The sequence below is a fragment of the Megascapheus bottae genome, chromosome 16 (assembly GCF_031878675.1).
Source record: "Megascapheus bottae isolate mThoBot1 chromosome 16, mThoBot2.hap1, whole genome shotgun sequence".
Lineage (NCBI taxonomy): Eukaryota > Metazoa > Chordata > Mammalia > Rodentia > Geomyidae > Megascapheus > Megascapheus bottae.
Window position 1 is genome coordinate 45,095,700 of NC_143524.1, and position 57,603 is coordinate 45,153,302.

Genomic DNA, 57,603 nt, shown 5'->3' on the forward strand with positions numbered 1-57,603 from the left:
CCTGTAATCTATATCGGAGATGATTCTTTGAGACAAATGATCACCCAGACACAATTTGACTTTGTAACTCTTTCCCGGCCTTTCTCTCTACCTGAGACTGCAGCTTCCTTTCTGTGAGCTTGCCCTCTACGTGACTCATGAATAATGCTGTTTTTGAAACAACTAGGCCTAGTGAAAATGGCTTGTTGTCATACCAAACTTGGCTGAAGAGCATTGATTTTATCCAGATGCATCTAGCCTCCAGTTCACTGAGTTTTTGAGCTGCACTGATGCTCCAGTTGGCATTTCTCATGACTGCTACTACAGTGCCACAAACTAATCACGATTTCGACTTTGACAGAAAATATAGCCATTTGTCCATCTCTCCTGGCAATGTTGGCACTCAGCATCAACTTTTCTTTGAGTCACTGTTTATAGGATATGTCACCCCACTTAAGTTTTGATAGTTATCCAGTGTGTATGTGTGTTTGGCTAGAGATGTGATCCCTGTTATGATCTTAAATTTGGACCATATTCAGAGTCATATTGTTGCTTCTTGAGACCTTTTTCTGTATACTGTCATTTCTTGATCTTGATCTGTGGTTCAGATTTTTTTTTTTGCCAGTCCTGGGCTTGAGCTCAGGGCCTGAGCACTGTTCTTGGACTTTCTCAAGGCTAGAGCTCTACCACTTGAGCCTCAGCACCACTTCCGGCTTTTTGGTATGTATGTGGTACCAAGGAATCGAACCCGGGTCTTCGCGCATGCTAGGCAAGCACTTTAACCACTAGGCCAAACTCCCGGCCCTGTGGTTCAGATTTTTGATGATGGACATGGAGTAAAGGTTCGATTGAGCCGTTGTCTGTGTTAAGAAAGAAGTCAGTGGCATCATTATCAATCATCAGGGACAAGGTCATTAACGTCACGAGGCATCATCTCCTCGCATCATCACAGTGGGTTAACACTTTCTCAACTTGCTTGTCCCTGACTGTCCTCTGATCTACCGCCACACAGCTGGTGGACCATCGGGAAGGTGGTGAGAAACATAACGTGTCTGTCCCATCATACACTCATAATGTTTCCTATGTATCCTGCAATGGGCATTCCTTGATTATTCCCTCAAATTACATTATTATTATGATTTGCTTAATAGAAATGTACATTGGGATGGAAAAGCCTCCTAGGTTTTTCTGAATTTCGAGTCCTGCCCACAGTTGCCTTGGCAGAGCCAGACCAAATGATTTGAAGACTTTATATGTTTTGCAGGCCAGATATTTCCCACCCCTGATCTATGGACTGTGTATTTCCTTATGTAGTAGGTTTTTAATGAGGAGCTCTTAGGCGTTAGATTGTCTGAGGTTATTTGCCTTTAGGCATCATCCCATCATATTGTGACATTGAACGATGCTGAGAAGTCTTTTTCTTCTTAAGTGCTTGAAATACTTCTTTCTATATTCCTGAAGCTTGATGACTTAATTGAAGTGTATATAGGTATTGATCTTCTTGCACCAATTTGTCTTGAAATAGGCTGTAGCTTTTAATGCTGTACAATTAGTTCTTTATTTCATGAAACTTCCCTGCTATTTATCTTGGAATAAATATCATTTGTTTATTCAAATAAAATAGAGATCCTTGGGATCGTTATTTCCAGGATATCAAATAGCTTTATGATAAACATTTTTCTTTGATTATTACTTATCTTCCTTCAATTTAGGAATTAAGGACAGACTCTGTCTTGCTCTCAGAACTCATTAATAAATTAATCCAAGAAATATGTTTCTTAAATGGACAGAATTAAAACTAATCAATTAACATCCACTAACAACCTAGAATCTACCATGCCATTTCTTCCATCACAAGCTTCAGGCCTTGGCTGAGCACAATAGTGCATGCTATAACTCTTAGCTGAGACAAGAAGATGGTGAGTTTTGAGTCCAGCTGTGCTTTGTATCTAGACCTATCTAAAAGAGGAGTTCCAAGGATTGAGATGACTCATATTTGGTCTCCATTTCCAGGCCTTGCAACAGGACACAGGCCTGGGCAGTGAGAAGAGGAAGCAGAATTGAGAGAAACCAGTAGTCTATTAGGAAAATTGGACATGCTCAAATAGAGAAGTTGGTGCAGATATGTGGTGTCAGGTTTATAGGGAAATATAAGAGGATCTGTGGAAAATAAGATGTCAGCATTTTTAGAATAGTAGGATCCGACTGGAGATGTGTAAGACAGAGAAAAGGGATTGAGGTGATGACTGTGCATAAAACAATGGTGCTGTGTGGCAGAACCAGCTGTGGCAGACAGGCCACTTGGCACTACTTAGACTAAAATGAAAGTCTGGGTCTCCCAAATACCATCCCTTGTCCTCTCTCCGTGTCCCTCTTCGGCTACATTTCCTATTCTAAGGATTTTCTGCCCTACCAGCTGCTTGTTCTGGCAGACTTTCCTTGCATCTGGTTCTGATTGTCCCCAGATCCATCAATTAGTACAACCCAGAGGTGCCAGTCTCTTACTTGGCTATGGGTCAATATCTATAATGCCTTTTCTACCTTGTTTCCTATGATCTTGTCTTGCACAGGACTCAGAATTCTGTCTCTAGGGAGAAGCAATCAGAGCCATTGGGACTATATATGTCCATTGATTGGCCCTGCACACATGTGGTTGCAAGTGACAGAAGCTTAAACTCCAGCTAGCTGCACCTGGCAGTGACTTACTCGCAAAAAGCAGAAAACAACTCTAGCTGCTTTAATCAGCAAAGAATTGTGCCAAAGGAAATCAGAAGCTCACAAAATCTTGGCAGGGCCTGAGAATCTAGGCCAAAAATACCCAGGCTCTTTTTTTGCAAGGGAAGTAAAGACTTTAGGAAAAGGACAAGGTAGGAAGCATCTCAAATCCAGGAAGGTTCTGGGAAACCAACATAGCAATGTCCAATGAGACTGGGGAGTCCAGGGGATGGTTTAGCCTCTGAAATGGCTGATGAAGGGATTCTTGTAATCACTCTTCTTTTCTTGTGTCATCTTTCAAAGGTTTTCTCTATACTTATTTCTCTCTGAGACAAGCTCTTTACAGCATTACATTTCAGCTTTCATGATCCCTCGGTATTTTGCTTTGTCTGTACCTAACTATTAAAATTATAGTTCAGAATTCAATTGGAATAAAGATTAACCCAATCCAAACCAAATCATATCACATCCATTCTTCTGAGTTCAAGAGAGATTAACACATTTTCACGGGCTCTTCTAAGTATGTTGGACTCCAAACACTGTCCTTCAATGCCTGATGGTAAGTGAGTCTGGAAACTTCCTGCTCGAAGGAAAAATTAATAGCAAATTTGAGCCACAGTGCTTATCTGCTCTTATAGCTATGGTCCCAGATGATAGAGTTCTTTTTTCCCAGCCTATCTATTATTGCTTGACAAGGCCCTTGGAATGGTTGAAGAAGATTTGCTGTGTTTGGATGTGGGAGGGGGCACATCTCTATCCCGAGACAGGAAAGGGGATGTGTGTGACAAGGGGACACACACACTAATCCCACTGGACTCTCAGGGGACAGGAGCAAGGGATATCTTAAGAAAAGATCCTAGGCATACAGAAAGGTAGTAGGGCTCCTTGTGGGTAGGCGAGCTCCACCTCTAAATGACCTGGCCTTCCCAGGAACTGGCTGAGTCACAAATTAGCTATGGCCTTCCATGAGCTTTGCTCAGGGCATCACCTGGGAAGTAGAAAACACTTCCTAGTAGATGGTAGGACTGGACCATTGGTTTGTCTAGTCAAGGGTCACCAGTAATGAGGTATAAAGTCAGAGGACTAAAGGTCTCAGATTTTTAGACTCTTGGATTTAAATGTGTGAGATGTTGGAGTCCCTAGAATTTAGACTCTAGTGATCTTAGTAGTTTAGACTCTACAAATCAAAAAATCTCTGAAAAAAACCAGACTTCTAGATTCTTTTCCCTTGGAATGTTTTCTTTTCAATTATGGACATTTATACTCTCAAATCAGAGAGCTGACCTGCTTTTGCCCAGTGGCCACACAGAACATACATCTGCCACATCCCCAGCCGGTGACGTCTCTTCTCCATGGGGCTGTTTCTTCTCTTCTAGGGGCCAGGCTGCTAGAACCTTTCCTGTTGTAAACCGGGAAGATGAACCAGTGGAAGAGATCAGTAGTCTTTTGTCCGGGTCTTTTCTAGGTCCTTTTGAGCCTTTTGCATATAACAGATCCTTCTCTGAATACTGGCTCAATGGCATTTAAAATGAAAGGCATCCAAACCCAGGAAGGGGGCTCCAGTATGACAGAAAATAACCGTAGAATCAGCTGTTAGCTTTGCTAGACTCTAACGTCATTACTGCCCTAAGATCGTCTTCATCTTACTCAGTTCTGATAGCCACCTTGCCACAGAGAGCATCATTAAATAATTCAGGGATAGAAAAACTTCCCCAAACTAGGCATTACCCAAGACAATTTGCTAAAAATGTAACGAAAGTAGCCCTACCTACTCAGGAGGCTGAGATCTGAGGATCATAGTTGAGGGCCATTCTGGGCACTAAAGTCCATGAGACTCTTATCGCCAATTAACCACCAAAAAACTGGAAGTGGTGCTGTGGCTCAAGTTGTAGATGGCTAGCCTTGAGCTGAAGAGCTCAGGGACAGCACACAGGCCCAGAGTTTAAGCCCCATGACTGACCAAAATAAAATAAAACAACAACAACAAGATATTACCTAGTCCTTAAGTTTTTCTGGCGACCATTGTTTTGTTTTAGGCAGACAGCTTCATAACTATGTCTGTGCATTTATATATTAATACATACATGTTTATTTATATTCCACATATAAGAAGGAGTTGAAACAGCTGGAGAAACTGAAGACAATGTGAAATAGAGCAAAACATAACAAAAATAATTTAGAGGATGGGGGAAGAGTAATAGGTATTTTTAGGCACTCAAAAGAGAGGTGAAAGAGATGAGAAACAGGCTCTGAGTTCCTGTCAGCCAAGGCAAAAAAGACTCTGGCTGTTAACAAAGAATATCATTACCTAGCAGAAGAAAGGACAAGAGTTTACTTCTGGATGCATTCCTTTCTTCGTCTGCATTTGCACAGAAAATTACCAGGTAAAGTTGAATAATGGATACTGTACCAAACTTGTGGTTCTTGAAACATTATTAAAAGCCAGTGCTCCCTGAGTATTTAGTATGGGCTTATGTGTGTTAGAAATTCAAAGCCTTGCCCCACCCCCAACCTAAGATCTGGACCAAAAATTCAGCAACCTGTTTTTTTTGTGTTGGGGAGGAGTTGGGTGGATGGGGGGAATTGTGCCACTTTTGAACTCAGAGCTTAGGTACTGTCCCTGAGCTTTTATTGTTTAAAGATAGCCCTCTGCTACTTTAGCCACAGCTCCACTTTTAGCTTTTTGTTGCTTGATTGGAGATAAGAGTCTCATGGACTTTCTTTTTTTCATATATTTTTTATTGTAATTAATAGAAGGGTTACATTATATTCGCAAGATAGAAGGTGCATTACTTCACATACATTGATACCCTTTCTCATGTCTTGGTCCCCATTTCCCTCCCCCCCACCTCCACCCCTCATCTTGTTTTCCCTCCTTCCCTATCCAATTTCAAATAACCAAATACAAATATATCCAATATATCAGATAACAAAGTGAGATACTGTAACAATATGAGATAACCAAGGGACAGCAAAAGAGATGAGAGATAACATAGTACATTAAGGACAACAATAACTCATTATATGGCTTTTGTTTCTATATCCTAGAGGTCCTTTCATTTAGCATCATACTGTATGGCCTTATGTATCTAGGTTTTGCTCTATTGCAAATCTCTGCTAGGAGAGCCAAAGGTTTCTACTGATTATGACAAATGAGGGAAACCATTGAGCCTCTGTTCCTTTGAGGCTAGCTTACTTCACTTAATATGATTTTTTCTAAGTGTTTCCATTTCCTAACAAATGGGGCGATGTCATTCTTTCTGACAGCAGCATAGAATTCCATTGTACAAATACCACATCTTGTTGATCCACTCATCAACTGAGGGACATCTGGGTTGGTTCCATATCTTTGCTAAGATGTGGCCAGGAGGGATCACTACTACACTGTTGGTGGGAGTGCAAACTCGTTCAACCACTATGGAAAGCAGTATGGCAGTTCCTCAAAAGGCTAAACATAGAGCTCCCCTATGACCCAGCAATTCCACTACTTGGCATTTACCCAACCATCCAGAAACAAGGACATACTAAATCCACCAGCACAACGATGTTCATTGCAGCACTATTTATCATGGACTTTCTTATCTGAGCTGGCTTTGAGCAGAGATCTTCAGATCTCAAGTCTTCTGAGTAGCTAGGATTACAGGCTGCAACCTGTGCTTTTAAACGCCTTCAGTAGTATGATGGGGAGAAGGAAGAAAAGAGTGATATTGAACGAGATGCATTCTACTCACAGACTGACGTGTTGATGATCATTTAAAAAACAGAAACAAATAAAAGCCCTCAGCAGGGTGTCCATGTTGAGCCGCTACTGCAGAAGACTGGACCACACAGGGAGGGAAAGGCAGTGTACTTGGTATTCCATATTACCATGAACCATCTTCAGATCCTTGAACCTTCTGAGGAAAATTAATCCTTGACTTTGTTTTGCTTCATTGAGCACAAATCTACCATCCATCGTTCCCGTAAAGGTGGAGAGTCTTCCTGGAAATGAAATGGACTTCAGCCAGGAGACCTAGAGTTTTTCTTTAAATTACTCGAGTCCTTAGAAAATGTAGGTTCCCTCTCCTTGGACCTGAGCCTATGTTCTCAATCCAGTGTAGGATCTGATGAGATGAGTCCTCAAAATACCAAGGAAGTCTGCCTCTCAAAAGCTTGCCCTGGGAGCCAGGCCCCATAAACACTGTGGGACGCAGACATGTAAAAGACAGACCCAGATCCTCACCTCACTAGTGAAAAATGCAGACAGCCATGGGCTAGGAATGTAGCCTAGTGGTAGAGTGCTCGCCTCATGTACACAAAGCCCTGGGTTCAATTCCTTGAGACCCCCATACACAGAAAAATCTGGAAGTGGCTCTGTGGCTCAAGTGGCAGAGTGCTAGCCTTGAGCAAAAAGTGCTCAAGGACAGTGCCCAGGCCCTATGTTCAAGTCCCACGATTGGCAAAAAAGCAAAAAGAATACAGAGAGGCAATAGAAAGCTCATTGGGAACCTCTATACAAGCTAAAAATAGGTTTTTCTTTCTTGCGTAACAATCAGAAAAATAACTTTGAAGTGCTTTTTCATAATAATAGCATAACTAATGAGATTTATGTTACTATTATATAGGAATTTGGTATTGATAAAGATAGCATTCTGCAACAATGAGAAGGATCAGTTTTTTAAAAAGATGCATTTGAGAATAATAGCTTCTGAAAGAGGGCAACGAAAGAATTCCTTCCTTATGCCTTGAACAGAGAGAATCTCTATCTGGAGACAAGATATAAATACAGAGGATAAAACTAATAAGTTTATGAAAGAAAGTCTTGTGACTAGCTTTGTGATATATAGGAGAGGAAGGCTAATCACTACAGTTGGTCTGGGATGGATCACCCCATATCATCTTAGGACTTCTGGTCACTGAAGTATAGAATATAAAGTGGGACCGTATAATCACAGTATTTAAACGTCACCAGGAATGAAGATCCCGCAGAGCGATCACCTAAGACAGGAAATCCAAAAAAACCAAAATGAACTTCTCAAGCTACCAGATGCACATGGACTAGTGACCAGAGAGATACGGATGAAACAGAAAGAGGTAGCTTCCTGGCTGGATAAAGGCAACCCAAATAAAAGTTAGAGACCAGCAAAGCTGGGTGGGGATGGGAAAAGACGGGAGCCATGTCGTCAGTTACTGCTGGGACTCTAATTGGCACAGCCATTCTGGGAAACAACCTCAGAGTACAGTCAGTTTGTGTTATTTAAGGTAATTAGGTTCTATAAAGTTACTGTAAGCATGAAAGTCACTGCTATAGAGGCAATTCAGGGTCAAGTTCCTACAAGCCTAGTGTTAACATTTATTTTTCATGCATATATATATATATAGCTTTGTTTTACACGTGTTTGTTTAAAGGTAACTTATTTAATATCTATTACTGATTCTTTGATATTAAATTCATAGCCAACAATATTCCAACTCAAGCCCCAACACTTATCAGGTTCCTTTGATGGTTGCTATGACCAAAATACCTGACAGACAGGACTTAAAGGAAAGATTAATTTTGACCTCCAGGTGCAGAGGATTCGGGCTATGGCTGCTTGACTTCTTGCACTTGGGTGGACCATCATTAGGACAGGAGCTTGTGACTGAGGAGAGTTGCTCACTGAATGGTGGACAGGAAACAGAATGAAAAGGGGACTTGAGGACCTGGCGTGCCCTTCAAAACGACTCCTCCAGTGATCTTCCTTCAGTGAAGCCTCACCTCTAAACGGTTTCTACCACCTCCCCAAATAGCTCCGCCACCTGGAGACCAGGTACACATGAGTCTGTGGGAGACATTTCAGATCCAATCCATAACACTTACCTAACACATATTTTCCCGGTAAGGCACATCACAGCCTTCTTGCACTTAGACATACTAGACAGCACTTCAGCACTGTGTTTTGGGGGACAGTTAAAACAGTAAAATTACCAAAATAGAGGGAGGGAGACAGAGGGAGGGAGGATAGGAGGGAGAAAGGAAGGGAAGGAGGGAGGCAGAGAGAGAGTGTTTAAAAATGTGGTGTAAATAGACAACTAAAAGGACACTTATTTATAGCATGAGAGTTGAACATGAAGACAGAGTGTTGACTTTGTTGACCTCAACTGGGAACCTGCCTTGCAGAAGACAAATCTAGGGTTTGACTGTCCTGGTTGGCTCTGCCCTAGTATATTACTGAATCCTGAAGTGCCCTTGACCTATCTATCTTTGGATAAGAATGGGTATTTAAGGCAGGGAATGTGGCTCAGCGGTAGAGTGCTTGTCTAGCATGCATGAAGCCCTGGGGTCAATCCTCAGTACCACATGCATAGAAAAAACCAGAAGTGATGCTATGACTCAAGTGGTAGAATTCTAGCCTTTAGCAAAAGAAGCTTAGTATCAGTGCCCAGGTCCTGAGTTCAAGTCCTAGGACTGGCCAAAAAAAGGAAAAAAATAATGGGGATTTAAATCATTAATTATTATTGTGTTGGGGTCTACATAGGTTTTATTCCGTTAGTGATGCACTATCATTTAGTGAGCATATGTCTAGAACTGATGGATTTTCCCCTTTATCCATAAAAAGTGGACATTGTCTCTTTTAACTCATTTTGGTTGGAAGTCTGCCTTGTCAGATGTGGGTATAACTACTACAGCTTGCTTTCAGGCTGTTTGCTTAGAATATCTTAATATTCTTTCCCTGTAAGTCTTTATTTGTCTCTTTCAATGAGATGCATTACAGGTAGCAAATGAATGGTCAGATCTTATTTTTTAATCTGACAGTTGTATCTTTTTTTGTGTGTGAATACTGGTTGTAGGGCTTGAACTCGGAGCCTGGACACTATCCCTAAACCATTGTGTTCAAGGCTAGGGCTCTACCACTTGAACCACAACTCCACATTGGCTTTTTGGGTGCATAATTGGAGATAATCAGATTTTTCTGCCTGGACTGGCTCTTGAGTAGCTGGGATTATATGGCCTGGTTTAGCTTGTGTCTTTTAATTGGATAATTGAGACAACATTCAGTTACTATTGAAAGATATGTATGTTGTATTGTGTTTGATTCTTTCCCCACTCTCATTTTTTTCTCTACTCATGTCATGGGCTTTATTCTTTCCCATATTTTCATGATTGTATTTATCTTCTTCTATTTACAGGACTCCTTAAATATCTTCTTCAACCCTACTATGGTGATCGTGAATTCCTTTGTATTTTGCTTATTGTGGAAAGTTTTAAATTTATCTTTCAGTTATGAAGGAGAGCTTTGCTAGGTACAAATAATTCCACTCTATGTCTAATGTTTTAACAATAATATGCCTTGGTGAAGTCCTTTTGTGATCCTGTCTGTTTGATGTGCTAAAAGCCTCCTGCATCTGGGAGACTAAGTCTCAAGGTTTTCCTCTGTCTTTTATTAAATATTTTCTATATTTTTATCTTGCACACCCTTTTCTTCTCTTAACCTATGATTCATCTTTGGTTTTTCAAATGTCCCAGAAGTTGTGAATGGTTCATTTGTCCTTTTTAATATTTCTTCTTTATCCAGCTATACTATTACACCCTCTACCTTGTCCTCAAACCCTAATATTCTAACTTCAACTTGATCCAGTCCACTGGAAGGCTTTTATTGAATTTTTAAATTTGATTATTTTGCCAATCCTGGGGCATGAACTCAGGGCCTAAGTGCTGTTACCTCTTGACTCACAGCCTCATTTCCAGCTTTTTCTATGTATATGGTACCAAGGAATCAAACCTGGGTCTTTGTGAATGCTAGGCAAGCATGCTACCACTAGGCCAAACTTCCGGCCCTAAATTTGATTTTTTTTTTTAAGTTTCATTTCCAGAATTTCAAGTTAATTTTTTCTTTTTTGAATTCTCCTCTTTATCTTGCTCATTCTCTTTCTCCTCCTTTTCTTCTTGTTTATTGTATCAATTCTAGAGCTTGAACTTAGTGCCTGAGTGCTGTCCCTGAGCATTTCTCATTGTGCTACTTGAGTCACAGTTCCACTTCTGGCTTTTGCTGTGATTAATTGGAGATAAGAGTTTCTTGGACTTTTCTGCCTGGGCTGGCTTTGAACTGTGATCCCAAGATCTCAGCCTCCTGAGTAGCTAGGATTACTGGTGTGGTCCACTGATACCTGGCTAAATTCTTTTTTTATATATCATGCATTGTCTTATTTATTTGAATTTGTATTTTCTTTTAGTTCACTGGGGTATTTCTACATATTCTCTTTACTTTTGATGGCCATTCTTGCAATCCTTGTCCGAAGTTCTTTTTGAGATTTTTATCTGCTCTGCTATCCTTACTGTCCATTACTGTGGTGTTCTTGACCTTTTGGAGGAATCATGTCTCCTTATTTTTTCATATTTCTTGTGCTTCTGTATTGTGATTCGTGCATCTGAGTCAAAGTCTTTGGTTGTACTAGAAGGGTTGAGGTACTGTTTCTCACCACTGGACTGGGAGTGTGGCTCAGAAGCCAAATTTTTACCCAGATGGTCAGGACACTCAGCCTGATTGCTAGCAACTGCTCAGGTGAAGAAAAACCACCTAAAGTTTCTTGTAGCTCTTAGGCTATTGGATGTTGCTAAAAGTAGGCTAGAGCGGGGCCAATCAAGTGTTGATTGTTTACTTTTGAGCTGCTGTCACTATGGAGACTTTTCTTTATGTACTGGGAGCTGCTGTTGTCCAGAGGAAACCTTGCAGACTCTTCAGTTTGTGCTCCAAGGATCAGCAAGTGACAAGCCTTGGAGTGTGCCTCAAATACTTCAGAGAATTAGGGGAGAGGGAAGCAAACAAAGCCCTGAGATCTGCACTAGAAAGATCTGAGGGACTAAGGCCCTTTAGCTGCCTGTCTCTGTGCTCTCAGATGTCCCCCAGCAGTCCCCTTTCCTGTGTGGCAGAGGAATTGGCTATGGAAATAATGTGATTCAGAGGACTTGGCATTCTCAATTTTGCCTGGTCACAAACACCTGAAGCCCAGCCACTATATATTTCCTAGCGACTGGTCTTGGTGCTTTCAGAGTATTTGGGCTACAAGCATCTTAATGGACAACAAACATCTCTAACCTCAAGGCAGCTCCTGGAGACTCAAAACTTTATCAGCTATGAGCTCAGGAATCTGTTTTGATTGAGACTGTCAGGTGATGAGACTGCTCACCACCAGGTAAAGGGGATTCTGACAACCTCGCTTATCACTGTCTGACCTCTCTGATGTGTAAACTTCTCAGCAGTTCTACATTAGACCTCCATCTTCTACTCAGACACCCAGACAGGGTGTCCCGAGACTCCCTAAGCTATGACTGTCATCTCTTCAGTGCATTTAGTTAGTAGACACCTCAAGATGGCACCTTGCTCTAGCTCTCCAAGATTTAAGAGAGAGAGAGAGAGAGAGAGAGAGAGAGAGAGAGAGAGAGAGAGAGAGAGAGAGCAACAAAAGGTCTCTCTTTACTGGAGCTAGCCCTCCACAGTATCAGTCACTATATCATCCAATCCTCACACTGGGTTTAAAGCTTGTGGGAGCTGTCAACTTACCTGGAAGCCAGAATTTCCAATCTGTTTCCAGGGATGTCTGGCTTACCTTGTGGATGTATCTTCTATTATAACACCCCACCCCCAGGGAGACAGGAATAGTGCCTGGGACCCCCTTCTGCTTTTCTCTGCCATCTTTCAGTTTCTCCATGATTTTCAGCCATCTAGCCACTCCACCCCTAAACCTTGGGATTCCTGATGTTCTTTCTCTCTTTCTCTTCAGAATAGTCTTTCCTTTGTCACTTTGACTCTTCTCATTCATCCACTCAAATGGAGGATGCTTCTAATCCACCATCTTGCCCTTTCCTCATTAAATATTTTTGATATGAATTCCTTATCAGATATATGGCAAATATTTTTCTCCCATTCTGTGGTTGTCATTTCACCCTTTTTCGACAGTGCTGAGATTTTTTTGTACCTGTTAGGCAGATGATCAGGCTTAGATAACAACTTAAGCCATGCCTTCACACTATTTTGCCTCACATTGTCTTTTCTGAGATGGGGTTTTGCTTTTAGACTAGGTTGACAGTGGATTTTGATCCCTTTATTTAATGTTTCCCTCTATTTAATAGGGTAACAGGAACATGCCACCATGCCTAACCTTTCCTGTAGAGATGGAGTCTCATAAACTTTTTTTTTCTTTTGGCCTTGGATGATCTAGAATCATAATCCTCTTGATCTCAGTCTCCTGAGTAAGTGGGGTGACGGGAGTGTAGCACTGTTCCCAGCTATTGGTTAAGGTGATGTCTTATAAACCTTTTGCCTATGCTGTTCTGAAACCTTACTCCTCCTGATCTCAGCCTTCCTGAGTAGCTAAGATTAGAGCTGTGGACTACTCACTCCTGTTTCTCCTTCTCAGTAGTGTTCTCTAATATACAAAGTGAAAACTATATTTAGGTGGAAACTATAGAGAAATTATACAAATTAAGAGACGACTACAGCTGAAAGGTGCTATTGTTTTGTGGCTATTATTTTGTCTTCTCATGATACATGTTTGGCATGAGTCATGAGAAAGTAGTGATTGGCATTAGAAAATAGTGATCAGGGGAAGCCTGGGCTTCTAACTCATTGTCTATGTAAAGTTTTTTCCTTTTTTATTTCCTTTTACCAGTCTTGGCGCTTGAATTCAGGGCCTAGGCACTGTCCCCAAGCTTTTGTGCTCAAGGCTACCACTCTACCACTTGCGCCACACCTCCAGTTCTGACTTTTTTTTTTTTGGTGTTTAATTGGCTTGTTATTATCATGACCCAGGATCACCCAAAGGTAAAGGCTTTGGCTTTTATGAGGTTAATCCCAGAAGAGAAGATCTACACACAGAATCTCCAAACAAAACTCCATTTGTAACATGGAAGTTAGTTTGGAGTTGATTATTGGTAGTAGAATTATGAGAAATAAAATATTCCTGTCCAGGCCTTATGTTAAATTCTAATAGCTCATGAAACTCAAGGCTGCAAAGTTTAGCAATCTGTCTCTTATAGAATTTGAGGAGTGTGGTCCCATTAAAGTCTAGACATCAATTTCAAGCAGTGAAGAACAGGATGCTAGAAAATGTGAAGAATCAGATAGAAGACCATGAGCTTGCATTCCAGCATCAGAAACAAGAACACTCAAAGCTTTTTGTTTTCAAAAAATCATTTTTGACTATTGCTGGATGAGACTACTGAATGTGGAATCCAGGAAGTACGTATGTTACTAAACTGCATCAATACTTCTCATTTGCTTCCTTTAATCTGTGTGTGTGTGTGTGTGTGTGTGTGTGTGTGTGTGTGTGTGTGTGTGTGTGTGTGTGTGTGTGTGTGTGAGCTGGTGCTTTATCACATGAACCATACTCCCAGCCTTGCTTTTTACTGGTTGTTTTTGAGATAGTCTCACAAACTTTTCTGCCCAGGATGGCTTCAAACTGTGACCCTCTGGATCTCAGCCTTCTGAAAAGCTAGAACTACAGGTGTGAGCCGCCAGTGCTTGGCTTGCATTGGGATTTAGGCAGGAGGAAAATGGTGAGCATTAATGCTTTAATCCTAGGAACTAGAATAGGACTATCTGTGAAAAGCAAGAGATGGGGAAAATCTGTCACCTGAGTCCCCTCATTCTCACCACTCAAATACTTTTTTTTTTGGTCAGGCATAGCGCTTGAACTCTGGGCCTGGATGCTGCCCCTGAGCTCTTCAGCTCAAGGCTAGCGCTCTACCATGTGAAGCCACCACATTACTTCCAATACTAAAAACAAAATACCCTTCTGTTTATGTCCCTGACTGGACAGATCTGACAGAAAACTTAACACAGGCTGAGGAATAAGGATCCTGGGCTGGTTTCTGAGGCCAAAAAGAGAAATATATGTTTATCTTTTGAGGAAAAACACTTGCTGAGGGGCCAGCATCCTATTGACTAGGAGAAACTTCCTGCTGAGTCACCCAATGTCCTGGATAGGAAAGCTGTAGTGCATTGGGGATTTACAAAAGGATTCACCCAACAGGATTGCTGAAGAACGATCCCATGCCCTAAGGAACAGAAGTAACTCTCCTCTAGAACTGGCATTGATCTATCGGGGCGGGGGGGGGGTGATAATGAATCTTCAGGCAGCTAGAATTGATACAGCAATTCCCTTTTCTTTTCTTTTTAAAATTTGTGAGATATTCTTGAAAAGTCACTTCTGGCTGGGCACTGGTGACTAGTGCTACTCAGAAGCCTAAGTATGGAGGTTCAAAGCCAACCCTGGCAGATTGATTGATGAGTCTCTTATCTCCAAGTATCTAGCAAAATACCAGAGGTGGAAGTGTAGCTCAAGTGGTAAAGCTCTAGCCTTGAGCAAAGAAAGCTACAAGAAGGCATGAACACCTGAGTTCAAGTCCTAGTACCAGCAAAAACAGAAAGAGACAAAGAGAGGAAAGAAAGAAAATTGTATATATAGGATAGGAATGAGTCATTTAATGCACTTTAAATGCTAGAGGTTTTCAAAAAGTTTGGAAAAAGATATTCAAGATTGTAAACTGAATTTCTCTCCAAATACTGAGACTTTGTGAGAATAAATAGTAACATGATCGCCATTGTATTTACAGTCTTGTAAAATTTGGGATTCACAGAATTAAAATGGAATAGAAAGATCCTATCCATATTTTGTCTAGGAATTAGAAAAATACTCATATTTGATGACCATGGAGAAATACTTAGGGCTGTATTTTGAGAATTATTGTCTTAGATGCTTGGGTGGCTGAATTTTCCACTTTGCCTCTACTGTTGTTGCTGTGTATGGGAAAAGACCAAGTTACCAGCTTTGAATCAGGACTTCCCAGCATTCTTTGGCTCCTGGGGACACGCCATTTTGGTGATGGCTGTCTTGACATCCTTGTTCCTGAGCGTGTAGATGAGGGGGTTGAGAACAGGTGTGAGAATCGCATAAGCCACATTGCCCATGACATGGAAATCGAGGGGCAGGTCAGCCTTGTAGGCGACATAGGCCACAGCAATGGATGAGTAGTAGGTGCCCACCACCAGAAGGTGGGAGCTACAGGTGGAGAAGGCTTTTGAACGACCTTCCCTGGAGTTGATGCGAAGCACAGAGGCCAGGATGCGGGCATAGGAGAGCAGCACCAGGAGGAGGGGGAGGAAAGACACCACCATGGCGATGCAGAAGCCCATGAGGGTCTGCGGGGTGGTGTCCGAGCAGGAGGCCTGAACCACAGCCAGGTGGTCACAGAAGCAGTGGTAGATGTAGGCAATGTTGTTGTAGGCCATCTGGGAGGTCTGCACCACTGCTGGGATGGGCAGCAGAAGCGCAGTGAGCCAGGCACTGGCGGCCAGTGCAGCGTTGGTCTGTGGGGTCATATGGACCGGGTAGTGCAGTGGGCGGCAGATAGCCACATAGCGGTCATAGGCCATGACCACCAGGATGAAGGCTTCGGAGCAGGAGAAGCTATGGAAGAGGTACATCTGCAGGAAGCAGGCGGGGAAGCTGAGGAATCGATCTCCAAGCAGGAACAGGGACAGCATCTTGGGGACGGTGGTGGTGGTGAATAGGATGTCCAGGGCTGAGAGGTTGCTGAGGAAGAAGTACATGGGCTTGTGGAGGCTGGGCTCTGCCACCACGGCCACCAGGATCAGGGCATTGCCCACCAAGATGAGCAGGTAGAGGAAGAGGAAGAGGAAGAAGACAGGAAGGAAGAGAGATCTGGGCAGAGAGGGGATGCCGGTGAGGTAGAAGATGGGCGGGGAGTTGCCTGATCCATTACAGGTCGTGGTCTCCATGGTGGGGTAAAGATGGATGTTTGTGAGCTGTGCAGGGGGCAACATCAGGGAAAGAGGCCTGCCCGGAAACAGAACACCCAGGGGTTCTGGAACAAGAGTTGTAGAATGACCACTTTAATTAATTAATCCTTCATCCTATTCCTTTTGCCTTTTAAATCAAGTATGGAAAAACAGATGTACAATATACAAACCATGTGTCGCTGATTGGATATGCAATAGACGAAGTGAGCAGGGTAGAGAAGTGGTAAAGGAAGGCATTAAGCAATGAATCATGTAATTATTTGATTGTAATTACATGAAGTGCTATGGAAAAACTTCTTGGAGATCTCATTTCCAGGTCCCATACAGTTGCTGAAAATCAGATCTCTTACGCAAAGACTGTAACTTCCTTTTGCTTTGGGCATTGCTTTGTGTTTTTTTTAAATATAATCTATTGTTATTAGCATTATTATTTTGTTTATGTGGTACTGAAGAATCGAATGTAGGCTTCATGTATGCTAGGCAAGCAGCCTTCCCGACTCCATGTGTTTGTTTTGTTTTGTTTTTAATGGTATCTCTGTCACCATTTACCCAGAGAGGATTGATTTTCTAAAGGTTTGCTAAGAATATGTGGGATTCCTGCCATAATTATTATTTTTTTTTGCCAGTCCTGGGCTTGGGCTCAGGGCCTGAGCACTGTCCCTGGTTTTTCTCAAGGCTAGGGCTCTACCACTTGAGCCACAGCACCACTTTTGGCCTTTTGCTACACATGTGGTACCAAGGAATCGAACCCCGGTCTTCGTGCATGCTAGGCAAGCACTTTAACCACTAGGCCAAACTCCCGGCCCCTCCTGCCATAATTATTAACTGAGACTGGCTCCTTTCTCATTTGTTTCCTTGATGCTGTGATATTTTCCCCCTGCTGACATATAAATTGAAGCCTCTGTAAGAGGATAAAGAGTTTAAGGACAGCCTGAGTTACATGGCCAGGCACTGAGGCAAAATAACGAATGAGAAAACAAACATGGCACAACAGTGGTGTAACCCATAGCCTCAACCTCAAGGCAGAGGCAAGAGGATCAATGGAGTTGGAAAACACTCTGGGAAACATGTAAGGTCTTACAAGAGGAAGATAGAGTGAGAGAGACAGACACACACACACAGAGAGAGAGAGAGACAGAGACAGAGACAGAGACAGAGAGAGAGACAGAGACAGAGAGTCAGAGGGAGAGACAGAGAGAGACAGAGAGAGAGAGATGGGGGGAGGGAGGGAGTGGGAGAGGGATGAAAGGGAGAGGGATGAGAGGGAGAGGGGAAGCGGGAAAAAGAGCCAGAAAGAGACACAGAGAGAGGAGTGCTAGTAGCTCATACCTATAAATCTAGCTACTCAAGAGGCTGAGATCTAAGGATTGCAGTTCAAAGCCAGCCCAGGCAGGAAGGTCTGTGAGATTTGCTCTCAAATTAAGATTTGAGTTTGGCCTAGTGGTAGAGTGCTTGCCTAGCATGCACAAAGACTCGGGTTCGATTCCTCGGTACCACATACATAGAAAAAAGCCAGAAGTGGTGCTGAGGCTCAAGTGGTACAGCTCTAGCCTTGAGAAAGTCCAAGGACAGTGCTCAGACTAATCTGAGAGACAAAGGGAAGGCAAGTGCTTTCCAGGTAGCACAGCTGGCCAGATGCATAACCACATCAGCAATGTGTCAAGTCTTAGATTTCCACAACAGGGATGTTTTACCTGCTTATCTTTTCTGGAGAATCCAAATTCAAGCTTTCAAGGGGGAAGGGGCAGGGAAGAAACATCAAGGCAAAACTCTGTTTTTATGTTTCTTTTTGTTTTTCCAATTGGCCCTATCAGACAAAGCTAAATTTCATGCCACCCCCTCCCCACTGTCCCTGCCCTCTGGGTACAATATAGTAGAACTAACTCGGTGTCTAGCAAGGCAAATGCTTCTCTGACATAACATCCTAGCCCTGGGCAGAACAATAAGCCTGCTGTGGCCCAAGTGGAGAGGGTTTGACCCCATTCCAACAGTCTTAGTAGCCAGGGATCCTTCAACTCCGGAGACACAGAAAAACTAACCTGGATCGTGCTGTACTCAGAAGGGCTGACAGACCTGCCATTGCCAGGTTAGGCTGAGCTGGGGAACTGGCAGGATGGGAACTAATGTGGTCAACACTGAGGCCCTCAAGTCCAACTGCCCATCCTCTTCTCTCCTATGTGCATTCTTTACAGATACTTAGACCCTGGTGGTGAGGGGGGTTTTCACTGCCAGGTGGGACTGTACTATATTACAGCTGGCTCAGGTGAGCCCCTAATAAAGAAGAGCCATAAAAAAATCCCTTCTGAAAGAATTTGACATTTCAAAGAACTGTCAACTAATCCATCACTGAGAGTTCCAGACTTTATTTAGACTTCCTTGTTATTTTATGGGCAAGATTGCTGTGTTCTGATGATATGATGCCTCTAAGTAGTGCCTTTGTGTGGTTAGAGCTAAAAGGACTGTTTCCCAGCACCCAGATTGCCTCAGTGACTCTTCCCTAGAGAGAATGTCTGCGAACCATTTCTAATGTCCATAGGGGAGAAAGACAGAAAACCAGTCACCAGAATGTACAAACTGTGCTTAATATATATCAGCCTTTCATCACACAACCCTGCCCCTTAACCAAGCAAAGAAACAGAGACACAGAGAAGGCTAGCCCTTGCGCAAGGCCACGGCTGGTGAGGATAGTGCAGTGCTCAATGGTTGGTTCTGCAGCCACCACTGCAATAGTCTCAGTCTAGGAGAGGAACTAAAAGGCACAATATGCCCATGTGCTTCTGGTCATACAAAATAATATTTATTGAAATGAGCTTCAAGAAATGGAAACAGAGGTTTTCTTTTTTTGCTGTTTGTGTTTTCTTCTCTTTTGGTTCTAGTTGTTCATTTCTATGCCTTTGGGAGTTTAACGTGCAGCTCAGAAATGGAGAGACAAAGGGTGACCAATGCAGCAATGATAGTCACTGGGCATTGTGTTGAAAATGAACTCTACAACTTGTGGTGGGGATGGGAGGGGAAAACTCAGAGAGTGCGGGAAGGGGTAACACTGTCCAAAAAGAAATGCACTTTTTACCTGACTTATGTAACTGTAACCCCACTGTACATCACCAAGCAATAAAGCAAGTTAAAAATAATAACAGCAATAAAGAAATTAGTCTCAGTCTTGCAACCAAGAGTCCTGGCTCCTAGTCAAGTCCTGCTTCTCACTTGCAGACACCTTGAATCTGAAAACTTTTTTTTTTTTCATCAGCATGATAAGTTTGAAGAAATGCTCTCTGAAGAGTTCCACTGTTTCCAGAAGGTCCCCTCTAAGTTTGGCAGGGTGAGGTTTCAGAGACAGATGTCACATGGTTCATGCCCCGAAGGGAGAGAGAGGGCTCTCTCCACTCAAAGAGCCCTACGGCAAATCCAGGTTCTCTCTGGTTATGTTGTCACTTGCACCATCCGAGTGGATGCCGTTTCTCATCTTCTAGCTGGCTGACCCATAGCAAGTCTTGCCCCTCTCTGAGCCCTGTTCCACTCTTCTGCAAACTTTGCAGGGTTTTTCTTTGTGGAGAGAACACTGTAAACAGGGCCAATAAAGAGGCTAGAACATGTATGAAGGCAACGTGTTTCCAGTTATTGTCTTGCCTTTCTGTGGGAAGAACTTGTTCAAGATGGTTGGGGTGTCACCTGAGAGATCACACACCCTTCGCCTGACCTATCAGGGCCCAAGGTTCACAGCTCTTGTTCTCTCCATGGCCTTAGACTGAGAGCCTCAGTGTTTTATTTTTCCATCTACGGTCTCCTTCCTCCCCATTTCTGTCTCTCTAGCTCAGATTTCATCTGTCTCCGACAATGCTCACCTGTTGAGTCTGGTCCACACTGGTCTCCTGGGGTTCTCCACTCACAGCTGTGGTGGAAGGAGCAGGCTAGGGCTGAGCCATGGTGCCTTAAACCCTCAAGCCCCTCCTTTCAGGCAGTTCTCTTGAGGTGCTCCCTTAAGATGGTGCTCCCCTGATACCACACCCACCATCCTCAGGGATCACTCCCTGGGATCTCCTAGAACAGATATGGGAGGGAGGGAGAGTTTGTCCCTGAACTTGGTTGTTAATGAGAACAGCATCCTTAACAACCCTCGAGGGTACAGAATTTCACATTGATGGTGTAGCCTTCCTTCTCATTATCCCACCCGATCCTCACAACGCGGAGAAGACAGGACCGATGGGCTGCAGCAGGAAGTCCATAAGGAGGAACGCAAAGTCCAGGAAGTGAAATGCCTTGCCTATTTTAACACTGGTGGCTCTAGGAGGCTGAGATCTGAGAATCCAAGTTCAAAACCAGCCCAGCCAGTAAAAGTCCATGAAAATTTTATCTCCAACTAACTACAAAATACTGAAAGTGGATCTGTGGCTCAAAATAGAGCACTAGAATTAAGCAAAAGATCTCAGGGACAGTATCCAGGTCCTGAGTTCAAGCCCCAGTATTAGCAGAAAAAAATAAATAAAAGCAAAGTTGAGGGACTGGGAGTTTGGCCTAGTGGTACAGTGCTTGCCTCACATGCATGAAGACCGCTGTTTGATTCCTTGATACCACCTATATAGAAAAACAAAAACAAAAACAAAAACGTAAGTGGTGCTGTTGCTCAAGTGGAAGAGCTTTAGCCTTGAGAAAGCCCAAGGATAGTACACTCAGACCCTGAGTTCAAGCCCCAGGACTGTCAAAAAAAAAAAAAAGCGAAGTTGAGGGGAAGGAAGTTGTGGGGCTTTTAATTTTGTTTTGTTTGTTTGTTGTTGTTCTCTCTGTGTTCAAGGCTCTCATTCTACCACTTGAGGCTTTTTCTGAGTCGTTTACTACAGATACGAGTCTCATGAACTTTCCTGCCTGGATAGTCTTGAACCACCATCGTCAGACCTCAGCCTCCTGAGTGGCTAGGAGTACAGGCATGAGCCACCAGTGCCCAGCCAAGTGTTTTGAAGATGGGTTCTTGGGGTGAGTGAGGGGAGGCCATGCTGCTTCTCCCTTGTTCTGCAGACCTGTGTGTTCCGGGCGCTTTATGCATTGGCTGCTGGTTAGAACTATGTATTTCAGGCTGGTTGGGCAGCACCTACACCTTGATAGGTGTTGCCATTTATCCAGCACCCTGAACTGAGTCTTCAGTTATTTTTCCATTTGTGTGGGCTGCCTGCTTCTAAATGATGATGGATCGGTGACTCCTAAATGTACAAGACTGATGGCTCCATTTCTTTTGCTATGAATTCAGTTTCTTTGTCAACAGTAAGATCAAATGGGCTCTCATGATGAATAGCTGTTTGGTTCTGAATCTGATTTATCCCTCAAGGTTCTGATTGGAAGATCTTGTGTTTTGGGGAAGTGGTTGAATCATAAAGGCTGTAGCCTCATCAGTGGCTATGGATAGTTCAATGACATTGTTGGGATATGGTGGAAACCAGGACATAGGGCTACACTGAAGTAAGTAAGTCACTAGAGAGATCCTGAAAGAGTGCCTTGTCCCTTCTCTCCCCACTTCTGCTTCCTACTCCCTGAAGTACACAGCTGAGCTCCGCAACGTGCTTGTCACCATGACGTACGTCCTCAACACAAGCCCATAGAAATGGGGCCCAGCAAACTTGGGTTGAAATCAACTCAGATATTTTGCTCCAGCAATAAGATGTGACTCTCACATAAGGCATTTATTAGTTACATAGAAGGTGATGCTAGTAGAAACACTGTAGGCAATAAGGACAAATATATAACCAGAATAAGTTTCTATTCCAATAAACACAAACCGGTTCCAACTTGATGATGACAAAGACTATCCACCTGCCTCCCATCGGTAGCTAATTTGTTTCCTTGAGCAACAGGTCTTCACATGAGCTCAAGACTGGTCTTGGTTGCTGGAATTGTTAGGTAAGTTGCAGAAGCCTTGATGAACTATGTATAACCCCCATTCCTACCTTACCAATCCTCTAGCCTTCCTCCCGGATATTGTTGCAAATCCATTAACCATAGCACCTAAGCTTGCATACTTCTTTCCATTTCAGTTTCCAGGTAAGATGAACTTAGGTGAAAAGCCAGAGATACTGCCATGGGTTCTGCCCACTGAGAGGGTTTCTTTACCTTATGGAGGATTCTCCTTCCCAGTGAAGCTGCCATGCTGCAGCAGTCCACTCTTGAGTGCTTCCAGCACATTTAAAAAAATATTTATAATTCAAGGCCGGAATGTTATTTTCCTGAGAGAATTGATTAGAAGGCATTTTCCTGATGGCTGTATGTTAGAGTTAATGGCAAACATTAAAGCAGCAAAACTGAGTCACTGGTGTCTGAAGCTCTTGCTTACACTACTTACTTGTCACTCAAAGGTGTCCTTGAGCCTAATATGCCATTTATCACTTCCACTTGATGAGGGGATGTCTCTTTTCAAGTCCATTTTATATTTTGTGTGTTCAAATTCATAACCAATTCATAAGAGAGACCCTTCATTCATACATTAAAACTACAGCGGGGCCAAGAACCATTTCTTAGGTGGAGAATACATTTCTACAGAAGAGAACATAGTTTTGTTCTAAAATCTAAGCCTACAATGTGTGCTGCCTCAGAAATTCAATTAGATTTTTAAGTTTGGCCTATGATAGTATAGCTTACCTAGGATTAAACTTCCTACCAAAAACAACTATAAAAATTGAAGAAAAAAATGTACCAGTACTAGTCAAGTAATTTGAAGAATAACAAGTCATGGACCTTGAACCACTGTCAACTGAATGTTGAACTAAGGGAGGCACGGAGGCTGAGTTCTAGGACCTCAACTTTCTTATCAATGGCACTTCTTAGCTTGTAGGATGGAGACTAAAACTCAAATACAAAATGAAGATCCTACTGGGCTAAAGAGACCTAAATTGGAAGTTGAGTGGCAAAGTGAAAGTTAACAGCAAACTTATAGAGAGGAGAATACAGTAGAAAAAGGCACTAAACTAGAAGTATAATTTCCCTTCGAGTCACAGACTGATTTTAGGCATGCAAAGACAAAGTTCATTTGAGGAACCCCAAAGAATGCTGCAGCTTGGAAGTTTAAGAGCTTCCAAAATATTTGAACAGCCACATGATATTGTAAGGGTTGGTATGTACCCTCATCCGAATAGAAGGAATTTCACTTGAGACCCCGCAAATACTCGAGTCCAGTAATAAGGGCTAAATCTCATAAGTAAAAGCAAAATGGAAACACACGAGTCAGAATTCAACTTAAAACCAATGTACAACAAAGATGATCACTGGTACTATTATCTGGCAAAATGTAACACTTTGTGGAGGAAGACAGAAATTATCCAGAGCTTTAATTTAAAAAAAATTCAGCTCCCAGTACCTAATCAAAAAAAGATGAGGCAAGACTACAATTAATCAAATGAATGAACCAATGAAAAAATGGAGGATTCAGCTAGAGGTTGATTACTTCTTATAGAATCTGGTTTGAAGACCTCCAATACTAGGTTGGTGGACTGGAAGTAGGTTCCCAGCTAGATTGGCCATGCCATACTGTAGGAGGAAGACTGACCAGTCCAGTGGCTGATATACACTATAAAAATGCACTGAGTTCATTTTCCAAGTGCTCTTCCACAAGCAACGCTGATTCCTTCACTGAGAATCTGACAGCTGTAATGTGGATATCCAGGAAGGGTTGGAAGAGTTGAGAACAGGACACAGTGAGTGTACCTGAAATACATTTTGCTCTACTCCTCAATTCTCTCATTGGACAGACTCATTTGTACTCTTTTTTTTGCTTAGGAGGCTATATCTTCAGTTGGATTGCAATGAAAAAGAGAGGGCTAACCAAACAAAAGGGAATCTTAGGGGGAAAAGATACCTTTTCACTCATCCCAGCAGTTTTTCGATCCTTTCTTTGAATATTTCTGTGTGTCTCAGTTTTCTGAACTTACTTTGTTCCATTAACGTATATTTCTATTGTTATGCCAACTCTATACTCTCTTGATTACTGTAGAACAATCCCATTTTTTAAATAAGTGTCTAAAAATATAACAAGCCGGTGTGGTGGCTAATGGCTGTAATCCTAGCTACTCAGGCTGAGATCTGAGGATCATGGTTGAAAGCCAGTCTGGGCACTAAAGTCCATGAAACTTTTATCTCCAATTAACCACCAGAAAACTGGAAGTGGTGCTGTGGCTCAAGGGGTAAAGCAGCAGCCTTGAGCTGAAGAGCTCAGGGATAATGCCAGGCCCAGAATTCAAGTCCCATGACTGACCAAAAAGAATATATATATATATATATATATATAAATTAATATGTTTAATGAAACCCCTGTGTATGACTATTTAAATATCATTTTAAAATAAAGTAACAAAAGATTATTCCATTATTATTAATTATCCCGATTGTTCCGTTGGGACAGGAGGAAAGTCCTGGACCAAATATGGCAATCACTGTTTGCGCTTCATACTCAATTGAATTTTTTTTATTTTTACTAATTTATGTCTATTAAATTAGTCATCCAGCACTATGAGCTAAATTTCCACTCTGAGAATGTACCACTTAGAACATCTTCCTCTAAGCTGAGCATTATTACTTGGCATCCTAGGAACAGAAATGGCTACACAGCAGCTCTCACATTGGGGTTGAAGTCATGACTCAAGGGTAACAGCAGTCAACAAGCAACGCATTAGGTATCAAGTTCAAGTTCGGATCTCACAACAAAAGAAAAGAATAGCCAACACTCACGTCACAGCCTCGGTTTTGAGATATACAATTTTGGTGATGGCTGTCTTGACATCCTTGTTCCTGAGCGTGTAGATGAGGGGGTTAAGGATTGGTGTGAGAATCGCATAAGCCACATTGCCCATGACATGGAAATCGAGGGGCAGGTCAGCCTTGTAGGTGACATAGGCCACAGCAATGGATGAGTAGTAGGTGCCCACCACCAGAAGGTGGGAGCTACAGGTGGAGAAGGCTTTTGAACGACCTTCCCTGGAGTTGATGCGAAGCACAGAGGCCAGGATGCGGGCATAGGAGAGCAGCACCAGGAGGAGGGGGAGGAAAGACACCACCATGGCGATGCAGAAGCCCATGAGGGTCTGTGCTCTGGTGTCTGAGCAGGAAGACTGGACTAGGGCAAAGTGGTCACAGAAGCAGTGGTAGATGTAGGCAATGTTGTTGTAGGCCATCTGGGAGGTCTGCACCACTGCTGGGATGGGCAGCAGAAGCGCAGTGAGCCAGGCACTGGCGGCCAGTGCAGCGTTGGTCTGTGGGGTCATATGGACCGGGTAGTGCAGTGGGCGGCAGATAGCCACATAGCGGTCATAGGCCATGACCACCAGGATGAAGGCTTCTGCGCATGTAAAGCTTTGGAACAGGTACATCTGCAATAAACAGGCAGGGAAACGCAGGAAGTGGTCTCTCAGGAGAAATAGGGACAGCATCTTGGGGACGGTGGTGGAGGTGAATAGGATGTCCAGGGCTGAGAGGTTGATGAGGAAGAAGTACATGGGCTTGTGGAGGCTGGGCTCTGCCACCACGGCCACCAGGATCAGGGCATTGCCCATGAGGATGAGAACGTAGAAGAGGAGAAAAACAACAAACACGGGCAGGAAGAAGGACTCTGGCAGAGAAGGGATGCCCACCAGGTAGAAAACAGGTGCGCTGTCCCCTGATCCGTTACAGGTGGGAAGCTCCATAGTGAGGCAGAGTGGGATTCTGTGAAATGGGTGGCTGGAACATGGACATGCTAAGAACCTCTGGAAACCAGAGCAGGAAAGGATTCCATAACGATAACTCCATAGTGTTTACTGGACAGTCTCCATGAGCGTAATTATTAGCAACCAGTTCTAGAGGACTGGTGAGGGCCTCTGGTAATGACTTCCATTATCAAGTGAATTAGGAATTTATAATTGGTCAAATACCAATTAATTAGTGACCCAATTAATTGAAGTCTTTATGCTGTGTTTAGTGATCATGGTGACAGTGGGGAAGACAGGCAAGGTTCCCAACTTCTTAGACTCTTCTGGGAAAATCACATTTAAACAGTGGATTATTGAATTATGGAAATAATGCTTTTATTTCCTATCATTTCTTCCACACTGTGGGACTTGGGTTATGAGTTCTCTTAAATCACCTTCTTAAGCTTGTGTCTATACTTTTGCACTCACTCCAAGTCCCATTGTATGGCTTTGATGTATTTTCTTTCTCCAAGGTTCTCTGTAATACGTTGTTGATCACACAATTAAGCTTCTTCCTCTCTTGTATTCCTTGACTTGAGGCTCTTCCTGGCTCTATTTGAGCTGGGTGTCTGGACTTCCACTCTTGAATAGGCTATTACCATGTAATACCCCTGATAGCCCAACACATCCATCGTTGTAACCAAGAGAGCCTGGATCAATTACACAAATCACATTTTATAACCAACTAGAGAAACGTAAGTGCAATACAAACAAGAAGAAATTGAACCCCAATGATAGAGTGAACCCTCCAAAGTAAGCTAACAATCACCAGCTCTTTTCCTCTCTCAGGGGGTTACCCTGTGGCTTGGAGTTACTTATATGAAGACAGATGAGAAAGAAATAAGCAAGCCTTTTGTCAGTCAAAAAGGACTCACAAAATAGCTTCAAATGTTCAAGTATCTAATCATATGACAAATCTTCCCCCATGGGATAGCTGGACTCTGGGGTTCAGCAATGGAGGTGAAAAAGCTAAGTTGAGAGCTCCTGTTTTATTATTTTTGTTGAGCCAAGACCAGGACTTGAATTTGGTACCTGATGCATTTTTACTCATTGGCTAGCACTCTACCAACTGAGCCACATCTCTAACTCCCATTGAAGGCTACTAAAAGACAGGCTGAAATTTCCCAAGTGCCATACATGCTTACAGGACTAGAGGGGAGGGCTTGCCTCAGACATCTATTGATCTTTTCCTCTAATACTTCCCAAACATTTAAAGCTGTATGTGTAGGCAGGAATGGACAGGAGTGGAGAGGGTGGTTTAGAGACCTAGTGAAACCCTTGGAGAGGAAGAAACATATTTCCCACAGTCTTCCTTAGTCTTCCTTATCAAGGAGTCAGAGATCAGTTAGGTTATTGATTCAGAACCTGGAAAGCTACATGTTGGGAACAGGAACACAAACCAGTGTTAGGCTCAATCCTATTATAACAGAAATGGAGCCATCACACAATTTAAGTATTCAACTGGCTCCAGGTAATCAGCCCCTTACTCTATTCTGCCTAGAAAGGAAAAAAGGAGAAGTTTATCCAGTAAGATAGTCCTTGAGGGCCTCTGTGAATCTATTACAAATAATGTTCCATCTATAATCAAAATTATTATATATGAAAAAGGACAAAATAATCAATAAGAAAATACAGTAATAGTAGATATACAGTGATCTAGGATATCTGAGCTATCAAATGATGACTTCAGTGTAACTCTTTTATATGTTATAGAGGAGAATACTGACAAAATAGAATTTAAAAATAAGGAATTTGAGCTGGGTGTCCATGGCTCATGCTTGTAAGCCTAACAAAGTCAGGAGACTGAGATCTGAACATGGTTCAATGCCAGCCAGGCAGAAAGTCTGAGAATCTTATCCTCAATTAACTAGCAAAAAGTCAGAAGTGGAATGGTGACTTAATTGGTAGAGCACTAGCCTTGAGCAAAAATAACTCAGGGCAGCACCTAGAGCCTGAGTTCAAGCTCCAGGGCCAACATAACAATGAGAGAGAGAGAGAGAGGGAGGGAGAGAGAAAGAGGGGGGGGGAATCTATCAAGAAAAGAAAGTGTCAGTGGCTCATGTATATAATCCTAGCTTCTCAGGAGACTGAGATTTGGAGACAAATAATTACAAATCAGAAAAATTCCCAGGATTCTTTCTACAAAATACCCATCAAAACGCTTGGTGCTGGTCACTGGTGACTCAGGCTTATAATCCTAGCTATCCAGCGTGGGCAGGAAAATAGAACACAAGGAATCAGGTATTAGCAAGGGCTGGGATAGACAAATGAAGAGGAGGGGAAATACAGACAAGAATCCAGTGTATATATAATTAAGAAGAGTGAATGAAGGGGTAGGGAGGTGAGAATGTTCAAAGAGGTGACATTGTTCAAGATATTCATAAACTTATTTGCTAAATAGCACTTCTTTGTACAACTACTTAAAGATAATAATTTTAAAATTTGGGGACAACATGAGAAGTGTTATGCGAGAAGTAACGCACCTACTACCCGACGAATGTAACTATAACCCCTCTATACATTATCCTGACAATAAAAAGAATTTTTTTAGTCAGGTGCTGGTGGTTCATGGCTATATAATCTTAACTACTCAGGAAGCTGAGATCTGAAGATTACAGTTTCAAGCCTGCCCAGGCAGGAAACTCTTAGAAGATTCATCTCCAGTTAATCACCAGAAGGTGTGCTGTGGCTCAGTGTGGTAGAATACTATCCTTGAGCAGAAATGCTCAAAGACAGCACCTCAGGCTCTGAGTTCAAGTCTCTCAACTAACAGCAACAACAAAAGCAGAGAAAAAAAACTCCAAACAACGAAAACAAGAACAATACAGAAAGAAGACAGGACTCAAATTGGAAGAAAGTATTTTCGTGTGTTTAATACATCTGCCTTCTTGCAACAAGTGCCCAGAGGCCAAAATCCCTGCTCTTGAGGCTTTTCACCTGTCACAGGAGGGGAAATTTGTACTTCTATCTACTCATAGAACTGGGGTCTTTCACGGAGGGAACTCCTCGCATATATGGGGATATTGTTCTGAATTAATGATCTAGGAGAAAGTCCATGTTCACATACAGATCCTTGATCTTCAATTCTAGTGATTCTTAAGATCTTGCAATCCCTGGATAGCATGGGTGGCTCACGCCTATAACCCTAGCTACCTACAAGGCTGAGATCTGAGGATCGAAGTGTGAAACTAGCCTAGGGAGGAAAGTCCATGAGATTCTTAACTCCAGTTAACTACCAAAAAGCCAGACGTAGAGCTGTAGCTCATGTGGTAGAGCACTAGTATCGAGCATGTTGAAAACAAACAAAAAAAAAAGCTCAGGGTTAGCTCCAGAGCCCTGAGAACAAGCCCTGGGAGCAGCAGTAAATAAATAGATACATGATTCTAACGCCTGGCACTCAAAACCTGTCCTCCTGCATCTTTGTTGTCCTGTTCTTGCTGATGACAGATACTCACTCTCGTCTATGCTTCCCTGCAATGCTCAGCTCAAAGGTCGCCTCCTGAGATGCCTTTGCTCCTCCTTGCTGGCTCAGGGTCCTCTTTTCTGAGCTCTGGAGGTTTCCCCTTTGTCATCATTCCAGTCACTCTAGATTGTCCTGGTTTATTTATATGTCTGTGACTCTACCAGACTGGGAGCACCTGCAGGGCAGTAATGGAGTCTGATTGTTTCTATTTAATAATGCACCATCATCCTTCCCAATAGCAAGATGCAGTCCCTCAATTTGCCTCATTTTACTGATGAATTATAAAATAGGAATAAAGGAGCCATTAGGGATGAAATAGTTATGTCGGAGCCCTTTTATTGTATAGATAGAGACATGGAAGACATTGAAATGGATTGTGAATGCCCCCCAAGATCTCTTAGTAAGGAGCAGGAACACAGAACTAGTCAGCAAAACTGGATCATCAAGTCACCCTTAGTCCAGGAAAGTCAGTGATGGGCCCAGCTGCTCCACACCAGTGCGGAACAAGTGAGGCTTCTGTGCCCCCACCTCCAGGGGTATTAAAACACAATGGTTCCCTAAGTTACTGTTCTGATTTTTTTTTCTCTCCTTGTTTTCATAGTACTCTTGAGCCATGTCTTCAGTCCTATTTTGCTTTATAATTAATTTTTAGGTAGACTCTCATGCTTTTGCAGCCTCAAAGATCCTGTTTATGTTTTGTAGTTCAGAGAGATGATTTTGTTAGAAATGCATGTCATAAGAGTGTGTGGGTATTTGGGGGCTACTAATAGTATTGTTAAGAGATTATAGCCAGGAGCTGGACACAGATGGCTCGCGCCTGTAATTCTAGCTACTCAGGAGAACTAGACCTGCGGATCACAGTTTATCACTGGCAAGAAAGTCTTTAAGACTCTTAGCTTCACCAGAAAACAGGAAGTGATGCTGTGGCTAAAAGGGGTAGAGCACTAGCCTTAAGCAAAACTGCTCAGAGACAGCACACAGGCCAAGAGGAAAAAGAGAGAGAGAGAGAGAGAGAGAGAGAGAGAGAGAGAGAGAGAGAGAGAGAGAGAGAGAGAGAGAGAGAGAGAGAGAGAGAGAGAAGAGATGGACAGACAGACAGATCTATTCCTGGGTAAGATTTTTTTTCCTGCTAACTGTATGTAAAAGCCAGTTTCCATGCAAGGAGCTGTAGAAAGCAAAGCCAGTCGCCCAGATGCACAATCTGCTCTGCACTTCCTGTGTATCCTCTCCTCTCAGCACACACCAGGTGGGAGTGGCTACCCCCTCAACATGTGAGGAAACTGAGATGAGAAAGGACACACTCTAGTCCAGCACCCAGCTGGTAACGTGAGTACAGAGCTAGCTTCTGGAGCCAGCCCACTGCCCACAAAAGTCCATGCTCTACCTGGCAGCCAAGCCTGACCCTGATGCTTATTTGTTATAGATTTTACTTTTATGAAATGAAGGCCGTAGAAAAGATGATCTCCTTGAAGCCAATAGATTTTGAGATAGAGTCTCACTACATAGTCTAGTCTGGCCCCAAATTTACAATCTTCCTGCCTCAGCCACCCAAAACCTGGGATTACAGGTATGAATTCCCATGCTCCATTGCACAAATGTCTTTTGACATTTGTGAGTGACTTCTGTGCATCTGGCCAAGGAGGATATTCAGAAATACATAGTCCAAATCTCCTAAGGAAAGAGAGGGAGCCCTCCCTCTCCCCCATCGCAGGTTGGATTCCCATTTTTGTGTGTGCCAGTATTGGGGCTTGACACCAAGGCTTGAGCGCTGTCCCTTAGCCTTTTCACTGAAGGCTGATTCTCTACCCAATGAGTCACAGCTCTATTTCTGGATTTGGGGGGGGGGGTAGTTAATTGGAGATGAGACCTTTTCACAGACTTTACTGCCTGGGTTGGCTTCAAACTGCAATCCTCAGTTCTCAGCCTCCTGAGTAGCTAGGTTTTCGGGTGTGAGCCACCCCTGCCCATATCAGGTGTTAGGCTCTTGCTCCCTCCCTTGCTCCCTGTTTCACCCCCAACCCGAGAGAACCCCACTTCTCTCACAATGCTCCTCTACACTGTGCCCAAGGAAAAACAAAGATTAACTTTGGTATCAGAAAGACCTGGTTTCCCTTCTGAGTCTACCACCTTCTTTCCCTTTCTGAACTGCAATTTCCCCCTCTGAGACTCTTGAATGGCAGTGCCTTGATCTCTAGCTGCCATGAGCCTTGCCTCTGCTGGAAGCTCTCCTTCCAGATTTGCAGGCCCCTGCAGGTGACTGCACCTCTCAGCCTGTGCACAGTGGATGAAGATTCTGGGGCTCGGAAGGTCACACGTCAGGTGTGTTCCTGGGCCTCTCTGAGCCTGTCTCCCACTCAAGCTCTGGGTGTTCATTCCCCATCCAACTCACATGCCAAGCCTGGTCCAGCTGGGTGTCTTCTGTGCCATCATCACAATTGCCCTTGGTGGGAAGACTCAGGTAGAAGCAGAGCCACAGCCCATTAAACCCTGTGTTCCTCCCTGCAGACTTGCCTCAGGCTAGCTTTCTCTTGGGACCCCCCCCCTCCCATCCCATGCTTCCCCAGTCAGCTGGGAGCAAATTCCCAGGGTGTGATGGGAGACATGGTCCTGGGCTTTGCCCATGATGAATCCAAGCTTGTTAACAAGACTCATGGGTCCTAGAACTCTGTCACCAGTGGAGCAGTTTGTCTCCAATGTTATCTACTTATCTTCATTCCCCCTCTAGGGAATACAAGAGTCAACATGGCTCCCACTGCTTTGCATGTTGAGAGAACTGAGATGCAGACAAGTAGGATCATTTGTCTGGATGAATGGGCAGTGGCAGAACTTGTATTTGGACCAGGGCACCAATTCTGGTCCAGTAAGCAAGAACTATCACTTTAGAGCAGCAAACCTTGCTGTTATGTAAGTGTGACATAGGACAACTACCTCAAACCCCACCAGGCCATTAGCGCTCAGGCCTCAGGCTTTCTCACTTCCTCCTTGGCTTCTGACCCCCACTCTTTTACCATGACAGAGAAATTCTAACAAACTAATAGCATTCACAAATAATAAGTAAACCTTTATTACGAAATATTTTACTGGCTTTGTATGTTTTGTCTAGACTATTCTGTGTGGGGGTCTATTTTTCAACATAATTTGTATCATTTTATACTTCTTGTATACTTATTGAGTACTATATTTAACTTAAACTATATCTTGGAATCTTTCTTTATCTGATCTATTTCATTCCTTTTTCATTTTTGCTTATGTTTTCTTCTTGTAGTTGTTTATTTTTCGTGTGTGTGTGTGTATGTGTGTGTGTGTGTGTGTGTGTGTGTGTGTGTGTATGTGTTAGTTGTGGGGCTTGGAATTTAGAGCCTGGCATTGTCCCTGAGCTTTTGTGCTCTACCACTGAGCCACAGCTCAGTGAGTAATTAACTGATCGTTAATTGGAAATAAGAATCTGCCCTGACTGGCTTCGAACCTCAGTCCCTTAGATTTGTAGGACCACTGGCATGAACCACCAGTGCCCAGCTACATAGTCATTTTTTCATATATTTTTATTGTAATTAATAGAAGGGTTACATGATATTTTCCAGAGAGGAGGAGCATTAATTCATATACATTGATACCCTTTCTCATGTCTTGCTCCCCATTTCCCTCCCCGTAGTCTTTTTTTTTTTCATAGTATACACAATGCAATGACTGCATCAAACAATTCTAATGAGTCTAGATGCATTTGAATAATCCATGGATGGCTCAGAGAGCATCAACGGGCTCTGTTTGAAAGATAGCAACTCTAGTGTGATGCTGGTTTAAAAAAATTATGTGTAATTCCTCTGTTATAATTCCTTCCAACATGATTAGGAAGTGGTAAGAAGGCATCATTTCTCTGATGTCCCTTCCCCTCCCAGGAAAAGTGGAAAATTACATTCCCAACTGTTATCACAACGAAATGAGTTTCAATGCCAAACTTACCTATCAGTTCTTGAGGAACTGCAAAACAGGCTTCCTTGGCTTATCCATAAAATGTATTAGTTCTCGGGACTCAGCTTCTGCCTGTGGGGCTTATTTGCTATGGAAATAATTCTTCTCATAATTATTAGTTTAGTCTTTTAAATGATACATGGTGCTATCTCCCAGATGGAATAGATCGGGATGAAAATGATTGTTGTCCTATCTAAACAAGAGATGGCTGTTTTAAAACCTGAAAACAGGGAAGACGTGGGAGCCCAGGGCCCTGTGGAGACTTGTGGCTGGTTGCAGGAGATTTGACGGTATGTTTGAAGTGTGAATGATGCCAGTAGAAAACCTTTGTGGTATAGCTGTTTATCCTAAGTCTAAAGACACAGGATCATAGCTGGAAGCCCATAGCTCACGCATGTAATGCCAGTGACACAGGAAGTGAGAACTGAGGATTACAGAAAGAAGCCAGCCTGGACAGGAAAGTTCATGAGACTCTTATCTCCAATCAATCACCAAAAAGGCTGCTAGTGGAGCTGTAACTCAAGTGATAGAGTGCTACCTTGTGCAAAAGAAGTTCAATGACAGCACCCCTGGGTGCTAAGTTTAAGCCCCACATCTAGCAAAAAAAAAAAAAGGATGAAGGACCACCAGTGTTTGACCTTTTGTATTAATTCCTGTCAAAAGACAACATCCCTGTATGTACTTACCTTAGTGAGGAGACTCCTGCTTAAGAACTTCCTGACTTTTTGTCATTGGCCCCTAAGAATGTGCCCTTTCATCTATATTCCTGAAACTCTCTTAAGTGTGCCCTTCCCTAATTTGAACTTACAATAGTGGAAGTTGGGGAAGCCTAGCCATATCTGAGTCAGTTAATCTCATTCCTTGTCTCATGGTGATAATTGGAATATTCATTATTTAATAAACAATATTTAAGGTATCACTGTAGAGTGTCCTGGAATCTGCTAGGTAGAACTGGCATGTGTTCCAGTACTGGGGCTTGAAATCAGGGCCTAGGAACTATCCCTGAGCTTTTTGACTCAAGGCTAATGCTTTACACGAGAGTCCCAGCTGGCTTATTTTTTTTCATTTTTATTTTTTTTGCCAGTCCTGGCTTGCACTCAGGGCCTGAGCACTGTCCTTGGGCTTTCTCAAGGCCAGAACTCTACTTTCGCCACAGCACCACTGCTGGTTTTTTCTATGTATGTGCTACCAAGCAATCAAACCTGGGTCTTCGTGCATGCTAGGCAAGTACTCTACCGCTAGGCCAAATTCCCAGCCCCACAATTGACTTTTTTGATGATTAATTGGAATTGTAGATAACAGCCTCCACACTAAAAAAAAAAAATAGTTGGAAGTGGAGCTGTGGTTCAAGTGGTAGAACACCTCAGGGTGGAGCTTGTGGCTAAGCCAAACTTCACACCTCAAAGACAGGAAGCCATTGAGGAAGAAGGTTTCCCATAGTCCAAACCTGGTCATTTCCAAGGGACATTGGGAGCCCCCCACATTGTGTGGAAGGTCTCATCACCTCCTAGTGCCTCCACTTGGATACTCAGCACTTAGCCCATGAATCTGTGGAGGACACAGCAAGAAGAGGTTTTACTTTGGAGAAATGGAACCATTTTGGAGCTAGATAGAAGTGGGGGTTGAATTGGACAACATACTACTAAATAAACAAGAGGTCAGAGAAGAAATCACAAAAGAAATCAGAGAATACAGAGAAGAATGCAACTTAGAAAGAGTATGGGAGTGCAAGAAGTAGCACCTAGAAGGAACTGTATAGTTCTAAATCCCTGTGTTACATGAAGAGAGAAATCTCAAATCGATAACCTATTCACCTGATGAAATTAGAAAAGGCCTGATGCCAGTGGCTCATGGCTTTAATGCTAGTGACTCAGGAGGCCCAGATGTGAGGATCTCAACTTGGGCAAAAAAGTCCGTTGCTGCTAAAAAGTTGACCACTTTTTTCTTATACTTATTGGATTTTGTATATTCTGCCTTCGAATGTATTTTGTTCATTTTTAATATTTTGACTATCTTTTATTTTTTGTAGTAGCTTATATTTTGGCTATATATACTGAATCTTTTAGTTCATTCATGTGTCCTAAATAACTTCTCTTAACCTGTGTTATATTTTTCCACTTTTCACTTTTGTGATTCTGATTGACAGACATTCTCCATGTTTTGAGAGGGGTGGTTGTGGAGCTTGAACTCATCCTGGATGCTGTCCTGGAGCGCTTCAACTTTGAGCTACAGCCCCACTTCCAGTTTTCTGGTGGTTCATTGGAGATAAGAAGCTCACGGACTTTTGTGCCTAGGCTGGCTTTGAATCGCAATCCTCAGATCTGAGCCTACTGAGTAGCCAGGATTATAGGCCTGAGCCACTGGTGTCCTGCTCTACGTTTTAAAATAATCAGCATCAGTGTTTCTGCTTTTTCCTAGGCATTTCAAACCTTTATCAAGCACTTTCTAATCTTGTTTAAGAGATATTTCCCCATCCTAATGTCAGTACATTATGAGTTATATTTTCCTTCTACATGTAGACCTTTAATTAGATTGATTTTATTATTTCCTTAGGGTAAGAGACAAAATCCATTTTTAACTGATGGATAAAAATAGTTCCAATATGATTTATTATATATCATCTTCTGTACCAATCTGCAAAGTCATTTCCTCCATAATCACTTATTCATATATTTGTGTTTCTGGAATGGATATTCTACTTCACTGGTTTCTGTATCCACCAACATCTTAAAAATGTACTTGACTACCTTCTCACCTTTGTTATCATTTTAGCTCTTTTGTTTTATTTATTTATTTTGCTAGTCCTGGGGCTTGAACTCAAGGCCTGAGCACTCTCCTTGAGCTTTCTCAAGGCTAGAGCACTACCACTTGAGCCACAGCACCACTTCTGGCTTTTTCTATGTATGTGGTACTAAGGAATCGAACCTTGGTCTTTGTGCATGCTAGGCAAGCACTCTACCACTAGGCCAAACTCCCAGCCCTAGCTTTTTTATATTGAAAATTTTCTAATGCCTTTAGGGAGATTCCCTTTATAGTTTATCTGAGTTTATTTCATAATCTAATCTATAGTTAACAAACATGAAAGCTATCTGGTATAATTTTTGTCCCAGCTAAAATCATTCAAAAAAATTTTTAGAAAGCGAGAAATAGAATTAGAACATCTAATGTTCTACGGCCTTGTAACATAATTGTGGTTGACACCAATTAGGCATGTGTCTCAAAATAGCTAAGATAGAGGACTTTGAATACTCTCAAGACAAAGAAACGCTGAATGATTTAAGTAATGAGTATTCCAGTTATCATGATCTGATCATTTTATACTGTGACACTGAGATGTCAATCTCTTCTCCAAAATATATGTAAATAGTATTTGTCAATTAAAAATAAAAATGCTATTTTCTGTGTTTAGTGAGCGCTGACATTTGAGAAGCAGAATTAGCAAATGTGAAAGACCGAAAACCCAGAATGCCCTGGTCCTGAGGACATGCCATATTGTTGGTAGAGTTGTGTGACGTCCTTGCTTCTCAGCATGTAGGTGAGAGGATTGAGAACAGAAGAGCGATACACATCACGCTCATCAGATCAGTTCTATCGGTTATCTAGGCTGTGAAAATGGATGGGTAGTGGCAGCTGACTGTGCTAGTCAGCTTCCCGTTATGCTCATGAATTAGCGGAGACTATAGAGTTATAAAGAAAAAAGGGTATTGTGGCTCATCATTCTGGAATTCTAGTCTCAGACCATTTTGGGTCTTTGGCTAGGGTGGCACCTCGTGGCAGAAAAGTATGGCTAGAGCAAACTGCTTACATCTTTAGCCAGGAAGCAAACAGGACGAGGAAAGAATTAGGGTTCAGAAATTCCCTTTGAAAACACAATCCCCAATAACCTAAAGACCTCTCCCAAGGCCTCACCTCCCATAGATTCACAGCATTCCCCCAGAGGCCATCCCTGAGGATTTAAACTTTACTGTACAGCCTCTGGACGACAGTCCACAGCCACACTATGAAGGGTGCCCTCTACCAAAAGGTGGGAGCTATGGGTGGTGAAGGCTTCTGAAGGTCCTTCTCAGGAGCAGATGTGAAGCCCAGAAGCCAGGATGTGGACAGAGGAGAGGAGAAAAGCCCGAGGAGAAGGATAAGGGATACCACCACGGTGATACAAAAGTCCATGACGTCAGAACGGGAGGCCTGGACCACACACGCCCAGTGGTCACAAATGCAGCGTAGAGATGGATGATGCTGTCGGAGGCCACCTGTGATGTCCATACTACTGCTGGAATGGGCAGCAGAAGGGCAGTGAGCCAAGAACTGCCCGCCAACATGTCACTAGCCTGTGTGACCTTGTGAACAAGGGAGTGCGATAGGTGGCAGACAGCCACACTCAGTGGGAGAAAAGCTCCAGGGCAAGAAAAGCTGTGGAAGATGGATGTCCACAGAAAGCAGGCAGAAAGCTCAGCAGTGATATCCTAACATGAATATCCAGCGTCTTGGAAGTGGCGAATGTGAAATAACTTAAGGAAGAGATAGCCTTGGTGTATCCTCATAAAACAAAAATTGTGTTGGGCAACAGCGGCTCCTGGCTGTAACTCTAGCAACTCAGGAGACTGAAATCTGAAGACTGAGGTTTGAAGCCAGCCCCAGCAAGAAAATATGTGAAACTCTGATCTCCAGTAAACTACAAAAACAAAAATAAATAAATAAAAAGCCGGAAGTGGAACCATTACTCAAGTGCTAGAACATGAGCCTGGAGTTCAAAAGCTCAGGGACAGTGCCCATACCCTGAATTCGAGCAGCATGTCACACACACACACACACACACACACACACACACACACACACACACACACACACACACAGTAGTCCTAGAAGCCAGGTTTATATCCTGACCACCATGCCTGGATCATCAGCAGTGTTTTTAGATAAGTGACTTAATGAAAGGGATGACATGAATGACAACCCAATCAACAGAGATTTTCCTTTCCTTTTCTTTTCATGGCTACATGAATACAAATCATACTTCTCTGAGAGTTGCTGCAGTTCTAATAGCTTGGAGACCATATAAAGTCAGAGGGACAAAGTTTGATGGGAAATCTCAAAGCATCAGAACCAGAAGGGTTATTACAAGCAAACAGTGTCATCCAACCCGTATTTGACTCTAACCTCATCTTTTCAAACAAAAATGGCTCAGAGAGGGGATCAAGGTAACATAGAAAATTGTTAACAGGGACTGTGAGTGTGGCTTAGTGGTAGAGTGTTTACCTAGCATTCATAAAGTCCTGGGTTTGATTCCTCGGTACCACATAAATAGAAAAACCAGAAGTGGTGCTGTGACTCAAGTGATAGAGCGCTAGCCTTGAGCAAAAGAAGCTCAGGGACAGTGTCCTGAGTTCAAGCCTCAGAAATGGCAGAAAGGAAAAGAAAATTGGTGACAATTATGGGGTTGGAGACATGGCTCAATCAGTAGGGAAAGCATCAGGCACCACGTCTGAGTCCGTCTTAGACCTAAACAAAGATTGGTAGCAATTAAACCAGAAGCCATACACCTGCTCCCTGTCTTGTTCTCCTAAGGGCCTACCATGGAAAAGACACGGAAGCTTGTTCCTGACAGCCCAGAACGTTCTGAGGCCTGCCATCCGGGTATACATCAGCATCTCTCCGGGATGTGAAGGCTTCGTGGAAGTAGGGGTTTGTTCTGAGTCCTTTCCTACAAAGCCAGCACATCACTGGTTTCCTGGCTCCTTGCTTCCTAATCTTCCACAGGAATATGCTAGACAGGGCTTTCCTGACAGTGTTTGGGGTTTTCTGTCCAGCATTGTTGGAGGATCAGCCACCATTCAGCTCTGTGCCAGCTCTTCACACGGTGGGCAACTCAGTGGCAGAACCAGGCATCTCAGAATGGGGCACCCTAGAGCAGGTCACCTCTCTTCTCCACAGCCCCTCTCTGTTGGGATGAGGATTCCTCGTCACCTGCCCCCTAAAGCCTGTCCTCCCAACAGCTGGTCTGTGGCTAGTGCTGGGCACTTCACTTTGTGTCTTCCTGCCTGAGGTCTCTGAAGTTTGGCCCAATGTAAGCTGCTCCAGCTGACCAACACAGGTCCAAGCCTTGCTTCACAAAATCCCCAAGCTCCACCCGTCCCTAGTCCGCTGGTATCTGGACCCCCCAGAGATCCTCTTCTCCTGGGATTCTGAGTAATGCTTTGGGGGGCACTCCCAGGTGACTTGTTAGCAGCTACCATTGGGCTTTGCTGAGAATCAGAACAACGAGATTAATCATCCTCCCTGGGACACGGGACTCGACATTCTGTGGGGCTCCACCAGCTGTTAACCGGCGTTTGGTATGATCATCCAAGGGCAAGGTCTCAAATATGCTCATTTGTAATCTCACTTCTATGCTACTTAGTTACAGAATGAGATGAGGGGGTAAAAAGTCTCTATGACTAAAGTCCTTGAATTCTGAAGCTAATCGAATGTGGCAGAGCAGAGAGCCATTCGGCTTCCCAGTCTTTACTCTCTCCAGTTCAGTGGCCTCATTTTCCTGCTGTCTCTCAGATGCTTTATAATTCTAAGTATAAATTCTTCCAGGGGGCCTTTTGTGATTTCATCTCCTCCCCAGACCTCAGTGTTCTTTCTCTCCTCTGGATTAACCAGTCTCGACTCTCAGTGATGTCACTCTAAAGATTAGGAGATCTGAGAGAATCTGTCTTTGTGCTGGGTGCCTGGGCACAGTAAACTCACACAGTTGGGTGAGGGGCCAGCAGGAGAACTGGCCAATACCTATGCTGATCTGTGATATGAAATGGATAGACGCAGTGTAGAGAGAAAATCAGGCTTGCCTTACAGGTTGCACCTTTCCAGATGATCAATTATGGGGCCAGGAGTGTGGCCTAGTAATAGAGTGCTTGCTTAGCATGCATGAAGCCCTGGATTCGATTCCTCGGTATCATATACACAGAAAAAGCCAGAAGTGGTGCCGTGGCCCAATGGCAGAGCACTAGACTTGAGAAAGCCCAAAGATAGTGCCCAGATCCTGAATTCAAGCCCCAGGACTGGCATATATATATGTGACTCTCAAAGCCAAAAAAAGAGGGGGAGGAATAAGCAAAGCCACCAAGGAAGGACAATTCAGGGAATCACATTAGTGGGATAGGTGGAAGTTGGTTTGGGGTAAGCGGGTTCTTCTGGAGGTTTCCAGTGATGAGGCTAAATAGGTCAGTGGGAGAACTTTACATGAGTAAGAACTCCATGTGAAGTTGTCGGAGAACCACACCCAGTCTTCAGACAGCATGCTAACACATTTAGCTACACATACTTGAGAAAGATGGGGGCCACTGTGGCTGCAAGAGGAGTGGATTTGAGGGGGAGAGGCTAGAAGCGGAATAGCCAGGGAGCTTGGTGGCCAGACGGGGGACAAGGAACAATAATGATGGTAGTGGTGATAATGGAAGGTAGCTGCCTTCATGAACTGCTTACTTGTGCTAGTGACAGTGCCCCAGTGCTTGCTCATATATTTCATTTCATTTCATCCAAGCAGTAATTTTTATTATGGGTGTTATAGTTAAGATATGAGATATTCCCCCCCAAGGGCTCATATATGAAAGGCTTATTTCCCTTGATGGTGATGCTATTAAGAAGTAATTGGTCTCTAATAGTTCCCCATCTATTTCATGACCTGATTGTTGTTTTTGTTATTCTCCTTAACTTCAACAAATGAGAAGATGCAGCAATAATTGTCCTGGTGGGACTGGCTTATTTCACTTAACATGATGATCTCCTGTTCCATCCATTTTCCAGCAAAATGACATAATTTTATTCCTTATAATGGCTGAGTAAAAGTCTATTGTGTATATGACCTTAAAAAAAAAGAAGAAGAAAGCAATAGGATTGCAAGGGCACTAAGTTCATCAATGGATTAGTCTGTCAATGAGTTCACAGCTGAACAGGCCATTAGAAGGTAGAACGTGATTGGAGAAAATAGGTCACTAGGGGCATGGCTTTGAAGGGTTTATATTATTCCCAGACCCTTCCCCTCTCCCTCTCTCTCTCTGGAGCTGACTAACCATGGACTTAATCCACCGAGGCTATGAAATCTTTCCTCTCTTAAGTTGTTTTTGCTTCGGCATTTTGTCACAAAAATAATTGCCTGACCAATAATGGCTTCTTTTATAGATGGGGAAGCTTACAGAGATTAAAGTAACCAAGCATGCTTTAATGCCTCTCCTGTGGACCAAAGGTGAGTTGGTATTAGAATCTGATTCATCTCCATAGCCCATGCCCCTTAACCACTGGAGGATTAGAGAAGTCAAGTGGAAAAGTCAGAATGGGATATCTTAGACTCTATCAAAGATGGATAGAGTCTAAGATAATGGCTGGTATTCTGCTGTGGGTGACAAGACAGAGGATGGAAATATTGGCTGAGACAAAGAACATGGTGCTGGGTGCTGAGCAGTGGAAGTAGTAATGAGTTCAGCTTAGGACATGTTACACTTGAAGACATTCATGGGAAGATGTGCAGCTATATTCAAGGGTCCTGTCTGGAGTTCAGCCAAGCTGTTGCAGCAAAATACTTTAAACTGGGTAATTTATAAACACCTGGAATGTACTGCTCACAGAGAAGGCCAAGGCCAAGGTGCTGACAGGCTGTGTCTAGTGAGTATTCCCTCTCTGTTTCATAAATGACATATTCTGTGTCCTCAAATAGTGGAAGGGACAAACAAGCTCTCTTGGACATCTCTTTCTTTCTTCCTTCCTTCCTTCCTTCCTTCCTTTCTTCCTTCTTTCCTTCCTTTTTCTTTCTTTCTTACTTGAGTTCCTGGAGTTTGAACTCATAGCCTCACACTTACTAGAAGGTGCTTCACTGCTGAACCACTTACATGATGTCCTTAATATGAGGATACTAGAGCCAAACAGTACAAGAGCGATGACTCAATATTTGGGTACCCAATGTTATGGACATGGTCTTGGAGATATAAAAATTGTTAGGGTCTAGTTCCCCAATATTAGGGTCCATGATCAAAGGAACGAGTCTGACACAAAAGCAGAAGTTAAACACAGTTTTATTCCGCGCCTAGCATCGAGACTTATACTGACTGGTCAGGACCACCTCTGAGATGTGAATGAGAGAGCGACCCCACCTAATCTTACAGGCTACCTTTATAGACCCCAGCCATGTGGCTGGGCTGGCCATATACAGGTGGCCAATGGAATTCAACATAGTTGATTGATGTCTGGGGCAACCACTGACACCTTTGCTGTTTGAAGGGGCCTATCATCTCGGTGGGCTTCTGGCGCACTGCTCTGATGACAAAGGAAGGGGAGGGAGTTTCCTGGCAGGCCGAGGGGGGGGTTAAGGTGGGGAGGAATTGGGAAAGTCCCTTTCAACATAACTACATAAACATAAAAATCTATGATGGGCTATATACTCTATAGACATAATGTTTTATTACATACATTAATATGTACCCTATGACACAACAAACCCTCAGTTTAATTATGTTCTAAAATCTAAGTGCCAGTGATTGTATATAGAGACTCCCTTCTTGAATACTTGTTTGTTAAACATGACCTTTGAAATATGATGTAAAAATCAATGTTAATAAATTCTTTAATTTAAAAAATAAGCATTGGTTATTTTTGAAATAATGTCTCATTTCCTGCCTGGGCATGTTCCTGGACTTCGTTCTGCCTATTTTGGGTTCCCTGTCATAGCTAAGATGACAGGTAGATGTTTCTACATCTAGTTCCTTCCACTGAGCTGAATTCTTGTGGACTTTTCTGCCTGTCCTGATATGGAGCCATGATCTTCCCCATTTCAGCCTCTTGTGTCACTTGCAATAATAACTGGGCAACTCTGCTCAGCTATGGGGTGAGAAGAAGCCTTATAAACTTTTCTGCCCAGGATGATCTCAAACCATGATCTACCCAATCTCAGCCTCCCAAGTAGCTAGGATTACAGGCATGACCCACCAGCACCTGAACGTTTGTGCATCTTTAATAAGAGGGTTAATATAACAAATGAGGGTTCTGCCCTCACAACCCCCATTGTCTCCCAAAGACCTCACCCCCTAACACTACCACACTGGAAGTTTGTGTTCAACTGCGAAGGGAGCAGTGCGGCGCCCGACACCCCTGACCGGCAGGGAAGAACGGACACCACCCGAGGATCCTTCTTCTATCACGCTTTATTGAAGAGCCACTTGATTGAAGGGAGAGCTGAAGCAGAGGGGCCCTGGGCCGGGAAATGCAACTGCTTATATAAGCCCAAGGAACAAGGGGCTCTCTACCATTGGCTGCTCTGTTGCTAAGGCCGTTTTGAGACTCGGGATTGGTCACGCCCTTTTTCGTCATGCGCAGACTGAAGAGCAACTTGATACTTAGTAACGAGTAAAGGCCTCGCACTCACATACCAAATAAGTTACAAGGAGCGAGGCAGGAAACAGGTGCCATCCGGCTCCCCACATCTCCCCCCTTTTGTTTTATAGCAGCAAGCCAACATGCCTGTTGTGAAGAGAGTAGAGGTGCTGTCCTCCAAAGTAAAATTTGAGGTCCTATTCTAGAGGAGTGACCCAGGAGGCCAACCCTGGATCCCTCCCCTCCAGGTTCTCTATCCCCTTTGTGGAGATGGGCTAGGGACGCGAGCCCATATGCTGACGCACATGCTCTCCCTGACCTGTTAGGGTCAGGAGTGGTACTTTGTCCAGCATTTCACAACTCTTGGCTGTCCATACTCCTATTCCTCGTGCAATAGACCGAGGTCTCGAGGGTGCAAAGGCAGTACAGGGCATTTTTAAAACCGCAAGCCAAATCTGGGGGGAGTGTCCCTGCTCCAAGGCAGTGAGTGCATGAACAAGCATTGCTCTCTCTCTCTTATTGCGAGACCTCATTCGGCAGAGCAACCAAAGGCTAAAGACACAAAACCCAAAACAAACTGCAGCAAACATTCACAGGAACTGGAACAAATGTAGGCAACGGCTCCAGCATTGACTCAATTTACACTCTATGGCAGAACAATTTAAAATACTATCATTACTTGAAGCTTTAAAGAGTAAAAACATAAACAGGAAGGTCCGCCTCTGGAACAAGTGCAGAAAACCCCACAACCCTTCCCTTGCCAGAACTATACATTAATCATAGCGACCCAATTTTTGAGAAACCAGCCTAACACAGAAGGACAGATTTTTTGACAGGGTAAGGCATAGGGAACCTTGCAGTCCTAGGGAAGTTGCAAGGAAGAATTGGTGTACAAAGGGGAAAACGGAAGAAGCATTAAAGGTCTTCATCACTGCCCACATTGGTTTTTTCTTCTGGTCCATTGTCCAACATTGTGGCAGCAGAAGAGATGTCAGAAGGGTTCTCCCCAGGATTTTGCTTAGCCTCATCCTCTTTGGGTTTCTGGCTTTCTTCCAATATTCTCACGAGGCGCTGCGGTACCCAATGGGGGGATTCCTGTCCCTGTGGAAAATCACAAACAGCTCCCCTGGATCTCTGTATTACAGGATCCGGTCCATACCATTTATTATCAATAACATTTTTCCACATTACTTTTTGTGTGAGTGGTATCGCCATTTTACTGGCATGTCGATCAGCAGCTGATTGTCCGTTGTCATCCACTGTTACATAATTTAAGGTAAACAGTGCAATGGCCAGCCTTTCTCTGGGGGAGGCATCTCGGCCTATTCCCTCCTTTTGTTTAAATAAAAGTTGTTTAAGAGTCCTATTGGCACGTTCCACAATTCCCTGACCCTGGGGATTATAGGGGAGGCCAGTAGAATGAACCACCTGCATTTGAGTGCAAAAGGAGCGAAATCCAGCAGAGGCATAAGCAGGGCCATTATCTGTTTTTAATTTTAATGGTTTTCCCCATGCTGCCCAGGCTTCCAAGCAATGAACTTTGACATGGGACACCCTTTCCCCAGTAAGGGCAGTGGCATGCATTATGCCAGAGAAAGTATCCACAGAAACATGAACATATTTTGTCCGGCCAAACTCAGGCACATGAGTAACATCCATTTGCCATAAGGCGCTAGAGCAAAGTCCTCTAGGATTAACCCCGATTATAAAAGAGGGGTGATATACTACACAGGATTGACAAGATTTAACAATTTCTCTAGCCTGTTGGCGTGAAATGGAAAATTTATATCGAAGGGTTTTTGCAGAAACATGATAAAGTTGATGAAAATCTCGTGCTAATTGAACAGAATTATGGGAAAGGCCCACCAGGGCTCTGGCAGCCAAATCCACTATGGCATTGGCCTCTGACATGGGACCAGGCAAGCCAGTATGTGCCCGAATATGACCAATGAAAAAAGGGTTTTTCCTTTGTAAAATTAAACTCTGAAGTTGGGATAATATATTTGAAACCGTACTGCTACCTTTTATGGAGGCGGCGTCTTCCAGGGAGGCCACCGCATTGACCGCATATTGTGAATCAGAATACAAATTAAAAGGCTCAGGAAATTTTCCGAATACTTCTAAAACTGTTAGACATTCAACTACTTGTGGAGTTTCTGGTTGAAAATTTAAAGTTACTGGCTCTTTTCCTTGAACTACATAGGCACCTCGGCCTGTTTTTGACCCATCTGTAAATATACTTAGGGCATTACTCAAAGGCAGTTTTTCCGTGACTTTGGGGAAATACACCCAATCTTCACGCACAAAATTCAGCAGTGGATGTTTGGGATAATGATTGTCAATTATATTTGGAAAGGAGCACACCAAAACTGCCCACCAGTCAACAGAGGCAGCCAATATTTGTACTTGTTGCCGGGTATAAGGAATAATTAATTTGTCAGGAAATTTTGCAAAGTGAGTCAAACACGCCTTGCAACCTGTAAGAGCTAACAAAGCAACTAATTCTGGAAAATACTGAATAGTTTTTAAGCCATAAGAATTTCCATGCAACCATAACAATGTGCCTTCTTGCCATAATACTCCTGTAGGATAATTCTTTGTTTTAAATATGCACAATAAAATTGGCGCCGATGGATTTACACGCAAAAGTTGTGCATTTTCTATGGCCTTTTCAAGACGCTGAATGGAACTCTTAGCCTGAACAGTCAATTTTCTAGGTGAGGTAACATTCGGGTCTCCCTCCAATAAGGAAAAGAGGGGCAACAATTCAGAGTGAGGGACATTAAGAAAATTTCGGACCCAATTTACGTCCCCCATTAATTTTTGAAAATCATGAAGGGAATGCAAATGCTTTGTCTTTAATACCACCTTTTGAGGTGTAACAACTGTGGGAGAAATTATGGAACCTAAAAACTGAACCTTTTCTGAAAATTGCACCTTTTCTGGTGCCAAGTTTAAGCCTGCCTCTGCAAGGAGTTTAGACAACTTACTAAATACCTGAAAGAGAATATTTTGTTCAGGGGCAGCTATTAAAATATCATCCATATAGTGAAAAATTCTAACAATGGGAAATTGCCGTCTCACAGGGGAAAGAACCGTGTCAACATATAGTTGGCATATTGTAGGGCTATTGGCCATCCCTTGCGGAAGAACTCTCCACTGATAACGTACATCAGGTTGTTCATGATTAACAGAGGGCAAGGTAAAGGCAAAACGTTCTCTATCCCGAGGGTGCAGGGGAATAGAAAAGAAACAGTCCTTAATATCAATAGATATAATGGGCCACTTTTGAGGCAAGGCAGAAAGCAGCGGAAGACCGCGCTGAACTGACCCTAATACCTGCATTTGAGCATTAATGGCTCTAAGGTCATGCAGTAGTCTCCACTTGCCTAAGGTCTTTTTAATAACAAAGATAGGAGTGTTCCACGGGGAAACAGAAGGTTCTACATGCTCCAATCGTAGTTGTTCCTGTACCAATTGAGTTATAGCCTCCAGTTTCTCTTGGGACAGGGGCCACTGAGGCACCCACACCGCTTTATTTGTTAACCAGGGTATGGGTGTTGGACCAGCGGAGGCTAAACTTTCAGTGACCCCCAAGAAAAACCCAAACCTCGTTTATCTTTGTTGGCAACTGGCTCTACAGGGGTATGTCGGCCCTGTAAATGTTTTCCTAATCCACCAGTAGGGACAAAACCCTGATTTCTCATTATAGTTTGTACCGTTGAAGAGCAATCAGTGGTTAGAATTAAACCCATTTGCTGTTGGATATCCCGGCCCCACAAATTAACTGGGACCTGGAGGACAAACGGCTGAATTTTTCCCTTTTGACCTTCCTCCGTGGACCAGGTCAGCTGTTTTGCGCTGACCCGAGGAGTATCTGCATAACCTAAGCCTTGCAGGGTTTGTGAAGAAAATTGTAGGGGCCATGTCTTTGGCCACTGAGTTATTTGGATGATACTCCGGTCAGCCCCCGTGTCCACCAGACCACTAAAGGTCCTACCTTCAATTGTTAATGTTAACATGGGACGGTTATTTAAGGCCATGGACAAACAGACAAGGTCTGCTCCCGAGGTACTCAAATCTCTTTCTTTTTCTTGTCTAGGGAAAATTTGATGATGGGAAGGCACCAAAATTAATTGGGCAATTCGATCTCCAGGGGCCACCGAAATGGCTCCTCGAGAGACTGAACAGAGGACTTGGATGACTCCCATGTAATTAGGGTCGACAACCCCGGGGAACACCATAAGGCCTTTCATAGTGTTAGAGGCACGTCCCAACACTATCCCCACCATTTTTTCAGGTAGGGGGCCTATTAGGTCAGTTGCTATGAGCTGAGCCCCCATGTCGCCAGTTAAGACCACTCCGGCGGTGGCACGGAGGTCCAACCCTGCAGATCCTGCGGTTGCTCTGCGGGAACAAATGGCTGTTGGAAATGAGGTGGGGGCCTCTGATAAGTTTCCTGGCACTGGATCCCCTGATTTTGCGGGCCCTGGGGCAGCGGGCCCTTCCGCCCGTTTTTTGGCTCCAAGGCCTGAGGTTGTTGAATAGGCTGTCCATTTACATCTTTAACTGCTCTGCACTCATTTGCCCAATGTTTTCCCTTTTTGCATCGTGGACAAAGTCCACGATTGGGACACTGCTTTTTAAAATGTCCTGGCTTTTGACAGTTGAAACATAATCCTGAATTTCTAGTGGTCGCAGCTACCGCGGCGACAATTTTATCCAAGCTCACAGGGGCTCCCACCTTCCGGCAGGCCCTAATCCAATCTTGTAAGGGCTTATCTTTTACAGGAATTATAGCCTTTTGGCATTCAGGGAGGCTTTGTTCAAAAATAATTTGTTGAATTAAGAGCATGTGATCCTCTGGGTCCCCGAACAATTTATCTGCAGTTTCTAGGACTCACCCAACAAAATCTGTAAAGGGCTCGGTAGGTCCTTGAACAACTTTGGTAAGGTTACCATGGCGTTCCCCCCGACTGGCAAGAGATTTCCAAGCCGTGTAAAAAATGTTATTAATCTGTTGATAAACCTCATTGGGATATCCAGTCTGGTCTGCTGCATAGGGGCCTTTTCCTAATAACATTTCGGTTGACCAATTGGGGTGGCCTGCCAGTGTATTTTCCCTATGTCGGGTAGCGGCCAAATCTGCTGCAGAAGCACAATAATCAAGGTACTGGCCATGCGTCAAACAGGAACGTCCGACCTCATACCAGTCTGTTGGAGTCATGCTGGTGGTCTGCAATCGACGAACTAGGGCAATGGTGTAGTTTGCAGAATGGCCATAATTTTGTACAGCGGCCATGAGATCCTTTAAAGCTCTGTAAGAAACTGGCTCAAAAACTCTCTGTCCAGTAATGGGATTTTCAAAAACAGGAAAAGCAGAGGCCAACCGAGACCAGGTGCGGGCCTTGATAAAGGAACTTCCCTTTTTCGGGGCGTAGGGAGGCGGGGCAGAGGGGGCAGGGCGGGAAACGTCCTGACCACTCCCTGCGCCTAATTCCCCCCAGGGGCCATATCTGTCTGCCTCATCTTCCTCTTCATCTGAGCTTAGTTCCTCCGGGGATCCTTCCTCCTCATTTCCTGTCCTTCGGTCTGCCTCCTCTGCATCCTGTTCATGCAAAGTCAGGGCTGAGTTTCTCTTTCCTCTTCCTTCCTCCTGCACCATACTTTGTGAGGGCTGCAGTCCCTCAATTTTTTCCCTTTTCCTTTCGGGTTTCTTTTGTTTATTTTCCTTTTTATTTTTTACTTTACCTTGGGGCCCTACTACCTCTCCCTCCTTATATGAAGATTCTGAAGGACTATCCTGATGCTTAATTAATGCCTTCCCCCCTTCAAACACAAACCACAGAAGAAGAACAATGGGAAGCACCCAGATAGGGTCTTGCCAGAACCACATACCTCGGAGAGAGTCCTCTTCACGTGTCAAGTTCTGGATCCTCTTCGGCCCCTCCGCAGGTCCCGGGTTTCGGCACCAGTTGCGGCGCCTGACACCCCTGACCGGCAGGGAAGAACGGACACCACCCGAGGATCCTTCTTGTATCACGCTTTATTGAAGAGCCACTTGATTGAAGGGAGAGCTGAAGCAGAGGGGCCCTGGGCCGGGAAATGCAACTGCTTATATAGGCCCAAGGAACAAGGGGCTCTCTACCATTGGCTGCTCTGTTGCTAAGGCCGTTTTGAGACTCGGGATTGATCACGCCCTTTTTCGTCAAGCGCAGACTGAAGAGCAACTTGATACTTAGTAACGAGTAAAGGCCTCGCACTCACATACCAAATAAGTTACAAGGAGCAAGGCAGGAAACAGGTGCCATCCGGCTCCCCACAGAGCAGGACACAAATATTTAGACCAAAACAAGGAAATTGGGAGAATATTGTTGGTGTGTGTGTGTGTGTGTGTGTGTGTGTGCGCGCGCGCACGCACGCGCATGCTGGTACTAAGATTTAAATTCAGGGCCCAGGCCTGAGTGTCAGACTGGCACTCTACCACTTGAGCCACAACTCTAGCTTTTTGCTGGCTAACTAGAGACGAGAGTCTCAGGGACTTTTCTCCGTAGGCTAGTCCCTGTGATCCTCAGATCTCAGCCTCCTGAGTTGCTAGGATTACAGATAGGAGCCACCAAAGCCTGACTTGTATTTTGTTTTTAATTGGAGCTCTTTATGCAGAATTTCCACCATGTGTTGGTGGGGAGGGAAATATGAGTAGAGTAGGAAGATGAAGGAGCATTGAAGAAAGAGGATGATATAGAGAAGAGCTTCTGAACTGGGGCCTGGGCTCCTGGGTACTGAGGGGGAGAGAAGTGAGCAAATCAGAGTGGGCTAAAGGGAAGCCTTTAGGTTGATGTTGGCGGTGGAAGCAAGCTCCACAAGTCCTAGGTGGGAGTTCCATGAAGCTGTTGTGAAGCAGGTATATGTGCTCGCCAATCAGTGGAACCAGGAAGCCATGCAGCAGAGAAGACTCAAATCTTGGTGCCAGACTAATTTGATTCCAGTCTGGCACATCTGAAAATCAGTTTTCTTTTCTCTAAAATGGACACGTGTTCATAGAATAAGTACTTCTCAAGTGCTAGCTCTGTGCTAATATAGTACAGGTTAAATAGAGGTACAGGGCTGGGGGCCAGTGGCTCAGACGTGTAATGATACCTACTCTGAAACTGAAATCTGAGGATCTTAGTTCGAAGCCAAGCCCAAGCAGGAGAGTCCATGGGACTTATGTCAATCACCAAAAGGAAAGGAAAAGAAAAAGTGGAACTGTTGCTCTAGTGATAAAGTGTCAGCCTTCAGCAAAAAAAGGAATAGTCCTGAGTTCAAGCATGCACCCCCCCCCTTCCCCCTCCACACACCGACAGGCCTTAGAGACATCTTGCATCAAAACTGTGCAAGCCGTGTCCCTCTCTCTCTGGACCACGGGGAGGTCCATAAGCGCACTGTCTACTTTCTCTCTCCTTAGAAATTGAGGAGACTCCAGAATGTCTCTAGACAAAACAAGCCCTCCAGGCCTGGGCTAAATCTCAGGAACCTATATCAGCTCAAAGCAGAAAGCAGCCCACTCTTCCAAAAGAAGGCCAGCTGCTGGTGCTTTCCCTGGGCACAGCTGTGCCTCCAGGAGAGCTGGAAATAGTGACATCCGTCCCTCTCTGTCCCCCTGCTCCAGCTCCCCCCACCCCATTGCTCCTCACTCCCACTGGGAAGTTGTAAATATCTCAGGGCAGAAACCTGAGCTGCTCAGTCATGGGCTAGAGGCCCAAGGATCTCTGAGGGTTTCCATTTAAACCCCAATATTGTGGCCTCCCAGCCACCAGGAGGCAGTGTGACCCAGTGGAAGGTCACTCACTGTAGAGAGGAGCTAACCAGCTGTGCATACTCTAGCAAATGCCTCCACTGGCCTTCTCTGCTTCTTTTATTTGGGGGTGAGAGTCCCGGTATCTGCAGCGTTCACTTGAGATGCTGTGTGGCATCCTGGAGAGACAACCACCACCACTACTGTCAGAGGGGCCTCCCCTGGAGGTCTCTACCTCTGAGGGACTGAGATTGTTCCCTGCTATCCTCCCTAGTGGAATCCGGAGGCTTAGCGAGGAGAAGCCTGGACATAGGGGGCCTGATTTAGGAGGCTCTGTGGTGAAGATAGCCTGCTGGGCACTCTGACCACAGATGCATAAAAAGGAGGAAGGGAGCCTGGCCACACCTGTGTTTTTCCTGAAGGGGTCCGGAAACATCTGGGCTGGCAGGAGGTGGGACTGGAGATGGTCCCTGAGAGATGTGGCTCATTAGGTAGGAAAAGGAAGGAAGGACATTGGACCAGAGCAGAAAACCCCATGTGGTGCCAATACTGGGCCTTGAACTCAGCGTCTCAACTCCAGTTACACTGTTTCACTCAAGGCTAGTGGTCTACCACTTGAGCCACACCGCCCCTTCTCACCTTTTGCTGATGAACTGGAGATAAGAGTCTCATGGACTTTTCTGCGAAAGCTAGTTTTGAACTGCAATCTTCAGATCTCAGCCTCCTGAGTAGCTAGAATTACAGGTGGGAGTTATCACACCAAGCTCTTGCTAGCTGTTTCTAAAGACAGACGTCTTTCTCTCAAGAGCCTCAAGTCTCCATCTGAAGACCCCTTAGTCAGTGACTCTGCATCTCTCCCGACTCTAGATTTTAGCCAGCTCTGTTTATCAGAGAGTTCCTCCCCTGCCCTTAGCCGGGGACAAAGCCGTTACCTTGGGAACATGCACATCTGCATTTTACCTATAGACAAAAAGTGAGGAGGAGCAGGAATTGGAGAGAGCATTTTAGACCTGAGCACTTGACCAGCAGAAGGAATGAATCCACATGAAGCATGCGGGGAACACAGGGGCTTATGTGTTGGGGTAGGAAGTGAGAATCAAACCAGATACAAATGAACACTGCTGTGAATAAACAGCTTTGAAGATGGCTCTTTCAGAGTAAACTGAGGGACCCAACCCAGGCCTGGCCTTGGCTAGAAGCAGCTGCTGCCTGCCTGGCTCACTGGTGGGCTCGAACCCTCCATCCCCAGGTTTAAAGGCATCAAGGAGGAAGTGACTCATCCTCTTGGACAAGGCAGGCAGCACAGACCCAGCAGCTGTCACAAACTCTGCTCAGCCATGTAATGGATCCTGAGGATGGCAGTTCTGGGTTTCTAGAGAGCACCTTGCTTGCTTTCCAGATCAGTTTCCTCAAGAGAAGAAGCCATCGCAATAGTGGATGAATGATTTGCCGGGCTCTGAACTACCAGGCTCTGAATTCTGGTATTCTATTTTCTACCCATCCTTCAGGTGAGAAAATAGAGGGATAAAGAATACAGCTGAGCGCTGATGGCTCATCCCTGTGATCCTACCTACTCAAGGTTGAGAATAGGAGGATTGCAGTTATAGATCTAGGCAAAAATGTCTGGGAGACTCCATCTCCACTGAGAGAAGTTGGAGGTGGTGGCACATGCTAGTATTTCCAACCATGACAGGAAACCTGAAGTAGATAAGTTGCAGCTCAGGTATACATCAAGGTAGGAAACAAGACCCTAACTCAAAAATAGCTAACAAGAAACAGGGCTAGAGACATGACTCCATTGGTAGTGCACTAGCCTGGCAAGTGTGCAGTCCTGAGTTCAATACTGAAGGAAAAAAAAGAATATATATATATATATATATATATATATATATATTAAATGATGATGGGCTTGAGGTCCCAGTTGGAGAAGATGAAGATGGATATGGTAACTCATTTTGAAGTAGCATTAAGTATGTTTCCAAACAAAGCAATGTACAAGCTATAAGACCGAGAACTGGTGACTCATGACTATAATCCTAGCTACTCAGGAGGCCAAGATCTGAGGATGGAGGTTCAAAGCCAGCCTGGGCAGGAAAGTCCATGACACACTAAGCTGCAGTTAACCACCCAAAAAGCCAGAAGTGGCGCTGTGGATCAAGAGGTAGTGCACTACTTTTGTGCCTTGAGCACAAAAGCTTAGGGACAGTGCCCAGGCCTCAGGACGGACACACACACACACACACACACACACACACACACACACACACACACACACACTATAATCAATTTTGTTATGTGTGCATTCTCACAACAAAACAAAAGAAAATCCTAGAAACTAAGGACTAAGTAGTAATATAGATTTCAAGTAGAGAGCCAGGAGTCCCATCCAGGCAGTTCTGCCCTAGAGCTTCTTTTGCAACCAGCTCATTCCACATCCCCTGGCAGTGACTCTGCAGAAGATTCAGCTGGAGAGATGCTGACTCTCTGGGTCAAGCTGAGAGATGAGAAGGGGCTAGGAGGGGGTGGTGGTGGTGGCAGGGCTGGGGGTGGGGGAGAGAGCTGGGCAGGCTTTGAGCAGAAGAGGCAGGGTAGGATTTTTCAGGCCAGGAAGGCTTCTTCTGGATACTGGAAGGTGGAGCAGAAGGTGGGAAAAGATGGGGCAAAGGTTGGGGGCTGTTTTCTAGGCAGAATGCTGATGGGCCAGACCAAGCGGGAAAGAGAGGGTAGTTTTGAAAGACTCAGGGTAACATGGGCATGCGCAGGAAAAATGGGGAGCAGGTGATGGCTGCTTTTATTGACTCACTCATGCCACCACTGCCCCCTGGCTCTCCCCTCTCCTCCCTGGTGATGAGTACAAAGGTCACCACCCTGAGATCTTCTGGGAGGAAAAGCCAGGGTGCAGGCCCCTCTCTGCCTTCAGAGGACGGTGTTTCAAAGTCTTTAGAGGGTTGAGCCTTGGCTCCACACCCGGCCCAGGCAGAAGCTGCCCCCACTCCTAGCTCCTCCTTCCCCTCACCTCACCCGCCTCCCCTCCTGGTTTTGTTGCACACTACTCTCCTCACTTGACACTTACAGCACATACTGTAGCTCACCTGGTTCTTCTACAGGCTGAGCGGGGCAAGATCTGTTCCTAGTCCTCTCCCCCTTTCATGACTAGAGAAGTGAGGACTACGAGAGGGCAGGGCCTGACCAATGCCAGTGTGGGGGCGGCAGAACCAGTACTGGGGGGGGAGGGGCACCTTCAGACACAGCTTGGCGGTACCTGCAGAATCACCCAGTGCTGTGGAGCTCTAATTCCATTTTGGGGGACCTCAAGGGGCATCTTCCCAGGAATTTATTTTCATGGAGTTGTCCGTTGGGACAGACAGACCTGACATATGCCTGCTCTGATTTACTTCCTCGTTTTCTGCTTCCAGAATTATAGGCAACCATCGTCACCACATCCATAATGGGCGTGGCTGCTCAGCTCTCAGAACTCGGCAGGCACTCCTCCATCCAGCAACTCACTCAAGCTTTGACAGCTTAAGGAGGTGTTTTGAAGACATTGAGGATCAGAGTCACCCACAGTCACCCAGCAAGACCTCAGAGGGGTTTAGTCTCCCTAGAGAAGGAAGCTGTACACTGAAGAGAAGATAGGATGAAATGGCAGGATCCAGGCAGCCCTGCTAGATGGTTTCTTGATATCCTACTTCACTGAGTCTTGGAGATCTTCTTACTGGGTCAGGATTGAACTGCCTGGTGCCTCAACTCGTGCTCCATCTGGGACTTCCATTTCTAGGGCAAAGTGTAGCTTTTATAGCACAGCATTAGAGCCAAAGAACTTAAGGTAGGGGGTAAAGTGGATCTGAGAGAAGCCTGCAAGCTGTTAAGTGGCCCTAGGCTGGGCTGTCCAGGCTGGATGGGCTGCAGCAGCTGAGTTGGGGGTGAGGGAGAGAGAACACTGCCTCTTAGACCAGCTGTCCTGCTGGCACATAATTTCTGGCATGCTTAGGAGATGAGCTACAGCCAGCGTGGGAATGGAGTTGCTGGGCCAAATGGACGCTTAGCAGGATGGGGCTTGTTTCTCAACCATCAGCTGGGGAAACACAGAGAGAAAGAGGTAGCCGACTCCTCCTGCCCAGCATTCTCCCCGTCTCAGCCTTCCCACCTGCAGATGGAGACGGTAGGTTTCAGTGCCTTCCCCTTCCAGCCTACATGGGCCTGGGTTCCAGGTTTCCATCCTTGCTGACACTAGCTTACATCTCCTCCCTTGCTGTGGAAGTGCATAAGCCAGGTAAGTCACCTGTCTGAATGGTAGTGTCTTCCCAGGTAAAATAGGCACACTGCTGCTTTCCTGGGAGGACATAATGAGCCAGGCACAAGTGGGTCTGCAAAGCAGAGGGGAGCGCCCTGTATTCATGGGGGCTGGGAAAGCCCAGATTTGGATAGAGGCCCGGCTCCATACTGGACTGGCTGGAGCTCATTTATAGATATTTGTTCCCTGGCTGCAAGCCAGGGGGAAGTGGGCACCGAGGTGCTGAGGAGGCAGCTTGGTGCTTTTTTTTCAGGAAATATTCTGGGGTCTCTCTTCCTCTTCACACCCTCAGCCTCCTCATCTTCAGCACCATCTCACTGTGGCCCTCAGGGCTGTCCTGGAGTTTCTGGCTTACACCACTATCTCCACTCAACCAATGGGAAAGCCAGAGGATGTGCCCTAGGCCCCACAGCAGAGCTGTGACAAAGTTGGAACCACAATTGAGCTGTTATATGATACTCAGCATCTCCTTTTTGTGCCCCAAGGCAGCTGGTTCTAGAAGATGGAGTGTCCTGTTTGGTCTGGTTTACAAGCTTGTCTTAGTGGGTTGAAGAGGCTCCCATTCTGCCAACAGTTTTACAACAGTATCAGCCTTGGCATGAGACACAGGGCTGGAAAACACATGAGCTCTGAAAGCTGTAGAGTTTTGCAAGCCACTTGGGCTTTGCCAGCAGTGTGACTTGTAAAAAAGGCATCAAGTTTTGTAAACAATGGAAACCCACAAGATGGTGTTGGGACCCAGAAGTGTTTCAGAGCCGTACACAGTGAGCAGTGAGGCGCAGCAGTGTTGGCTGGTGAGTGAGCTGGGATGAGAACTGAGTGAAACCAGGTTTTTAGACCTCAGACCCCAAATCCAGGAGTCCTAAGTTAGGTCTGGCCACTCAGTCCCATATATCAAAGAAAGAGGCAAAGAAAGCAGATTTATCACATGGCAGATATAGGAAGATATCTTCAGTAATCTTTAGAAGTACCCCAAGTTAAATAGGGAGACTTGGGGGCAGGAGTTGTGAAAGGTAGGTGGAGTTAAAACAGATATTGCCTGGTTGATCATTAGCTAAGTCTTTAGCACAGGAGGAATTCTGGAGGTTTTCATTTTGTTACTAGAACAGAACAGGAACAAGGTGGTCTGCTGAATGTGGGGCTGTTTGCTTTAAGATAAGAAGACATTGCTTGTTTGAAGAACAGTTTGCCTTCCACACGAGTTGGTCCTCTGAATCTTTTCTTTCCTCCTGCAAACAAGGTAAATGCTAAGTGACTACATCAGAGAATAGGTCAGATCCTAGGGCCCAGATACAAAGTTAGGGGGCTTTTAGTTCATTCACAAGACACAGCAAACGCATATTTTAAGTTGCCTCTTTGAAAGCCTGGGCTACCACTCTGTGCAATTGTCAGCCTATGTTTCAGAGGCTCCGGAGTACCTGAGCCTTGCACCAGTGCTATTGCTCTGAATTCAGGAATGTTCTGGTCCTACCCCACCCATTCTGTGTGTAAAACTTCTTCAGCCTCTGAGGATTAGATGGGGGCAATAGAGAATCTAGAAGTCAAAAGAAACCTTTGCTCTCTCAGTGGTGCACCTGCATTTC

The 57,603-nt window shown here is 44.3% G+C and overlaps 2 protein-coding genes and 1 long non-coding RNA gene across 3 annotated transcripts; all 3 read right to left on the reverse strand.

Annotated features, from left to right (window-relative positions):
• Nucleotides 1-15,268: 15,268 nt before the first annotated feature.
• Nucleotides 15,269-16,454, reverse strand: LOC150053497 (olfactory receptor 2AT4-like). Its single transcript, XM_090349114.1, has one exon. The coding sequence runs from the start codon at nt 16,452-16,454 to the stop codon at nt 15,489-15,491; it is 966 nt and encodes a 321-aa protein (XP_090205240.1). The 3' UTR covers nt 15,269-15,488.
• Nucleotides 16,455-25,174: 8,720 nt separating this feature from the next.
• Nucleotides 25,175-26,131, reverse strand: LOC150053498 (olfactory receptor 2AT4). The gene has a single exon (XM_090349115.1). It carries the CDS (start codon nt 26,129-26,131, stop codon nt 25,175-25,177), a length of 957 nt encoding a protein of 318 aa, XP_090205241.1.
• An 18,440-nt stretch (nt 26,132-44,571) lies between these two features.
• On the reverse strand, nt 44,572-50,151 carry LOC150053499 (uncharacterized). Its single transcript, XR_016538093.1, has 2 exons — nt 49,848-50,151; nt 44,572-45,050 (listed from the first exon to the last, which is right to left on the reverse strand). It is a non-coding gene; the product is annotated as an uncharacterized LOC150053499 (long non-coding RNA).
• Between the last annotated feature and the right edge of the window lie 7,452 nt (nt 50,152-57,603).

Bases quoted from the DNA above. Each gene is read 5' to 3' on its own strand.
- LOC150053497 (XM_090349114.1), bottom strand. From the start codon at position 16,454: ATGGAGACCACGACCTGTAATGGATCAGGCAACTCCCCGCCCATCTTC.
- LOC150053498 (XM_090349115.1), bottom strand. From the start codon at position 26,131: ATGGAGCTTCCCACCTGTAACGGATCAGGGGACAGCGCACCTGTTTTC.